Source organism: Diadema antillarum, unplaced genomic scaffold, assembly GCF_040938485.1.
Source record: "Diadema antillarum isolate AM-2024a unplaced genomic scaffold, OU_Dant_1.0 scf00000109, whole genome shotgun sequence".
Taxonomy (NCBI): domain Eukaryota; kingdom Metazoa; phylum Echinodermata; class Echinoidea; order Diadematoida; family Diadematidae; genus Diadema; species Diadema antillarum.
Genome location: NW_027270998.1, coordinates 81,592 through 153,680, shown reverse-complemented (window position 1 = coordinate 153,680; position 72,089 = coordinate 81,592). Strand labels below are relative to the sequence as shown.

Sequence of the window (72,089 nt, the reverse complement as noted above, 5' to 3'; positions counted from 1 at the left end):
TTACATGTGAATAAAATTTCTTTGTGAAAATAACAATTAAAGATCTTGCATTTTGGAATGAATTTTCTCATTTCTGTCACCAAATCGATCCCTTTCCTAGAAAGTAGATTAAATGGATTAATATGTTTTGGCTAATAAAACCGTTTCGATGCATTTTCATGACTTGTGATAGACCCCAATCGATTTAGGAACAGACTGGCAGGGACACATTACAATGTAGTGTAGTTGTTTGGTTAATACTAGGAACAATGTAAGTCACTAGAGTGGATATATTATTGAAGGTTTTCTTATTAACAATGCAAGAGGATATCGGAAGACCCTTTGCCCTCACAAAGAGCGAACTTGTTCAATGTACTGTCAGTGATATCATCCTCTAGGCCTATCATTCGGAACATGTCAATATGTACATACACACAGCAATGCATATGCCACTTCTCTTACATTTACACTGCAACTTGTGGCTAGTGATGCGAATGACCCTGGCAGGCTTTCAGGCCATGTGAGATTGGCACGTAGAAGACGGAACATGCAATGCAGGAATTGAGTCAAGTTTGCTTCTGCCAGCTCTAAAAACAATCTGCTGCCAAAGTCCAGAACAAATTCACGGATCTGAAGATGAAAGCACATATCAAATATAAATGTCATTGCTCTGCTCCCATATCATAATGTGAAACTAATATTCATGGTGGTAATTTTACACATGTAAAAGTTTAACCTAACTGCCTGAGGAAATACAGTGCATCTGGTTAGATGGATCAAGGTTCAATGTTCGCCCCCACCACCGAGGTTAAACCCTCTAAAGTGATGGGTATTCTTGAGGGTTTTCTATTCTCTCTCTCCCCCAATTTCTCTTTCTCCCCCTCTTTCTTCCTTTTTGTAGAGCCAAAAGTGTGTGTGTCTCACGCCTTCTGTATATAACTGGCATGATATGACCTTTTATTCGTGATGTCTGGATAAAATGATAGTTTACTAATGGGAAAAAATGATAGTAAATTAGAAAAGTAAAAGTTAAGGGTTATTTTGCTATTATGTACATTATGATTAATAATGCTGATGTAATCCACCTTGTTTCATTTCATCGGGCACCGAATTACGGAAAGTGTCCGGGTAAAGAAGTATTATCCATATTGCAGGGAGAAAGAAAACCACCATCATAATATTGCTGCATGACATTGTGATAGCTCTAACTTGTGTCGTAAAATTTCTTCAAGTAATGGTGCTCAAGTACCTTACATTTGACCATTACCCAAGTCATTTCATCAGAAGAGTGCACCTATCCTCTTCTCAGGGAAGCACTTATAGAAACAAGTAAAAGCAGTGTATGTAGAATAATGATGGCAATATTACTGATACCAGTGATATTAAAAAAAAAACAACAACAAACAAAACAACATTTATTGTTATGAAAACAGTCCAAACAGAATAGTGGTCGCTATAGTACATGTACTCACGCATACTTATCAATATAGACCTGTATAACAATGGTGTGTTGATGAGAATAACATGCATAATTACATTCTGAAAACATCTTCTTCTCCATACATTCTGAGGGCTAATACTGGGAAATGGTAACAAAATGAGATCAATGTGCAAGGGAACGAAAGTCTTAGTGACATGTGGTGAATATGTTTTTTGTTTGTTTATTCGTTACGGAAATTTGTCTATATCCAGAAAATCACGACTCATATCAAAGAAGCCAGAACAGCCGGAACTCACAGGTACAATTTGCACTGCAAAACATGAATTTTGCATACAAAGTCACAAATAACATACCTGACAATACCCCTTCTCTGCAATGTATGTCAAGTCGACTTTCACGCTGAAGCGCGAAAGACGTGGCATTGTACAGACCCATCGAGCTAGGCCTTCTGTCGTATAGGATTCGAAGTCTACGAGATCTTTCTCACGCCGTGTCTCATAAGTCAACGTCAGGTCTCGAATCTATATATTTTTTAAACAAATACAACAAAAAACCACAGAGTGAAAAAAGAATTGAATAGTTGACAAATAAAAACAAAAACAAAAACAGCATAAATAATTCAATATAGGTACATATGAGAATGATCAATGCAAACTTAATGCAAAAGTCGGGATTTAAAGAATTTAGGCCCTTATACCTACATTACAAACTCTAGTAAAAGTTTCATTGAATGAGATTTGATAAAATCTTCTACAGCAAGGCGTTATTCAACACAGAGAACAGATTGACACAATTCTCTTGGCTAGAATCTTCTGATTAATGGTCATAGCACCAGAGGATGAGATTCAAGACAGGAATGTTGCCATTTTCTCTGTTTTCGAGATGATGAGCTTTGGACTCATGGAAAAAATGACAAGCTGTCAGATCTAAAGCAGGGGGAAATGTGTATGGCTATTTAAAGGGGAAGGCTAGTAACTGATCAGTGGGAATCAGTGGAAATGCTGGGAGATGATTGTTCCAATCCTTATGGGATTCATTCAAGAGTTCATTGTATATCTATTGTTGTGTGAAAATGATTTGCTTCAGAATGGTCTCATATTCAAGTAATGTGCAGTTTAATGCTTCCAGGTTAGCGTCCCTGGTCAGTGACGGAGCATTAATCTGCACATTACTTGAATATGAGACCATTCTGAAGCAAATCATTTCCACACAACAATAGATATACAATGGACTCTTGAATGAATCCCATAAGGATTGGAACAATCATCTCCCAGCATTTCCACTGATTCCCACTGATCAGTTACTAGCCTTCCCCTTTAAGTGAGTCAAAGGACCCATTACGATAGTCTCTCGCTTGTCGTCCGTCATCGACCTCTCGACAATTGTAAATTGAGGGTAAAGTTTTGTACAGTTTTATCTTTTGTCTTCATCGTGGTTAGATTTCAATCAAATTCTGCCGTCTGTTCTTTATTCGTGCAATGTATGAAAAACGTATAAAAGTGAATAATTTGTCCTCTAAGTCTTTGTGTCGAAGTTCAATCAAATCCCTCTCTTTCATCTATGATATGGACAGCACATGGAAAGCAACATGTACACAAGCAGATTTCGTCAGCCAAGAGGCACAGAGGCAGTGCCAAAATCAAAGAGTAAACTACGCAACTTCATGTTACTCATAAAATCGGTATATCATAATCGGAGTGGCACATTGTTTATCAACATAGTAATATTAGCAGAGATAATGCTGAAACAAATCAATTTGCTTTATTTCATGGGGTCATCGAATTAAGGAGACTACGCACTGGATTGCTTTTCAACTGGCAATTAGCCCTGTCACTTGAATACCAGTAAAATTTGCATCCAGAGTGCACTCGTCCTATCCTCTGAGAAGCATTGGAGATAAGTTACTGTGAAATGCATGCTGCCGACAGAATGATAATCACTGCATATTGCTCCTGCAAGTAATAACTTTAATAATAATAATTACTACAACAGCATTACAAATAATGATAACAATACCAATGACGAAGATACCAACGTTTATACTTGTACTGATACTAATATAAGAATAAGAAAAGTACAATAACCACGTTTTGATTATACTATTGTTCTTCATACATTAAAGGGACCAATGTGGGGAAAGACCAGCGATATAAATACAGACGACAAATACGCTCACTGACCGAGGTCATTGTGCATGGAATTATTTACCAGGACAAAGGCCTTACCTGACAAATGGTCATTCAAGTTATTTTTACAGTAAAAATGGTCTATCTCTAGACAATCAGGGGGTGTTTCACAAAGCAATTCCTTGGCTAAGAAACGACTTTAAGAACGACTCATGATCAGTTCTTGTGCAGAATTACTGAAATTCTGATATTAAAGTGTAACACATCAAAACGTGTTCAAGTCGTTCGTAGCCTAAGAATGAAGACAAAATGGTTAGGGTCACAGATATTTTCAATGTCAAAATAATATGTAAATTGTGCGTGGTTACATCTGACATACCTGACAAGACTCCGCCATCTCGGTGGCTGTTGAGACGAATTCACTGGTCAAGAAGTAGTTACTCACATTGAAGTGCGAAAGACGCGGTATACTATAGACCCATCTGGCCATGTCTCTTCCCATAGAGAAATGGTACGGAAAACACACCTCAAATTTCCCCACACTCAATGTCAGTTCTTCAATCTGTTTTGAAACGAAACATACAGAGAAGACAAAGGGTATTACGAAAAAATCATTGTAAAAAAGGCATATTGATGATTCAACATAAGAACGTCAAACAAATTTAATGTAATAACGGAAGCTTTGAACATGGCTAAGTACATGAACGTACATTTACTAAGACATGAAATAACTACTGCTCAGATTGAGATACTTCTCAAGATAAAAATCAACAATGCATTTCTCTCTCACTCATAGTGTAGTAAAATAAAGGCAAAAGTTTTGGGCATTGATTCACGCGTGGATCTTCATGTAAATGATCAAGGGCAATAAAACACGCAGTTTTAGACAAGAACGTTAACATTTTTTGTTTTCGAGACTATACTAGTAATACAGAAAATCTAGAAATTAGCAAACCACATTCACCCGCCGTCCCCACGCTCAGGCAAATTTTTTCTGCTTTGAAGCACAGGAGTAGCTCAAGTACATAGGAGCAAACCAGAGAGGTGGAATTCCACCTCCCTGAGCAAACTGTACAATTTGTTATGTATTAAATCAGTTTCATGCCTGGAGTGGCTTGTTTATCAAAATATTATTTTCATTAAGATGATACTGAAACAAATCAATTTATTTTTATTGCATTTCATTTCATGAGAGGTCATCGAAATTAAGCAGAGTCTGCGTTGAACTTCTTTTCAACCGACTCTAAGCAATGTCACTTGAATAAAATCTGCACCTTGATTGCAATCATCCTTTTATCTGCAAATGCCGCATACAGATTAAGGCTATCACTCCTACGAGTGATAATGATAGAATTAACATTATTACTATTACTACTTCTACTTACTACTGCTACTATAACTAATGATAGTAATCATAGTAATGATAATAAAATGGCAACAACAATAATGATAGCGATGAAAATGATGACAATGATGATGATAAAAATAGTACCATTCCATTGACTTGTAGCGATACAGTAATTACAAGGAATGTTGATGAATAGAATATAAACTTTGATATTGTTTTCCTTCAAACGTTCTAGGGCTAAGGTGTGGAGGTACAAGTGCTTAAGACAAGGAAATGCTTTTTGACTGAGGCCAATGTATACAAGGTATCTCCACTTGTCTTCTTGAACACTGTTAAAGAAATGTGTCTCTTCCCAGATAATCAGCAGGCACGTCATTGACGGCAGAACTGTCAGAGCTCACATTTACTCATACTTCCACTGTCAAATGTGCATTATGCGTAGTATACAGGTGACATACCTGACAAGATTGCGCCATGTCGGTGGCTGCTGAGAGGAATCTAGTGGTCAAGAGGCTGGAACACACTCTGAAGTGCGAAAGACATGGCATGTAACAGACCCATCGTGCCAGGTCCCCAATCATGTTTGAATGTGGTAAATCGTCATTTATTCGAATATCAAGAAATGTCAGACTCTGAATCTGTTAACAAAGACATAAATAACAAAATGAAATATCAAACAATAACGATCTATTATGTCAGGTTGTCCTGAGAAGAAATATGACAACCAATGCTAGTTTATAATATAGACCGATGTAAGTACAGAATGTTTATTACTCGGGCACATCTAAAGTCAATTATTTTCTCAGTATGAGATATGATGAAAATAAACTTAACTTTTTAAATCAAATCCCAAGAAACTGAACTATAACGCGAAAGCAACAGTCTTGTTCAATTCAGCAAGCAAGGACCTTCAAATAACCCGGGCGGTAGTGATTTTTAAGCACCGGGCCCCGTTTTTAAAACTTGTTATTAATAACAAATAACGATATTTTGTAACAAGCCACTGAAATCCTTGCATCTAATTGGCTGAAAGCAAATTTGTGACCCTGCACCTCAAAACAAACAAAAAGTCGCCACACATGAATTTTAGTAAAGACCATATTCTGAAAGAGCAGACTTTAAGCTTTAAAATGATGTATAACTCAAATCAAATGGACTCTCCTAACCTATCTAAATATTGGAAAGAAAGCACACACCATTTCACTTTATTTTCAGTCCTCATGCAAAATCAGTGTGTGCGACTTTATGTTCGATTTGAGGTGCACGGTGTTGCGACACGGATTGTCGCCTCCTGCTCGGGCGACAATCCGTGACGGGCGCTGGCGGCACAGATTGTCGCCCCCATCACGGATTGTCGCCTGGCGACAATCCGTGACGCTTGTGCAGTTCCCAGTTTTTGACCTCGAAGGCGACAATCCGTGTTGGCAAAAAAAAATTGTTGCGACACGGATTGTCGCCCCGTCACGGATTGTCGCCCCGGGCTCGGGGTGGTTCCTCCGGCGAGGGAATCCCATTTGCATGCCTTAAATGAAGAGTTGTGTAAATACAGTGGTATGTTGAAGAGAGTATCATTTTAGAAACTCCCATAAAGTATTGAAAGTGGAAGGTAACATTTAGTACATTTTTATTGACCGTGAGATTTTGATTTGAATTTTTTTCGGGGCTCGACGTAAATTCCAGTACATTACTAGGCTAGCTTTGCAGACCCATGCACTGCATGTGTGTCCATCATGTATATTTTGTAAAGAAAGTTCATCAAAACTTACAAACATTTCTATATACATTCTTGCCACGCACTCTATATGTTATTACATCAGCTTTTATACTTTTAGATTTGTGTTTATAGATAAAAAAATACAGAAGACTACAACAAAAAGGCTTAAGTGTGGCTGATACACAGAACTACTGAGTAGTTGAGTTTTGTGCATTATTCAAATTGTAGATAACTGTTGACTTCCAAATTTCTCAGCAGTGACCTAAACAAGTCCCCTGAGGTTCATATTTAATGTTTTGCTGCATTTTGGGAGGTCTGTAAAAGGTATCCCCTACCTTTAAGCTTTGGTGGGATGGGTATGACTGGTAAGTTATGCGTATGTGTTTGTGTGTGTGTGTGTGTGTGTGTGTGTGTGTGTGTGTGTGTGTGTGTATGTGTGTGTGTGTGTGTGTGTATTGTGAGCTACATGATATGTGATGTGTATGATTTGTTGTGTGTGTGTATGTGTGTGTGTTTGGAGTATAATAATACAATGTAGAAACTGTGCATGTGTGGTGGTTGTAAAGTGGTAGTGGTTTGTTTGTCTGTGCGTATACGTGTGCCTGTATGCTTACGTGTGTATGTGGAATACAGTGGCGCTATACTGTGGCAATACAAACACCTTCAGAGGGTATGAGCACGTGTTTAAAGAATTCACACCAGCCGCGGTTGATCTAAAAATAGTATGGGTGTGTCAACCAATATCAGCGGTGAGGCGGGCTAGGCGAGAATGAGACCGAGAGAAAATACATACGAGGGAGGTACCCCCCCCCCCTAAATGTTATTTGTCATTGTTCATTTTTCACTGCAGTCATTTTCTTCCATCAGTCTTATAAACTAGAACGTCCATACCACTATTCTTTGTCCCAGAATAGGTTTGGCATGCTTTATGCATGAGCGAATAATTTCCACACGCCGTAAAAAAATTGTCAATCGTTAGTTGATTTTAGCACAAACGAACTGCCATTGCACACCGCTAATACATACGTAATACAAACAAACACCAACAAACACTCGAACAAATCCTCATAATGCAAATAAACCAACTCAACACTTTTTTCCTTGGTATTTATTGATTTCATTCAAATCATTCATAAATCGACCCATTCTGGATGTAACATGAGCAAAAAAAAGTTACAAATGGCAATTCGAAACACAAACAAATCCATTTGTCAATTTATACCACAAATAATCTCACTTCAACATAGATAACTCGACTATAGACCGACCCTACTAATAATTTCTTCACGAGAAAGTTTTGACATGTAGGGCCCTACCAAACCTATATTCCTTGAATATATTGGTTTGGATCATGTAACACCTTCTTACTTACAAGGGCATATACATAAAAAAAACACAAATACATTACACAAATCTAGAATGAAATCAGTCATAAAAAACCCCGACCACCCCCTCCCCTCCCCAACCGAAACAAATCTAGGGCCTATCCCTCCCCACACGCAGCTAAAAAACACATACGCAAAAAACTGACATAATAAACACATTCTTCCATCACACACACACACACACACACACACACGTACAAACGGACACTAAATTATCATGTGCACGCGCACATACACACTTCCTTGAAACCTCACCATGACTTTTTACATGGCATGTTTGCATGGATGTAGTCATGTAAGTTATGTGTTAGTATTTCAATGATAATGTCCAGAACGATATTACCCAGCAAAATGTGCTTCGAGGGCGGGCGACAATCCGTGCCGCCAGCCCTCGTCACGGATTGTCGCCAGGCGACAATCCGTGACGGGGGCAACAATCCGTGCCGCCAACGCCCGTCACGGATTGTCGCCCCGAGCAGGAGGCGACAATCCGTGTATAGGGGCGACAATCCGTATCGCAACACACGGTCACATTTGTCATAGAAATGTAGCAGTTGATGATACTGATAACAACATCTGGAACCGAGATCATGCAGTTTCAGGCAGCTATAGTTGTGTTGCCATTGCCTCTATTTTCGAGACGGTAGAACCAAAGGACCCCTGAAACTTCTTGTAAAGTATTTAATCATTTTAATGGATCTACAGCAGGCGTAAAGTTGTATTACTTTGAAATTCAGTACCAAGACAAGGTCATCTAAGCTGCTGATTGATGAAAGTAGCTATTACGATCTCTTTTCTTATCCTTAACTTTCTGCGAAAATTTCGAACCATGTCGCTGCCATACATAGAACACCCATTCAATTTGAACATGGTTATATACCAGCTTATAATCGACTGTTCCTATGAGTACCTGAATTGCGGGCAGCATTGTGGACAAGGTGGCTTGCTCAAGAACGCAAGTCACCAACTTGTTGTGCATATTCACTTGACAACGACAATATAGCATGCTGATACATTGTATTAACAACCTTGTACGTTGTTTTTGTTGTTTTTGTAGTTGTTGTTGTTAGTGTTGTTATTGTAGTAGCACAAGGAAAAACAATAATAAGCAAATCACTACGATCAAATGTCAGTATTGCATGGTTGAAGCTGACATACCTTAAAGTTTGCAGCAAACATCGCGGCTGTTGCAAAGAATTCCTCGCATATGAATTTACTAGGATTCAACTCGAACTGAGACAGACGTGGCATAGTATAAACCCACAGAGCTAAACGTGTGAAAGCTGTCGGGGATTGCTGATGACCAATGACAGGCGTCGGAGATGAAAATTTAGTCAATTCAAGAGCTTCAATCTGTGAAACATCGAGAAAACATACAAAAATGTCACTATTTCCTTCAAATGAACAAGTAAAGTATGAATTATGAATACTGGGTGATCATGGTGTTATCTGTTACATATCTATGTAGATAAGAAGTAAACTACACTTTGCACTCACATTTCTAAACTGACCTTTCCTGTCTTCAAAAGAAATATCTAATGTAACCATGGTCTGATTCAATATAGAATTGGCGAGAGGGCAAAAACATTTTTTGTGGTAAACATTATCGTCCATTTTAATCACTTAGGATATATCCTTGATGCAACGGATCAATGTATACACGTTGACAAGGGACACGATGTTTCCTATACCTGCAAGATAAAGCCGGTAGTAATTTCAAATAAACTTTTGTTGAATTCATATGATATTTATCTTATTATATGATTGAATCATCAGTAAGCAAAAACAGGAAAAACAACTGTGACAATTTAGTAGGTAAACATGCTGGGGAGCAACAACTTGTTAAGTTACTGGAAATTCGCTTTCCAATGCTCTATATAGGCCCTGTTTTTTTTTAAGTCCCTATCTAATCGTGGGAGGGGGGACCCCTCCCCCCGCTAGGTCGCTTCGCTCCCTCGCCGAAGACTAACACTGTCACATAATGTCCCCCGTATGTTATAATCATAGTCCTTCGCACTATATTTTTCACTATGATTAATTTACTAAAAATTTGCTTTAAATGCTAAGCTATAACCGCGACATTTGTACTCTGTTCTGACAAAAAGTCCCTACCGTGGGAGGGGGTATCCCCCATCCCACACCCTCCCCCTGCTCGGTCGCTTCACTTCCTCGCCGAGGATCTCACACTGACACAAAGAAAATGTACCCCTTTATGTTATGATCATAGCCCTTCGCACTTATTTTTTTTCTACAATATCTAATTTCCTAGAATTTTGCTTTTAAATGCTCTATAAACGTGACTTTTGTACTCTGTTTTTACAAAAAGTCCCTACCATGCCTTGGGAGAGGGATGATACCCCTCCCACATCCTCCCCCTGCTCGCTCGCTTCGCTCCCTTGTCGAGGATCTTCCGCCACCATGGTACCCCCGTATGTTATAATCATAGTCCTTCGCACTAATTTTTTCCACTATCGGCCTATGTAATTATCCAGAAATTCGCTTTTAAAATTGCTCTAAAAATGCGACTTGTGTACTCTGTTTTTACAACAAGTCCCTACCGTGGTACTCCACGCTCGGTCGCTTCGCTCCCTCGCCGAGGATTTCGCACCGTCACATATAGAGCGTGTTTCTACTGAGCGACGAAAATTCGAGGTGATGCCAGCCGATGTGTGGTGATACCGGCCGATGCCGGCCGATACCGGCCGATGCGTGGTGACACCTCGAATTTTTCCTCAGTAGAAACAGATCGGGTAGTGGCCGATGCCGGCTGATGCGAGGTGCTCCGTCGTCCATCTATTGAGGTGGTCGATGCGAGGTGACGCGAAGAACGATTCTCAGTAGAAACACACCGGGTAGCGAAATTCGTGGTGTATCGGACGTCTAGAATTTCTCCCCGCGCTTTTCAATCGGTTCATCGCACACACTCCTTCGACACATGTGTACAAAATACGTGTGTACACACAGCGACCGTGTTCGCATCATGTTTTGTTTGTACCAACTCGCTTGTGTATGTGTTATAGGCCCTATACGTTACGTTACATGTGAATTGTGGCGTGGCATTCATCGTCTATTGTTCGCGTGATTAACAGCCTAACTTATTGCATTACTAAGCCCTCATCACTTACTTGATTTTACACCGCGTTATTTCATTTTACATTGTCTCGAATCGCGAGAGTACGACATTAGTATGTCGCAGCCTTGAGAAAATCTCAACTGGACCCTCGATCTCCAAAGATTTCTCATCAGTCAGTGGCATGATACCAGTATGTTAGTTCGGGGTATATTGGATGGGAAGACGAAGAGAAATGGCTAATCAAAAAATAGCCGACGCAGTTGTAGCAAAGCAGGCAGGGTTCGGATCATATTAACAGGCAGTGCGCGCGTGACCCAAATCTGTGACTTAAAAATACCTGACTTCCGGAATCGCCGCATTTGCACGTCACCTTTGCATCACCTCGTATTTTATCGCTCAGTAGAAACAGCTCGAGTGGTCGTAAAATACGAGGTGCTGCGTTGGACAAAATTCGTGGCGATGCCAGGGATGTGAGGTGCTCTCAGTAGAAACACGCTCAATGTGCCCCGTCGAGATTTTGCCCCCCCCCCCCCGAAAAAAAAAATGCTCCGGCGCGCTTGGTAGAAAGGTATTGAGAATAATGTGAGCACAGTGAGTGACAGGGAAAGTTCATTGACATCTCAACCTTTAACATTGTTGGACTTCATCCATACATGATAGAATTTATGTACTTGTATTCAATTTCTGTAATAATGTTTATATGTTTTTGTTGGAAATAAAAATAAATGAATGAATAAAAAAAATAACACTCGAACTTGATTGATATCTTTACGTTATGTACCTGTGATGTGAGTTGGGTGGTCCGGGCTAGATTCTGTCCAAATGTATTGAGAGAACACCATAATAATATCAGTACAACTAGTGCTTCCAAGGAAAAGTTCACAGACATGTGGCATTTTTAGCATGTTGATATTGTCGGACTTCACCAGTGTATTCAAACTTGACCAGCGCGGCGTCTTAAGATTTTGTATACCTGTAGTGCTAGTTTTGTGGTCATAGCTTACATCTGTGGAAAGTTATTGAGAGTACACTAGAATATTGTGAGTATAGTGCTCATCAGGACAAGTTTAATGACCTTTCACCCTTGACCTTGTTAGACTTCACCCATATTCAAACTTATATGTATGATATGCGGTGTTAATATAATGGTCATATATAGCTCAAAGCTGTGGAAAGTTAGAGAAAGTTCTCCAAATCGTTGACGACGACGACGAAGACGTCGGAAAATAGCGCTATGCGAGACTAAAAAAAAAATTAAGGAGACCATTGTCTGAAATCAAAACTTTCCTTCACAAGAAAAGGTCATCAATGATGGCTTAAAGTTGATGTCAAATTGGTTCTTAGATAATTATTTTCTCCGTAATATAGAAAAATGTGATTTTAGGGTGGTCGGTTCATAGGGATTGTTACGCAAATTTGAAAATGTGAATCTTTCCATTTAAGACAGAAAATTGTCAAGAGTTTCCCAGTGCAAATATCTTGGAGTTATCCTCGACAGCAATTTAACGTGGACACCCCAAAGAGAAGAAGTGAAGAAAAAGACTACGAAAACATTTCACTCGGTAAAGCGTGTCCGTCACTGGGCCGAATGCATAAAACAAGCAATTGCTTGTAAGCAATTGCTTCAAGTAAAAGCACAAGCTCGTCTAGCAAAAGGTCTAGCTCAAGCAATTGCTTAAATCCATATGCATAATCTTTTGCATATGCCAATACCTTTTGCTTGCCCCGCACAAGCAATTGCTTGCGTTTTCAACAAAAGGGATGTCTCGCCTGTGCGAACACAAGAACAAAGGCGAGTGTGGCAGCATGTATTTGAAAGGGCATGTGTGTGTGGAAACATTTCCTGACATAGCAGAAGAGCTATGAAATGCACACACAGACACATACACACACATCTATACACACACACGTATTACTGGCTGATTCCCATCACTGCAGCTTACAGTAGCCCGGATCTGCCAGATCGCACGTGGAGAGAGGTCTCCTCGCTCTCCACCGAAGTCAGACATCCTACCTGTTTTTCATCACATTTTGCGTGCTAACCACGGACATTCCCGTTGTTGAAATGAAAAAAGTTTCTTACACTACTTATGAGTAATTTCTTGTAGATTTATACCACTCCTTCATAAGTGTGGTCTTTCTTTCATAAATATGAAAATGATACTTAAAAGGGAACGTTCCAGTTAAGCAAAAGCTCAAGCTCATTTTACAGAGCTTGGAAAATCGTAAGCAATTGCTAGCAAGAACTAGCAAATGGTATGTTTTATGCATACGTTTTGCAGCAAATGCTTGGTCTCTAAGCAATTGCTTGCGGGCAGCAAGCAATAGCTTGTGCTTGCTAGCAAAAGCTTCTGCTTGCAAGCAATTGCTTGTTTTTATGCATACGGATTCGAGTAAAAGGCTAGCACAAGCAATTGCTAGCGTTTATGCATTCAGCCCAGTATCTCGATAAGAGAACCTCGTTGATACTACTCCAAACACTGATTTAGCCACAGCTGGAGTATTGCAGTATGCTTTGGATGAATGGTCATGCTTCCCAACTTGCAAAGCTACAAACAGTACAAAACAGGTGTCTCCGCTTAATCCTTGGAGTTGATTGCCGTTTCAATAGAGAAGCTCTGTACAGTACCACCGATGTCAAGCAACTGAAAAAGATTCAGGCCTTGTTAATCGTACTCCATAACCTCGCCCCTGATTCGCTGTCTTCCACGATTCAGTTTAGATCTCAGTTTTTAGTACAATCTCCGCAACGATAACACCACTGTTGTTCTTCAAGAAGAAGAAGAGGACTCCGAGCTTCTATACTCTTTAATGATTTCCCCATAAGACTGAGGATAATCAATGATATCAAATTATTTTTAACAGAAATAAAGAAAAGAGCTGTATGATTGCAACAATTTATATTCAGTTTGTATCCAGATGCTAATGTTTTACATTAAAATATTTGCTCACCAGACAGATTATGTCAATTCATTTGACCCGCCCCCTGTATCTCCACCAGTTTGAAGCCTCTTAATCTGTTTGCGTTGTGATATAGTGATATAATGATTGCCCATTTTTCAAAATTTTGTATATTTCTGTATAATTCTTTTCCTCAGTTCTCATTTTTATTTCTTTTGTTCATTGTATACACATTACACGTTTCTGATTAAATTCAATTCATTGTAAATCTATTTGTAAACACACGCTTTGTATTAATGTTCACGGCCTTGCTGAAAACCAGCTAACAGCTGAATGCATGTTTATATGGGTGATGAAATTAGCACTTTGCATACTCTGTATCACTAAGTTTTCATTCGTTATTGTAATTGGAGAAAGAAAAAGCACAAATAAAAAAAAAATCACAACACGGAAGCCTAACATGCGAAAGAACACAAAGACATTTGCCTCCGAAAACATAAATCGCATGAAGCTTTAAACTCATGGACCTGTTATAGTATTCATTATTTTAGGATTGACATTTCTGGATAGGCCATTCATTCACAGTGACGACCACTCACACATTGCATCAAGATAAATATAAGTCGAGGTCAAATCTGTATTTTGGAAGACATCTTTCGATTGTCTTCTCGTTGCCACAAGAAAGTTTTGCGTAAAAAGTGACAGCTCGTCACTTGTCGTACATACAAACACGTCTGTTTACAGGGGACCAGAAGATGAAATGATAAACAAGACTAGAAATGTCGCAATGGCAACTGGTATGCCTCCGCCATAATGCATGGTTCTCCTAATAGGTCTATAGTACATGTGGACAATGTGTGATTACATTTTCACAAAATTGGCAAAATATTAAAATGACATGTTTGTCACAAATGTATCGAATGTTCACCTTCCTTGACCTATGTTTAATTGGATGAATAGGAGAGCATGTATTTGGGGATTTAAGAACTTTAACTTCGACTTTGACCCTTTCATAAGTTTACGTACTTGAGTAATTGTCAAGGTATGGAGAAAAAGTGCAATTTCAGTATTGAACTGTAAATTGTTATCATTTTCATCTGGCCTTTGATTCATAAGAGAATCAATGTCAGGCAGAACATACATAAATATGTACTAAGTTTAAAGATAACTTGAGCCACTTCCGAGATATGGAGAAAGAAGTAAGTTCAGCACTTTCACTTGATCTTTGACCTTCTGACCTTTGACCTTCTTGGCCAAAAAAAAATCCCAGACAATCTCTAGTGGGTTATACATGCATACATCAAGTTTAAAGAAAAATAATCCTGCTGGCATTGCATAAATACAAGGAAAATAGTAACATTTTGAAGTATTGCCCTTGACCTTTGACCCCTGACCTTTGACGACATGAACCCCAAATTCCCTAGATAACTACTGCCAGTCAGTACATGCATATATACTTTGTTCCATAAAGATACCTTGAACAATTTCCAAGATACAGAGAAAAAAGTGAAATTTTAACATTTTACTTGACCTTTTGACCTTTGACCTTTTGACCTCATGACCCAAAACTTTCACCAGAGAATCTTAATTGGGTAATACATGTATACACTAAGTTTCAAGAAAATATCTTCAGGTATTGCATAGATATGGGGGAAATAGTGAAAGTTTAAGCATTTGACCTTGACCTTTTGACCTTTGACCTTGAGCATGTGCACCCAAAAGTTGATAGGCACAACTTCACCCCCTGATACACATACATGCCAAGTTTCATTAGGATACCTCAAAAGGTTTTTATAGTTACCCTGTCCACAAAATTCATTACGGACGGACGGAAGGACAGACGGACGGACGGAAGGACGGACGGACGGACGGACGGACGGAAGGACAGACGGACGGACGGACGGACGGACGGACGGACAACCCGAAAACATAATGCCTCCGGCACCACTTCGTGGCGGAGGCATAAAAATGATGCGAACATTTAGTATTCTTCACGACGAATTTGAATACCACATAGTTGATGGACGAACCTGACATAATGACGCTGAGGCGACGGCTGATGAGAAGAATTCTTCGGGCAAGTATACGTTGGATACACTGAAGAGCGAAAGACGTGGCATAGTACATACCCACTGTGCAAAGTTTCTTCCACTCGAAGGTGGATAGCGACGATCTGTATACAGACAGACTGAAGACATCTTCAGACTGTGAATCTGTATTAAGACGAAACAAACGTTAACATCTAAACAAATAAACAAAAGATATGATTTGTGTGGAAACCTATAAATGGAATGAAACGAAAATTAAAATGTGAGCTTTGCGTTCATAGCTCAAAGATGTCATACTGTTAATGATAACACACAATAATATTGCGCTTAAATCTGGGAAAGGTCATTCATATTTTAACCTTTGCCCTTGACAGAATTCACCAATATTTAAACATGACCGGCAGCTTTAGGTGGTATACCTGTGATATAAATTTAGTGGTCATAGGCTGTAGCTCAAAGCTGTGGTGAGGAAGTACACCAAGTACACACAAAAAATTGCGGCCCCTGATGTAGATTAATAAATCGTTACTGTTGCCTTAAAGGAAACAAAAACCCAAAGAGAAATGTGGATTGCGCGAAAGCAGCAACATTACTAGAACACATCGGTGAAAGTTTGAGGAAAATTGGACAATCGATACAAAAGTTATGAATTTTTAAGATTTTGGTATTGGACCCGCTGGATGAGGAGACTACTGGAGGTTATGACGTGTGTGTGGACAACAATATAAAGAAAATATAAAGGGAATTCCACAAAAATTCACTTTTCTAGCATAACGATAGAGCATTTGACTAACCGCTTTCAGAAAGCAGGGGTAATAATTGCTACCCTTAACATAAATTATGTCAGTAGCAAATTGATGGAATTTGTAATTTTCATGAAAATTGAATTTTTGTGGAATTCCCTTTTCATTTTCTTTATATTGTTGTCCACACATGACATCATAACCTCTAGTAGTCGCCTCATCCAGCAGTTCCAACACCAAACCTTTAAAAACCAATAACTTTTGCATCAAGTGTCTGATTTTCCTCAAACTTTCACTGATGTGTTCTACTAGTGTTGCTGATTTCACTCAATCCACATTTCTCTTTGGGTATTGGTTTCCTTTAATCACATCTCTCTCGAGGTTTGAATCGAACTCATGCACAATTTTATTATACAAGCAACAGGTTGTTTGTGCATCATCCATTTAATACGGCACAAATGGATTATTTCATGGCTGTAATAATGCTATTGTATTATCAGAATTATTCTAAAATTGTGTCAGATCCATTAGGTTGAGCATTTCTCCTTCTATATTCCTGCATAATCATATTTGGATGCATTTCTTTATTACGTCTAAAAGTGTTTCTGCTGATGCTGTGCTTCATGCATTGAAAGGCTTAGTGTTGGTGAAAGCTAGCGATACAGACAATTGGAAATGCTTCCATACAGAGGACAATGTGCAAAAGAATAACTACAAAGAAATCAACGTGTTGCCGTGTTGTACAAATGGATGATTTCATGGCTCTATTATAATACCGCTATGGTATCATCAAAAAGTGAGAGCTCATGACTTGTTTCTCACATCACAGGTCTTTTTACAGGTGGCCAGAAGACTCAATTATCAACGATGTAGATCTGACATGATGACGTTAAGGCAGCGGCTGTTCAAAAGGTTAGTGTGTGACTTTCATTCATCAACCTTCAATTTAAGATGATTAACGGGAAAGAAGAGAAATCAGCGTGTTGCCGACGTAATGAATTCTTTGAGAAATACACAGGACACAACATATAACGGCCCCTAATGTAGATTAGAATAAATCTTTACTGTTGCCTAAATTACATCCCTTTTGGGGTTTACATCGAACTCATGCAAAATTATACAAGCCACAGATGTTCGGGTATCATCAATTTAATACAGCACAAATGGATGACTTCATGGCTGTAATTCCGGTATATTATCATCAGAATTATTCTAAAACTGTGTCAGATCCATTAGGTTTAGAAATTTCTACTTCTATTTTTGTCAAAATAATATTTAGATGCATTTCTTTATTACAACAGAAAGTGTTTCTGCTGATGCTTTCTTTGCTTCATGCATTGAAAGTCTTAATGTTGCTGAAAGCTAGCGATACAGATAATTGGAAATGCTTACATATACAAGGCAATTAATGTGCAAAAGAATAACTTTAAAGAAGAAAATTTTGCGCAAAAAGTGAGAACTCATGACTTGTTTCTCACATTCGCAGGTTTTTTTTTTACAGGTGGCCAGAAGACTCAATTATCAACGATGAAATGACCCCTGCTTGTGACCTTTGACCTTGTGGTGATCATCCACTCCCCAAGGGACATCTACCATCCAAGTCTAGTCACAAATGGAGTTATGGATCAAAAGTTATGACCCATAACAGAAACGCCCCATAAAAACTTAACATTGGGCTCTAAAAGTTCGTCAACCCCTGCTTGTGACCTTTGACCTTGTGATGATCATCCACTCCCCAAGGGACATCTACCGACCAAGTTTGGTCACAAATGGAGTTATGGATCAAAAGTTATGACCCATAATAGAAATGCCCCATAAAAACTTAACATTTGGATCTACAAGTTCGTTGACCCATACTTGTGACCATTGACCTTGTGGTGACCATCCACCCCCAATGGACATCTTCCATCCAAGTTAAGTCACAAATGGAGTTATGGATCAAAAGTTATGACCCATAATAGAAAGGCGCCATAAAAACTTAACATTGACCCATGCCTGTGAGTTAATGTGTACATTCAAAAGTGAGGCGTGTGAATACAAAAGTCTTGAATCCGACTTGAAACTTACACGCACATTTAGTGTATCTAGTGTGTTTGTGTGTGTGTGTGTGTGTGTGTGTGTGTGTGTGTGTATGTGGATGGGTGCGTTCGGGCGTGACCATTAAACTTATGGACCTTACATTAAAGCAAATAACTGGATATCGACAAAAGAACACTCACTTATAAATTCGTCATGTTTTACCTGTTTATACCTTGGACTAATAGATAATTTTCTTGAAATATATTCTCTTGTATTCGCTGATAATTAATAATAACGAACACATTATGTACTACAGTCGAGTCTAGATGCAACCGCACCGTTGCCATCTTTGATTTATTTCACATCTTGTAATTAAAAAAGAGTAATACATGAAACGCTTCATTCAAGAGGTGAGTATATGACTTCCAATTATCAACCTCCAATTCGAGATAATGATCAACAGGAAAGAATGGAAATCAACGTGTTACCGACTGCATGAATTCTTCGCAAATGTACAGAACACAAGATATCGCGATGTAGATTAGAATGAATTGTTCCTGTTGCCTTAATACATCTATCTCGAGGTTTAAATCGAATTCATGCAAAATGATACAAGCCACAGATGTTTGTGTATCATCCATTTTATACAGCACAAATGGACGATTTCATGGCTGTAATACTGCTATTCTATCATCAGAATCATTCTCAAATTGTGTCATATCCATTAGGTTGAGAAATGTCTCCTATATTTGTCAAAATGATATTTAGATGCATTTCTTTATTATAACAGAAAGAGTTTCTGTTGATGCTTTGCTTTATGCATTGAAAGGCTTAATGTTGCTGAAAGCTAGCGATGTAGACAATTGGAAATGCTTACATCCAGAGGGCGATGTGCAAAAGAGTAACTCTGTAAAGAAGACAATTTTGTGCCAAAAGTGGGAACTCATGACTTGTTTCTCACATTTACAGGTCTTTTTACAGGTGGCCAGAAGACTCAATTATCAACGAGAAAATGATACGAACACTCAAGAATATATTCGACAAATCTATATAACGTAAAGTTTGATGCACATATGAAGAGCTCAGTTGCAAAAGGTACTACATCCATTTTCCATCACTTATCCACTTTTTGGTCTTGATGTACTCATTTTTAGGACCTCTTTACACCTATACTTACAAAAAGCAGAATTTCCAAAGAGAAAGTGTTTAAACCTTACATTTAAAGATCAGTTCGGTTTCAAAAGGTACTACATCCATTTTAGTTGGGTTTCAAAAGGTACTACATCCACTCCAATGACATCATCGGGAAAGTGACCAATCAGAGAGCAGCACTGATTTGACCCTCTACCATTGTCTACTAACTTAATCTGTAAACAATAGAAGTTGGCTTTTGGCTTTTGGGCTGTCTGTTAAAATCACCACGCAAATCTGATAAATATCTTGAAAAACTCATCACATTTTGATCAAGCAATGGAGGAAAATGAAGGAGAATTCAATGACAAAACAAACCATCCCAAGAAAAAGATCAGGAATTGAACGCAGTATACAAGATCAAAGAAGAAACGGCAGAGAGACTGGAGATATTACGCGACTTTCATGTAGTCCCACGTACTGCATTTACTGTTAGTTCTTCTTGTTGTTGTTGTTGTTGTTGTTGTTGTTATTATTATTATTATTAGATTTTGTGGGGTACAATTCGTGTGCCGAATATTGACGCCATCTACGTGCGGGTCTCTGATATCTTTACTGTTAGATACCGGTGATCTGCGTTTAATACTGCTAGGGTGTTGAGTTTGAGCCATAGGTATGGACTTTGCCTATTATAAATAGCTTCCAAGCTAATAAGTGTGTGACAACTAATCTGAAAGTAAAGTTACTTTGCTAAATGTATACATTGGCATGAAATTCTGACATCCCTACCAACAGTCCTTCACCAATGGGTATGCTGTGCTATTCTCTGCGTGCAATGTTGACTACCAGGAAAGTACATAGTGACTGAAGCTTTGATAGCTAGATTCATGTTCATTCTTGTAAATGACACCTTTTACGTATAGTGGGAACCTACAGTTTTACAAGCGTTAAAGCTTTTATGTAGGCCCCATCATAATATGAAAAAAAAATATTATTTCTGATACTTATTTGTGACATCTTCATAATATGATATGACCATATACATTTGTGTCAAGAATGTTTTTTTTTTCCTTCTTCAATCAAAAGACATGATTGTATATATTTTGTATTCTTGTTTTATTGTCAATAATTTTGTAATCTCATCATTGAGAAAATGGAAATCTGAAATAAATTTGAACTGAACTGAACAAAGGTAATACCAAATGTGTGTTTAGTATAGGTGGTCATAAATATTACTCATCGACGTTCTTGATTTTATCAGCTTTTAGATTATCTCGAGGTTTAAATCGAATTGATGCAAAATGATACAAGCCACAGATGTTTATGTATCATCCCTTTTATACAGCACAAATGGATGATTTCATGGTTGTAATACTGCTATTCTATCATTATCATTTTCAAATTGTGTCATATCGATTAGGTTGAGAAATGTCTCCTTCTATATTTGTCAAAACAATATTTAGATGCATTTCTTTATTATAACAGAAAGAGTTTCTGCTGATGCTTTGCGTCATGCATTGAAAGGCTAACTGCAAAAGAATAACTCTGTAAAGAAGACAATTTTGCGCCAAAAGTGTGAACTCATGACTTGTTTCTCACATTCACAGGTCTTTTTACAGGTGGCCAGAAGACTCAATTATCAACGAGAAAATGATACGAACACTCAAGAATATATTCGACAAATCTATATAACGTAAAGTTTGATGCACATAATACCTGGCATGATGACGCTAAGGCAGCGGCTGTTGAGAAGAATTCTTCGTTCAAGTACACGTCGCCCGTCACTTTAAAGTGCGAAAGGCGTGGCATGGTACATATCCACAGGGCAAAGTTTCCTCCAATCGAAGGTAGATTGTGATGATCTCGAGACAGACGGTCCCAAGTCATGTCTAGATCTTGAATCTGTTTTAGAAATGAAAGAAGAATAAACTCTTCAACAACAAATAAACAATACGTCCAGTAAATCTCTAAAGAATTATGTAATTAAAATAAAAACCATGACCTGGTGAACGTACAATTGTATGTAAATAGTCCTGAATCGGACTTGAAGCTTACTTGCACATTTAGTGTATTTATTGTGTGAGTGTGTGTGTGTGTGTGCGATGTGGATGGGTGCGTGCGTACCCATTAAACTTATGGACCTATACATTAAAGTAAATAACTGGATATCGGCAAAAGAAAACTCAAATATAAATTCGTCATGTTATACCTGTTTATCTTGGACTAATAGACAATTATAACTTGAAATAAATATTCCCTCGTATTCGTTGATAATGTATAATAACGAACAAATTATGCACTAAAGTCGAGTCTAGATGGACACGTACCGTTGCAATCTTTGTTTTATTTCACATCTTGTAATTTAAAAAAAAAGTAATACATGAAACGTTTTATTCAAAAGGTGATTGTATGACCTCCAATTATCAACCTCCAATTCGAGATAATGATTAACAGGAAAGAATGGAAATCAACGTGTTACCGACTGCATGAATTCTTTGGAAATGTACAGAACACAAGATATCGCGATGTAGATTAGAATAAATTGTTACTGTTGCCTTAATACATCTATGTCGAGGTCTAAATCGAATTGATGTAAAATGACACAAGCCACAGATGCTTGTGTATCATCCATTTTATACAACACAAATGGATCATTTCATGGCTGTAATACTGCCATTCTATCATCAGAATCATTCTCAAATTGTGTCATATCGATTAGGTTGAGAAATGTCTCCTATATTTGTCAAAATGATATCTAGATGCATTTCTTTATTATAACAGAAAGAGTTTCTGCTGATGCTTTGCTTTATGCCTTGAAATGCTTACAATGTTGCTGAAAGCTAGCGATGTACACAATGGGAAATGCTTACATTCAGAGGGCGATGTGCAAAAGAATAACTTTGTAAAGAAGACAATTTTGCGCCAAAAATTTGAACTCATGACTTGTTTCTCACAATTACAGGTCTTTTTACAGGTGGCCAGAAGACTCAATTATCATCGATAAAATGGCACGAACACTCAAGAATATATTCGTCAAATATATAACGTAAAGTTTGATGCACATATACCTGGCATGATGACGCTGAGGCAGCGGCTGTTGAGAAGAATTCTTCGTTCAAGTACACGTCGCCCGTCACTTTAAAGTGCGAAAGGCGTGGCATGGTACATATCCATAGGGCAAAGTTTCCTCCAATCGAAGGTAGATTGTGATGATCTCGAGACAGAGCGTACCAATTTATGTCTAGATCTTGAATCTGTATTAGAAATGAAACAAGAATAAACACGTCGAGAACAAATATACAAAACGTCCAGTAAATCTCAAAGGAGTTACGTGATTAGAATAAACACCATGACCTGGTGAACGCACAATTGTATATAAAAAAGTCCTGAATTCGACTTGAAACTTGCTTGCACATTTAGTGTATTTATTGTGTGAGTGTGTGTGTGTGTGTGTGTGTGTTTTTGTGTGTGGATGGGTGCGTGCGTGCGTTACATTAAACTTATGGACCTATACATTAAAGTAAATAACTGGATATTAACAAAAGAAAACTCACTTATAAATTCGTCATGTTTTACCTGTTTACCTTGGACTAATAGATAATCATTACTTGAAATAAGTATTCCCTCCTATTCGTTGATAATGTATAATAATGAACAAATTATGCACTAAAGTCGAGTCTAGATGCACACGTACCGTTGCAATCTTTGTTTTATTTCATATCTTGTAATTAGAAAAAAAAGAGTAATACATGAAACGTTTTATTCAAAAGGTGAGTGTATGACCTCCAATTATCAACCTCCAATTCGAGATAATGATTAACAGGAAAGAATGGAAATCATCGTGTTGCCGACTGCATGAATTCTTTGTAAAAATAATTATACAGAACACAAGATATCGCGATGTAGATTAGAATAAATTGTTACTGTTGCCTTGATACATCTCTCTTGAGGTTTAAATCGAATTGATGCAAAATAATACAAGCCACAGATGCTTGTGTATCATCCATTTTATACAACACAAATGGATGATTTCATGGCTGTAATACTGCTATTCTATCATCAGAATCATTCTCAAATTGTGTCATATCCATTATGTTGAGAAATGTCTCCTTCTATATAATAGTTAGATGCATTTCTTTATTATAACAGAAAGAGTTTCTGCTGATGCTTTGCTTCATGCATTGAAAGGCTAACTGCAAAAGAATAACTCTGTAAAGAAGACAATTTTGCGCCAAAAGTGTGAACTCATGACTTGTTTCTCACAATTACAGGTGTTTTTACAGGTGGCCAGAATACGGAAGCTTAAAAGTGCCAACCAGATGACGAGATAAGAAGACGAGAAGACAGGTTAAATACCGAGAAGCCGAGTTATTGCAACTCGGCAAGTCGACTTGCTTGGATCAAGAAGACAAGATGACAAGTTGTTGAAACTCGGTAAGTCGACTCCTTTGGGACAAGAAGTCAAGATGACAAGTTGTTGAAACTCGGCAAGTCGACTTGCTTGGGACAAGAAGTCAAGACGACAAGTTGTTGAAACTCGGCAAGTCGACTCGTTCGGGACAAGAAGACATGATAACGAGTTGTTGAAACTCGGAAAGTCGACTTGCTTTGGACAAGAAGTCAAGATGACAAGTTGTTGAAACTCGGCAAGTCGACTTGCTTGGGACAAGAAGTCAAGATGACAAGTTGTTGAAACTCGGCAAGTCGACTTGCTTGGGACAAGAAGTCAAGATGACAAGTTGTTGAAACTCGGCAAGTCGACTCGTTAGGGACAAGAAGACATGATAACGAGTTGTTGAAACTCGGAAAGTCGACTTGCTTTGGACAAGAAGTCAAGATGACAAGTTGTTGAAACTCGGCAAGTCGACTTGCTTGGGACAAGAAGTCACGATGACAAGTTGTTGAAACTCGGCAAGTCGACTCGTTTGGGACAAGAAGTCAAGATGACAAGTTGTTAAAACTCGGCAAGTCGACTTGCTTGGGACAAGAAGTCAAGATGACAAGTTATTGAAACTCGGCAAGTCGACTCGTTAGGGACAAGAAGACATGATAACGAGTTGTTGAAACTCGGCAAGTCGACTTGCTTGGGACAAGAAGTCAAGATGACAAGTTGTTGAAACTCGGCAAGTCGACTTGCTTGGGACAAGAAGTCAAGATGACAAGTTGTTGAAACTCGGCAAGTCGACTTGCTTGGGACAAGAAGTCAAGATGACAAGTTGTTGAAACTCGGCAAGTCGACTTGCTTGGGACAAGAAGTCAAGATGACAAGTTGTTGAAACTCGGCAAGTCGACTCGTTAGGGACAAGAAGACATGATAACGAGTTGTTGAAACTCGGAAAGTCGACTTGCTTTGGACAAGAAGTCAAGATGACAAGTTGTTGAAACTCGGCAAGTCGACTTGCTTGGGACAAGAAGTCAAGATGACAAGTTGTTGAAACTCGGAAAGTCGACTCGTTTGGGACAAGAAGACAAGATGACAAGTTGTTGAAACTCGGCAAGTCGACTTGCTTGGGACAAGAAGTCAAGATGACAAGTTGTTGAAACTCGGCAAGTCGACTCGTTTGGGACAAGAAGTCAAGATGACAAGTTGTTGAAACTCGGCAAGTCGACTCGTTTGGGACAAGAAGTCAAGATGACAAGTTGTTGAAACTCGGCAAGTCGACTTGCTTGGGACAAGAAGTCAAGATGACAAGTTATTGAAACTCGGCAAGTCGACTCGTTAGGGACAAGAAGACATGATAACGAGTTGTTGAAACTCGGCAAGTCGACTTGCTTTGGACAAGAAGTCAAGATGACAAGTTGTTGAAACTCGGTAAGTCAACTCGTTAGGGACAAGAAGTCAAGATGACAAGTTGTTGAAACTCGGCAAGTCGACTTGCTTGGGACAAGAAGTCAAGATGACAAGTTGTTGAAACTCGGCAAGTCGACTCGTTAGGGACAAGAAGACATGATAACGAGTTGTTGAAACTCGGCAAGTCGACTCGTTAGGGACAAGAGGACATGATAACGAGTTGTTGAAACTCGGAAAGTCGACTTGCTTGGGACAAGAAGTCAAGATGACAAGTTGTTGAAACTCGGCAAGTCGACTCGTTAGGGACAAGAGGACATGATAACGAGTTGTTGAAACTCGGCAAGTCGACTTGCTTTGGACAAGAAGTCAAGATGACAAGTTGTTGAAACTTGGAAAGTCGACAAGAAGTCAAGATAACAAGTTGTTGAAACTCGGCAAGTCGACTTGCTTGGGACACAAAGACATGATAACGAGTTGTTGAAACTCGGCAAGTCGACTCGTTTTGGACAAAAAGACATGAAAATGAGTTGTTGAAACTCGGGAAGTCGACTTTTTTGGGAAAAGAAGACATGATAACGAGTTGTTGAAACTCGGAATGTCGACTTGCTTTGGACAAGAAGTCAAGATGACAAGTTATTGAAACTCGGCAAGTCGACTTGTTTGGGACACAAAGACATGATAAGGAGTTGTTGAAACTCAGCAAGTCGACTCGTTTTGGACAGAAAGACATGAAAATGAGTTGTTGAAACTCGGGAAGTTGACTTGTTTGGAAAAGAAGACTTGATAACGAGTTGTTGAAACTCGGAATGTCGACTTGCTTGGGACAAGACGTCAAATGACAAGTTGTTGAAACTCGGCAAGTCAACTCGTTAGGGACAAGAAGTCAAGATGACAAGTTGTTGAAACTCGGCAAGTCGACTTGCTTGGGACAAGAAGTCAAGATGACAAGTTGTTGAAACTCGGCAAGTCGACTCGTTAGGGACAAGAAGACATGATAACGAGTTGTTGAAACTCGGCAAGTCGACTCATTAGGGACAAGAGGACATGATAAAGAGTTGTTGAAACTCGGCATGTCGACTTGCTTGGGACAAGAAGTCAAGATGACAAGTTGTTGAAACTCGGCAAGTCGACTCGTTAGGGACAAGAGGACATGATAACGAGTTGTTGAAACTCGGCAAGTCGACTTGCTTTGGACAAGAAGTCAAGATGACAAGTTGTTGAAACTTGGAAAGTCGACAAGAAGTCAAGATAACAAGTTGTTGAAACTCGGCAAGTCGACTTGCTTGGGACACAAAGACATGAAAATGAGTTGTTGAAACTCGGAAAGTCGACTTTCTTGGGAAAAGAAGACATGATAACGAGTTGTTGAAACTCGGAATGTCGACTTGCTTTGGACAAGAAGTCAAGATGACAAGTTATTGAAACTCGGCAAGTCGACTTGTTTGGGACACAAAGACATGATAAGGAGTTGTTGAAACTCAGCAAGTCGACTCGTTTTGGACAAAAAGACATGAAAATGAGTTGTTGAAACTCGGGAAGTTGACTTGTTTGGAAAAGAAGACTTGATAACGAGTTGTTGAAACTCGGATTGTCGACTTGCTTGGGACAAGACGTCAAATGACAAGTTGTTGAAACTCGGCAAGTCGACTTGTTTTGGACAAGAAGACATGAAAACGAGTTGTTCAAACTCGACAAGTAGACTTGTTTTGGACAAGAAGACAAAATGCCGAGTTGTCAAAACACGACAAGTCGACTTGTTTTGGAAAAGAAGACAAATTGGTTAGTTAGTGGAACAGAAAAGTCGACTTGTTGCGGACAAAAAGACAAGTCAACGAGTGGTTGGAATTTGTTTAGGACAAGAAATCAAGGTGACAAGTTGTTTTTCGACATTTGGAGTCTAGGAACACTACCCCCTGGAAAACTACCCTCCGGTTAACTGCCACTTGGATAATTATCCCTCAGGACAATTCCCCCCTAGGGCAACTACCTGCCGGACAACTAACCCCATAGGGCAATTACCCTCCAGGGCAATTACCCTCTAGGACAACTACCCCCTAGGACAACTACCCCCTGGACAACTATCCTCCTAGGGCAATCACCCCTCTGGGCGATTCCCCCTTAGGACAACTACCCCATGGATAACCACCCCCAGGATGAGTACCCTTGGATAACTACCCCTAGGATAACTACCCCCAGATAACTACCGCCGCAGATATCTACCTCTTGGATAACTACCCCCCGGATAACTACCACCAGATAACTACCCCCGGACAACTACCCTGGACAACTACCCCGGATTACTACCCCTGGATAACTACCCCCTGGATAACTACTCCCCGGATAACTACCCCCCCCCCCGATAACTACCCATGGATAACTCCCCCCCCCCCCCCCCCATAACTACCCCCGGATAATTACCCCCCGGAATACCCCCCTCCCCCATTACTTGCCCCCTCCCCCCTGCCCTCAGAAAAAAGAAATCCCCTGGATAACTTTAGGGCCTTTACATCCTGGTTGAATATCTCACTCAACGTGAAAGACGTAATAGCAGCTGTATCCACGTTCTCCGATATAAGACATTCATGTACTATAGTACATTGTTATATACATCTTTAACACATGGAGCCTTCTTTTATGTGGCCTAAACTGAATGATGATAAATGTTCAGTTATTGGTTTTCAGAATCATATGTTAAGTAAATTCGATCATTAATGATGTTATGTCCATATCGGTCCTGTCTCTAGCACTTGTATACTTCATCAAAAACAGCCCGTAACTTATGTGTGATAGTCGATCACGAAATCTCATATCGAAGTCATATAGCTCAAGTTCAGCGGAATGTTAGATATCAGTTGGGTTATTTAAGTTTCAAATATACGATTCCTCTTTCTTGATGTTGTTGTTGTTGGATCAAAGTCTGCAGCTGATATCAACGGCATAAATCCGTACGGGGGGGGGGGGTGATCGGCGATAGTCACCATTACCACGGTTACAAGCCAATAACCTGACTGGCGCACACTTTTGTTTTTTGTTTTTGTTTTTTTGGAGGGGGAGAAGCTTGGTGACCGCCCCCCCCCTCCCCGACACACACACACACACTTTACAGGGAGCGAATGTCCCATTCTTTTGCATGAATTATAAAGTGGGAGGGAAGTGGCAGCAAAAATATGTAGTCTTTTTGTTCTTGTTTTTGTTTGTTTGTTTTTGCTTGTCAGTATGAAGACTTTTTTGTTGTTGTTTCTCTTGTCTTTTGATTTCCTTTCGTCTTCACTGAAAGGTAATTTTTACCCCCCCCCCCACCTTTCAAAAATGTGGCGCGGCCCTGAATAGTGCCCAAATAAATTCAATAAAAGGGTAACATTTCTTTTATGTAATAAAATTATGTACACACCATCCCCCCCCCCCCCCGCCTCCATTACAGGGGGAATTTACGCCCGTGGCTGTTATGCTTAATCATTCTTTGCCTCCTTCTCGGTTGGGTTTTTCGAATTCGCTATATTGTGTAATATTCCCCCCCAAAAAAGATGTCACGAAAACTTATTAGTACATCATTCGGTTCATACCCTTTTCCTCGTATACCTACTCTATTACTGTCATCTATAAAATGTTGAAATCCAAACTTAAAACGTATCTGTTCCCCTCACAATGAGGACTATAACTGCAAAATGTAATGTTCGGAACGATTGCAATCTTTATCTGGTATATGTGGTTGTTTGTTGCTTGTCATTTTCTTCTGTGTTTTCTTGTTTGAACATGTATGATATTTAAATTCATTTTTATTTCTTGAAACGCCATCGAAAAAAGTAGACCTGCGCCCTGTGCAAGTATAGGCACCATTATTAGTATTTATTTATTTATTTATTTATTTATTTATTATTATTATTATTATTATCATCATTATCATTATCATTATTAATATCATCATTATTCACATAATCATCATTATCATATGTGAAGCAAGCAAGCTTTTCACGATTACATTCCTAGACAGAATGCAGAAATGGGGATCTCTGAGCGTTAGCCTTGGATGACCAGCACGACCGCAAAGTAAGCAAGCAAACAAGCAAGTAAACAAAGTGACAAGACAAAAAAAAAAACCAAAAAAAAAACAGATGGTTAATGTATTATCGGCTCTGAGCGGCTCGGGAATACCGAGATCATTACAAAGAAACGAATAATTAATCACTGTGATTTCGAAGACTTCGTTGATACCCGTTATTTTTCGCTGTTCACAGAATACAGTGTATGAGTTTTTTCCGACTGAAATAACAAACGATGTTAGAAAATTAAAATGGGAGTGGTAATTTTCTTGTGTCAAATTAATTGGAGGAGAGGTGATGGTTTGGGGCCTAATATTAGAAAAGGGCAATTTTAAATGGAAATAGTGTTCTGTGTTACCTATAATGTAGTGGTTACTGCAAAATGATGCAGCAGGGCAATACTGAAATGAATGCTATAGTCCGGCAGCCGAGGGGGCTAAGTACTTTTTCTCTGATATATATATATATTTTTTTTCTTTGTTGATTATTCATCTTTGGGATCTCTACAATGATATTCAGGTGGGTGTGGAGCTCTCATCATTGGGCAATTTTAATTATTCAAAGTGGCGTCCAAAATGGCCGCCATGAAGCCTATACAAGAGTCAGAAAAATGTCACTAAAACACTAGTACTTCAATTAGAACACTTATCTAAACGGCCAGTAACATTAGTACAATGTCTTTAGTCGAACAGAATCTGGTTGCCATGGTAACCATCAAATACTTGGAACAAACCTCAAAAAAAGTTAGCAAAGTATGCAAAATACACAAAAATGCCTGTTATTTGTGCGACGTCAACGAAATATCAATTACCTGCATACCTCTTACAAAGAAAGCCTTAATGAAGTTACCATTAATCTAGCCTTAATTTATATTTATAGTTGCCATAGCAACCTAAACTTGAATTTAATTGTGAATAAATGCCGAAGGATTGAATTGCAGTATAGCAATGATGTGAAAATGTGAAATACCATATTTCAGGTCTTTACTTCACATATGCCTATATTGGTTACACATACCAGTACCTCCCTCTGTTATTATTATGAAGTTGATATGTCCTGGTTGCCATGGTAACTGCTCAATGTCACTTTCAAGGACAGTCCCATAACATGCATATATACACATTGCAACAAAATTGCTTGACACTATTAAAATTAGATGGCAAGAGACTAACATCTTTGTGTAATACTTATTGGATGGATAAACCGACTGTTAGCTGGGATGTGCATGTTTTCATTTGTTTCCAAGTTGTAATACAAAAATAAAATCATACAATGTGAAATATTTTCATGGTTTTGTCAAATTATTGGAACATAGATTGCAATATTACAGCCTGCATAAATTTCCTTAACAATCGTTCATTAAGTGTTATGTGAAAACAACATTTCAAAAATGAGACTTCCTATGTGGTACAAGGTGAAGGCTATAATGAAATAACTTTCACATTCATGACATTGACATAATACATAATTGTTCGTAATAAACTACAGTCCTTGAGAATGAAATAATCCAGTTTGTTTCATGATTTCCTGTTAATTATCTCACTATACTTACCTGTAGTTTTTATTCATGAGTCATGCATATTGATTTAACCGAAGTTGATATTATACTAGGTGTTTCAAAAAACATTTCCCACTTTTGATTCTTAATAATTCATAAACTATACATCAGATAACACTGTCATTGATATTAGTGATAGCTGAATAGTGTACAATTTTGTTGAAGGTGGTTTAAATATGAAAACATAAATCAGTTTCATGAAATCCATGATTAATTTCACAGTTAGGTTCCAGATTTTGCTCTATTTTCAACCCTCTGTACAAAACTTCACTTTGCACAGGGGTCAATGGGTGTGTATGGGAGTGTGTGGTTAACACCCTGACAATGGTCCTAAACAATGGTCAGGGTTTCAATGCTTTATTATTTATTCATGAGAAATTCCACTATCACAACTAGTCTTTATTCAGCCTCTGGCAGTATCTGTGTAAAGTGAAACGCCTGCCGATACTGTCGTTGAGTGGCGACAGTGCTCTCCCTACTTCTGAAAAACGAAATTCCAATGAATACCTTCTGTTCTGTCGTAAACAAGGTGACAGGAAGCAAAGAAAATCAGTTAGAGTATACACTTGTGTATACGGAGCCTTAAATAAATCTACTCACAACTGTGAAACAAATCGCCCCAATGAAAAATGCTGCTGAACTCTTTACCAAAAATGATCTCTTTTATCGAAAAATCGACAAATTTGTCAGAATATTAGTAAACAGTTGTATTAAAATGAAAAACTTAAGATCATTTACGCTTATTTATATCCCAGATTTAGTGATATGTGAAGCAAAATTTGAAAATGATTGCCAGCTGGAATGAAATGTGGTGTTTGCGAGCACATGATGGAAGCATGTGCTTACTTTTTCCATGTGCATGCATTTTACCCTTTATCGTGCATGAATTCAGACTAGCAGTGCCCAGGGCAATCAACATGAATTATTGATTAAGGATTCATGTGCCTGGGAGCGCGAGACTGACGCCGAGTCAACAGGTGGTTCAGGCATGTCCATTGTTCAGGGCCATTGTCAGCACACACAAAGTTCATTTTTGTACAGAGGGTTAAAATTTGACCAAAATCTGAAACCTTACTTCAAAATCAATCTTAGATTTAATGAAACTGATTCATGCTTTCACATCCAAATTACCTTCAACAAAATTGTACACTATTCAGCTATTACTCATATCAATGACAAATTTATCGGATGAATAGTTTTTGGACTATCAATGATCAAAAGTGGGAAATGTTTTTTGAAACACCTAGTACAAGTGTATAAGGCAAAAACACTCTGAAAAAGAAAATATGTACGTCGATGTAGGGCAATTTGTCAATCAGTTGCAATGAAAACATCTCGACGGAAGAAATTCATGAATTTGAATAACAAAGCAGTACCCGCTGCATGCTATAGGATTAGAACCAACACTTGCTGTCGGGCGAAAGCTCGGTGGTCTAGTGGAGATGACGCCTGTCCGGTGATCAGGAGGTCGTAGGTTCGAATCCTGCTCGAGTATGTACGCCCATGATTTTTTATCATGGCTACTACTAAAACACTGATCAATTCAGTGCTTATTTACGTCGATGTAGGGCAATTTGTCAATCAGTTGCAATGAAAACATCTCGACGGAAGAATTTCATGAATTTAAATAACAAAGCAGTACCCGCTGCATGCTATAAGGATTAGAACCAACACTTGCTGTCGGGCGAAAGCTCGGTGGTCTAGTGGAGATGACGCCTGTCCGGTGATCAGGAGGTCGTAGGTTCGAATCCTGCTTTTTGTCAATCAGTTGCAATGAAAACATCTCGACGGAAGAATTTCATGAATTTAAGTTTTCAAGCTCGCTCGCATTTAATCGCCTTGCCATTCTCCTGATGTTACTGGCAGTAATTGCCAGCAATTGCGCCCGGTGCCCCCTCTTAATTTTCAAAGCGAAAAGATGCGTAGCTAAAAACGGCATTTTTTTTAAACTGTGAAATGCCAACATTTTCGAGCTCGCTCGCTTCTCTCGCTTGCATTTAATCGTTGTGCCGTTCTCCTGACGTTGCTGCCAGTAATTGCCAGCAGTTGCACCCGGTGCGCCCTCCCCCCCCCCCTTAATTTCGAAAACGATAGATACAAACGGCAGTTTTTTGACTGTGTCAAAATTTTCAAGCTCACTCGTTCTGCTCGCTCGCATTTAATTGTTATGCCATTCTCCTGATGCTACTGCCAGTAATTGCCAGCAGTTGCGCCCTGTGCGCCCCCCTTAATTTTCAAAGCGTAGAAATATAGGTACAAACGGAAGTTTTTGGACTGTAAATTTGTCAAAATTTTCAAGCTCTCTCGCTCCGCTTGCTCGCATTTAATCGTTATGCCATTATCCTCATGCTGATGGCAGTAATTGCCAGCAGTTGCGCCCGGTGCGCCCCCCCCCCCCCCTTCATTTCCAAAGCGAAAAAATATAGCTATAAACCGCAGTTTGGGATTGTAAAATATCAAAATTTTCAAGCTTGCTCGCTCCGCTCGCTCGCATTTAATTGTTATGAAATTCTCCTTTTTTTTTTCTTTTCACAAAAAGCCCCTCCGTGGAAGGGGTATCCCCCTCCTACACCCTCTCCCGCTCGGTTGCTTCGCTCCCTCGCCGAGGATCTCACATCGTCACATAATGTATCCCCGTAATAGTCCTTCATATTATTTTCATTTTCACTATGCTCTATAAACACGACTTTTACACTCTTGTTTTTACAAAAAGTTCCCACCGTAAGAGGGGGTATCCCCCTCCCACACCCTCCGCACTGAAGGAGCGAAATTGATCATCGTCGAGGATCTCACACCGTCACATAATGTACCCCCGTATAGTCCTTCATAGCGAAAGATTCGTGTATGTATACAATCACATGTATGTACATATTATATAGAGTATGTGTAAATGTACATGATGACACAGGATCCAATAAATCAAATAAAAAAAAAAATCTCACAGTTTACATTTACTGTCAAAACGCACCCCCCCCCCCCCCTTTGAAAAAAAAAAGCTGGTGACGGCCCTGCAACTCACCCCCTCCCCCGAAAACATCCCCCATCCCCGGATAAATACCACCAGGACAATTTTCGCAGGGCAATTACCCACCAGATAAATATCACCCGGTTGATTACTCCCTCTAGGGCTTTCCCACCAATCCTGATAGCCTACAACTATTACCTCTGGATATCAAACTTCTTAACCTCCAGGCCAATTCACCAGAACAATAATTCCCCATCGGGCATCCCCCGAACCCACGGCCCACGACAACTACTCAGAGGCAGGCAGGGATGAAATGTCATGGAGTACCCCATGAATATGTCTACTTATGGGCCCACATATTTTACCTTTATTTCATAAATTAATGAGTACATTACTGCATCTATTTTGAAAATTCTTATCACCGCCTCCAGATGTGTCTAGGAGAATTTCGATGCTATTTTCTGTTTATACCGTATTTAGAAGTCCGGCAGCCAAAAGCCATTTTTTTTTTTTTTTTTTGGCCGAAGGACTTTTTCTCTGATACAGTTTTTTTTTCTCTGATGATTATTCATCTTTTGGGTCTTTTCAAAGGTATTCAGGGGGTTGTGGAGCTCTCACCCTTGGGCAATTTTGATTATTCAAAATGGCGTCCAACATGGCCGCCACACAGCCCTCAATATAGGAAAATGTATGTAATCATGTGTTGTAAATGCTACTATATCAACGTTTGGATTGGAGCATTTGTCCAAAGGTCCAATAACTTGAACAAGATATTTTTGACATTTTTTGTTGCAGGACAGTTGCCACGGTAAACACTGAATTAGCTTAAAATCCCTAAAATGCACAATATAAATACAAAATGATATGGAATCGGGTTTGTGTGTGTGGTGAGGGACGTGTTGACCAGAATGTTTGGCAGAAATTCGTAGAAACTATTTTACCTAAAGGACCTGAGTAGATGGTTGCCATGGATACTTGCTCTTTGGCTGGTTCCAGACATGATATTTTACATACGAATGTATAGTCCTGGGATGTTTCAAAATTTATAAGTAACCTGTATATATATATATATATATATATGAAGCTTATCAATCTGTAAAAGAAACTGACTACATCGTTGTCTTCCGAATTTGCCTTTTTCTTGGTGTTATACATGTTACCATGAGAGTATCATCTGAAGAGATAATTGCCTACGATGTCTTGAAGCATCATAAAATTATATACATTAAAGAAAATCCTATGATATCAAGTAGAGGAGATGCAGGAGAGTTCAACCACTTTTTCCATTTTTGGATATGTTTCCTAATCAATTCTTGCTCACAACAAGTGTTTGTTACCAAATTGAAGAACAACTATAAACCTGTCTTGTTATAGCTATGAAAATTTCTTCTACTCTTCTAGGATATTGCCTAATTAAAAAAAAGAACTTTCTTTAGAAAAATAAATGTCAACGCTTTGCAGAGCAAGGAGAGTTAAGCCGTGAGTTGGGCCACCTTTAGAAGACATGTGCTACTTGTTTGAGAGTTAAACCACGATGTCAAACCATAAAGATTAGATTACAAAATCGGCTTACAAGTAGCCAGTAGCCAGAAATAAATCTTAGCTTAACAAAATCGGTTTTATCCTAAATTCAAGCATAGAAAGATATGAAAATTTAAGAAGTTTAAACACTCATAAGGCACTTTATTCTTAAACATCCCTTAATATAAGAACCACTCATATCGGGGCTGGCGCTATGTTTTTTAAAAGTGAGGCGGCCCAGTTTATATTCGATACTATAGTCCCTCGCATAATGAAGCAAAGTGAAAATAAGCTACTCATCAGAACTGGAACCTGAATCTTAAAAAACTTACATGACCTAATTTAGAAACCTACATGTACTACAGAAATGAAACAAGAAAAGTAAGTCATAATATGTTTTTTGTTTTTTGTTTTTGTTTTTTTACACAGAAAATTATAACAAACACATATTTTCTTTTTCAGAGTGTTTTTGCCTTATACACTTGTGTAATATCAACTTCGGTTAAATTAATATGCATGACTCATGAATAAAAACTACAGGTAAGTATAGTGAGATAATTAACAGGAAATCATGAAACAAACTTGATTATTTCATCCTCAAGGACTGTAGTTTATTACGAACAATGTATGTATTGATGTCAATGTCATGAATGTGAAAGTTATTTCATTATAGCCTTCACCTTGTACCACATAATAGGAAGTCTCATTTTTGAAATGTTGTTTTCACATAACACTTAATGAACGATTTTTTAAGGAAATTTATGCAGGCTGTAATATTGCAATCTATGTTCCAATATTTTGACAAAACCATGAAAATATTTCACATTGTATGATTTTATTTTTATATTACAACTTGGAAACAAATGAAAACATGCAAATCCCAGCTAACAGTCGGCTTATCCATCCAATAAGTATTACACAAAGATGTTAGTCTCTTGCCATCTAATTTTAATAGTGTCAAGCAATTTTGTTACAATGTGTATGTATGCATGTTATGGGACTGTCCTTGAAAGTGACATTGAGCAGTTACCATGGCAACCAGGACATATCAACTTCATAATTATAACAGAGGGAGGTACTGGATTTGTGTAACCAATATAGGCATATGTGGAGTAAAGACCTGAAATATGGTATTTTACATTTTCACATCATTGCTATACTGCAATTCAATCCTTCGGCATTTATTCACAATTAAATTCAAGTTTAGGTTGCTATGGCAACTATAAATATAAATTAAGGCTAGATTAATGGTAACTTCATTAAGGCTTTCTTTGTAAGAGGTATGCAGGTATTTGATATTTCGTTGACGTCGCACAAATAACAGGCATTTTTGTGTATTTTGCATACTTTGCTAACTTTTTTGAGGTTTGTTCCAATTATTTGATGGTTACCATGGCAACCAGATTCTGTTCGACTAAAGACATTGTACTAATATTACTGGCCGTTTAGATAAGTGTTCTAATTGAAGTACTAGTGTTTTAGTGACATTTTTCTGACTCTTGTATAGGCTTCATGGCGGCCATTTTGGACGCCACTTTGAATAATTAAAATTGCCCAATGGTGAGAGCTCCACACCCACCTGAATATCATTGTAGAGATCCCAAAGATGAATAATCAACAAAGAAAAAAAAAATATATATATATATCAGAGAAAAAGTACTTAGCCCCCTCGGCTGCCGGACTATAGCATTCATTTCAGTATTGCCCTGCTGCATCATTTTGCAGTAACCACTACATTATAGGTAACACAGAACATTATTTTCATTTAAAATTACCCTTTTCTAAAATTAGACCCCAAACAATCACCTCTCCTCCAATTAATTTGACACAAGAAAATTACCACTCCCATTTAAATTTTCTAACATCGTTTGTTATTTCAGTCGGAAAAAACTCACATTCTGTGAACAGCGAAAAATAACGGGTATCAACGAAGTCTTCGAAATCACAGTGATTAATTATTCGTTTCTTTGTAATGATCTCGGTATTCCCGTTTTTTTTTTGTCACTTTGTTTACTTGCTTGTTTGCTTGCTTAGTTTGCGGTCGTGCTGGTCATCCAAGGCTAACGCTCAGAGATCCCCATTTCTGCATTCTGTCTAGGAATGTAATCGTGAAAAGCTTGCTTGCTTCACATTATGATAATGATGATTATGTGAATAATGATGATATTAATAATGATAATGATAATGATAACGAAATGATGCAGACACCGATGGAGACGGACGTGGATCGCTAACTCTCTCCGATAGTGGCCACCGCCCCATTTCTTCTTACCCAAATCCCTGACGAAGCTGTACCGCTTAACCCTATGTTTTTCTCATTTTGATAGTCTATCAAAAACTGTTGACTCTCGTTGAAACGAAGTTTCCAAGGAAAGCTGAAAATTCCCAAATTTGAACAGTTTCATCGTTCTCAAGGTGCTGTATTGCAAAAATGGCGAGCCGCACTACGCGACAAACCAGCAAGGATAGAGTGCCCACTACCCAACATGCCCGGGGAGAGGTGAGCCAGCGACCCCAAGACAGCGGTAATGCCGAACCTACCGAGCCAACGCTAGCAGACATTCAGCGAAGCATAACTAGCTCATCATCAACTGTGTGTGCTAAGCTTGATGCACTCTCACAGGAGATTGGCACTATCAATAAAAAACTTTCTGAACTGGAAGACTCTACATCGATGAACTCCGCCAGGCTCGACGAACTTGAGAAAAAAAGGCTTCCAGAGGTAGAGAAAAAAACGGCGGAAGAAATCTCTAGGCTTCAGGACAGTTTGACATTGATGGAAATCTACTGTCGTCGCATGAACCTACTGTTCTACGGAATAAAGGAAACCCCCGACGAAAACGTGGAGAATCTGCTTAGAGATACCTTTGTCTACCTAGGGTTGAGCCACGACGAAGCCGCCACCATCGCCCTGGTCAATGCGCATCGACTTCCCCGACGCAATGCACCCACCCAACCCAACGAGGGCTCTCCCCAAGCCCCAGCCCCTCGCGCCATCATCGCAAAATTTGTCTACATGAAGGACAGAAATAAAGTCCTCGCTGCGTTTGATGAGCGCCAACGCCAGCGCCAGCCACGGTCAGCCAACGCCTCAGCTGCCACTGACCCGTAGGAAACCCGCAGAATAACCGTTCGCACGGATCTCCCACCCGCCCTTAAAGCTACGAGAAGTTCCCTCGCGAAAATCGCGTACAACATGAGGAAGGAAAGAAATGTTTCCACCAAAATATCAGTGGCTGGTACCAGAGTGCTGCTCTACTGGAAGGAAAGAGGCACAGCAGTGTGGAACCAGTACAAAGATTAAATCTTCATTTCAATCTTCGGCTAAGTCATCTACTGCGTTCGTTAGTTTTCTGCTTTTTTCCCTCTAAACATCTCCATGTGACCCAAGGATTTATCAGCACAAAACTACAGCGTTTACGGTAAGCGACGAATCCCCTATCGCAAACTCTTAGCGCAACTTATCTGGTTAGTTCACCATTCCACATTTATTTTGAAGAAGTCCACATAAAATGTACGTGCCCTTCTAAACCTCATTTACTACACAACTGAACTTTGATACTGATTTACATTGTTATCACTTTTGCGAGAAGAATGAACTTGATCTGAAAGGTGCTGATGCAACCTGTGACTCTGTATTTAAATGCTGTGTATACCAAGCTAGTCGATTTTGTTACGTACGAACACCGTCTACAGTACGTTTTCCAACCAGCTTGATAACCAAATTTAATTTGTAATTCACAACTGGTTTGGACATGAACGGACGTCGTCCATAGTATGCTTCCCAGTAAAATCGTTTCACATTATCAAAGTCCATCTGAAATATGTAATTTTAATTGATTTTGACACGAACGAACGTCGTCCTTAATAGGTCTCGCAGGTAATTCGTATTTCACACCTTAATCATACTCAGTTCGAAATACGTAGCCACACCATTACAATAAGTTTGCAACAATACTTGAGCAGTGTGTTTTATGCTGTAGCCCACTGTTGTCTTATTACCAAGGCAGTCGTTGTAACCGGATAATTGTCATTTATTTTACCCTTATCAAATTATGTTCAACGACTCGCCTAATGCTGTGAAATAATGTAATATTTGTTTTTCTACACAATTTCACGGATTGTGCATTGGTATGTACGTAAATGGCTTGACATGAATCTTGTTGCATTCAACTGCAGGTTATATTAAACCCAATATGAATGATTTTAATACATTACCTCCCACTTTATTGCTGTTGTTGTTGTTTTTTTTTCTCCAACAGCAACCAAAAAGTAATGACATTGGGTACATTGTACCACTAATATGTAATTCAGAATCTGTATCATAATGATACTTTTTTCCTTGTTTACAATAGAAAAGGGTTGACAAGAGGAAAAAAAGAAAATGTCACCTCTGCTCGTCATTCTGTTCACATGTATAGGAGGGAGGGGTGACCACAAATTGTCTCTATTGGAATCGGTTAAAGAAATGTATAATTCCGTTCTCGTGTTAATGGTATTCCTGCTTCGGTTCTCAGAGGTTGAGACAGTTGCGTTTACCTTGTTTGATATAGTAAGTTTTGATCTATGCACATTATGTTCAACGTCATTTATTCCTTCTGTTTTTTATAGAAGGTATATCTATGTTGAAATGCCAAACGCAAGCTCCACAAAGATTTTTAATTTCTTTTATATGTGTGCCAAGCGTGCACTTTTAAATGCCTATGATAATAGCACAAAATGTATCGACACAATTCTTATTTGTGACCACATGAACTTGTCCCTTCTTTTTCTGGTATGCAGATACTCCAGTAGCCAGATTCACACCCCCTGTCATTATTCCACACCCAGTGAACACAAGCTGTTAACATGTTTCAAGTGTTTCTTATTTTCTGGTTGTAGCCGTACAACCGACATTTTTGCTGTCAATGTCTGTACGTACGTAGCTACTCAAATGTGTCACATTTCTTCAAAGGGGAAAATATTCATTCCAGTGTCTCTCCCTGCTTTTTATACAATTTTCTTGCTGCTTGTACTGACAAACACAGGTATTTTTCTTTGTAAATCATCCCGTGAAATCCCTACCTCAAGACAAAAATTGTACTCGTACTTCAAGCTTGGTTTACGCATAATGCTTGCTCATGTTTTGTTTACAGACATTCCTTTGCCAGCTACTCAAGCATCTTATATAACTCAGCCAGGTGAATGTCGTCTTCTCTCTAAACAGCAAGCAGCAAACAAGTTCAAAAGCAGAGTTTTGTGTCAACAAGTTTATGTAATACCCACTGTTCTGAAACTTTTTCACAATGGCTGAGTCAAATAGTGTGAATGATATGAATAATGGAATTGTTGTTATGTCTGCTTATGCACAAGACAAAGAGGATGTACCCGTACATGCCACAAATAGCGAAGAGGGTAATAACCCTGATATAATTAGTTTTTTGAACTCACAAGCTCACGAACTGATACTTGATTCTGATGTAAACGACACCAGTCCTCAAATACCACCCACAGAATACCACATTGAAGACGACATAATTTCATTATCTCATTCTAATCCAAACCAATTTTTTATTTCGCACTTTAACATAAGGAGTATAAACAAAAACTTTGATCAATTCAATATGTTCGTGAATCAAGTTAAATTTGATAGTCAGGTTATCGGAATCAGTGAAACCTGGTTAAATGAAACATCACCTTCTTCGCTATTTACCATTGATGGCTTCACTCTTTTGACAAAAAACAGGGCAGGTAAAAAAGGCGGCGGAGTTGGGCTTTACGTCACTCAGAATTTGAATTATGAACTCTTAGACGAATTCAGTTTAATGTCTGAAGTTATTGAGAGTATTTTCATTGAAATTAGGGTTCCAAATAGAAAAAGTATTGTTGTCGGTGAAATATACAGACCTCCAAATACAAGCCCCACTGAATTTATTGAATCTTTATCCGTACTTTTAGCTGATAAATATTTGGAGAATAAAAGTTGTTTTATCATGGGTGACTTCAACTTAAACCTTTTAGACTGTCATACCAACTCCGCATGCCAAGATTTCCTCAATGTGATGTTATCCGAGTCCTTTTCACCTCTTATAAAGAAGCCCACTCGAATTTCAGATGTCACAGCAACTCTAATTGACAACATCTTTGTTAATAGTTCTCTTTCCAATATCACGTTTGGTGTAATAGTGTCTGATGTATCCGATCATTTTCCGATTTTCGCTGTTCTGCCCAATGTTAACATAAGTAATGCCTCTTTTTATTCGCCCAATTCTGGTTTTCGAGAAATGACAGAAACTAATCTTAATAGACTTAGGGAGAGACTAGGATCCGTTAATTGGTCAATTGTTAATAACCAAAGCGATGCAAATTTAGCTTTTGAACACTTTTCACAAATATTATCATCCGCATTCAATTCCATTATACCCGTTAAGCCATTTACTCGTTCAAACCGTAAAAAGGTTCCAAAGAAACCATGGATTACGAAATCTCTCCTGAGGTCTATTAACCGTAAAAATGCTCTTTTCTACAAATACCGAAGTGATCCTAACAGTCGAACTCGGTCTCGGTATGTGCATTATCGCAACGTTCTAACATCATCCATACGTTTAGCCAAACGAATGTATTTTTCAAAGCAATTTATCAAGCATGAAAATGACATCAAGAGTACGTGGAAGGTGATAAATGAAGCGCTGAACACTAAAAATAACATCGAACCACCTAGGCATATTATTAATAATGATAAGTACATTGAAGATGAAGCTGATGTGGCAGAAGTATTCAATGAATACTTTGTAAGCATAGGACCTAATCTTGCCAGCAGTATTCCGCATTCAAATACTGATTTTTATTACTTTCTAAAAGACCAGAATCAGCAGTCTCTTTTTTTTGAACCTGTCATTGAAGAAGAAATCAAAGATATCGTGCAAAACTTGAACACTAAGAAAAGCTCTGGATGTGATGGAATCACCAATTTTCTCCTTAAAAACATCATTAATGAAATAGTTATACCATTAACACACATTTTTAATCTATCGTTATCTACTGGCATAGTTCCACAAAAAATGAAAATAGCTAAAGTAGTACCAATTTTTAAAAAAGGACAAAAAGAATCTGTGACACATTATCGCCCTATATCTTTGTTAACTTCATTTTCAAAACTTCTTGAAAGGTTGGTATATACGCGCACACACAAATTTCTCGAAAAGTTTGAAGTTTTCTGTAACTCCCAGTTTGGTTTTAGGAAAAACCACAGTACGACCCATGCCTTACTCACTTTTATCCATAAAGTTGCTCATGCTATAGATGATGTCTCCCACACTATTGGAGTTTTTCTTGATTTTTCGAAGGCCTTCGACACAATTGACCACGATATTTTGATTTACAAGCTACGACATTATGGTATACGTGGGAAGGCTTTGGACTGGTTTCGAGATTATTTATCAAACAGAAAACAATTTGTGAGTATAAATGGCCGTGATTCTCAGTTAAAGTTAATTTCATGTGGTGTTCCACAGGGCTCCTTACTAGGCCCACTATTGTTCATTTTGTATATTAACGATCTTCCTAGTTCCTCGCCAATTCTTTCCTTTATATGTTTTGCTGACGACTCCAATCTGTTTTTTACACACAGAGATCCTTAAACTTTGGTTATCACAGTGAATAAAGAACTTAAATCTTTGCAATCTTGGATATACGCCAACAAATTGTCACTTAATATTAATAAAACTCATTGTATGCTTTTTAGCAATAGTCTTAAAACCCTTCCTTTTCATATTAAGTTTAATGAAACTGAATTAAATCAAGTCAGTAGTATAAAATTTTTAGGGCTTTTTATTGATAGTGATTTATCTTGGAAATCCCACGTTAGTTATTTAAGTAATATTCTTTCTAAAAATACGGTTGTTCTTAATAAACTTAAGAGTGTTTTTCCAAGTCAAATTCTGCTTAATCTTTATTCTACTTTGATTACTCCGTACCTTAATTATGGTATTCTTGTGTGGGGGAATGCAACTAGAAATCTTCTTGATATACTGTTCCGTATTCAAAAACGTGCCATCAGAAATATCAACCATGTCGGATATTTGTCCCACACGAATGATTTATTTTTGAAAAATAAAATACTGAAAATATCAGATCTGTTCAGTTACAACGTCGGCATATTTATGTACAAATTTTCTGCCAACGAGTTACCGGGTGTTTTTACTAGCATGTTCAGAAAAAACTATTTGATTCATAATTATCCTACCCGCCAAAGTGACGCATTTCACCTTCCACGTACTCGAACAATTTTCGCTAAAAAAACGATAATGTATACGGGCCCTAGATACTGGAATGACCTCTCCCCGAAATAACAAGCTGCTCGTCCTTATATTCCTTTAAACGTAAATCAAAAGAGTTTTTATTGAGTGCATATTTTGCAGACACTGAACAGTCGTAATGTCTTATGTAATACTGTGGTATGTTATTGTCCAATCAAACATTTTGTCAACACGTTGCAGATTCCATTTAGGGTCTTGCCATCGGGCTCTCTGAATTCATCATTAGCAATTCCACATTCTACTTCGTTTCCCTCTCTTCCTCTTTCCCTCTACCCCTCTCTAACCTTCTATGCAGAGCTTGACGGCAGGCACCAAATGGCTTAATAGTTGTACATGTTACTTTTTGTGTCTTACTGATCATATCCTGGTGAAAGTTTTAATGCAACAATAGTTCATAGTATATATACCAAAGTAGGCTGTATAATAATGATGGCTCGGTCACAGTAAGTTCATATTAATGTATAGTTTGTTTGTTTTTCTTCTTCTTTTTTATTACATAAAATTTGGCAACCTTACATCATCATTCTGGTCTTATCTTCTATCCGTTCTCCGTTTCTTTTTCACAAACACTGATTACTCGGGGCTTACAGCCAAACAAGCTAGCTTTCATGTAGGTCCCGTCATACTTCTCTTTGATCAACCCCATTTCGATTTCGATTTTGACCAGTTATCATTACATGTAATTACTGTGTTATCACCATGTATATTGTTTGTTTTCTGCACATTGTTCACAAGGTAAAAGAACTTGTCTGGTTTCTGTTGTAATGTTCATAAATGAGAAGTATGAAAATAAATGAATTGAAAAATTGAAATTGAAATAAATAAATACTAATAATGGTGTCTATACTTGCACAGGGCGCAGGTCTACTTTTTTCGAAGGCGTTTCAAGAAATAAAAATGAATTTAAATATCATGTCATGTTCAAACAAGAAAACACAGAAGAAAAGGACAAGCAACAAACAACCACATATACCAGATAAAGATTGCAATCGTTCCGAACATTACATATTGCAGTTATAGTCCTCATTGTGAGGGGAACAGACACGTTTTAAGTTTGGATTTCAACATTTTATAGATGACAGTAATAGAGTAGGTATACGGGGAAAAGGGTATGAACCGAATGATGTACTAATAAGTTTTCGTGACATTTTTTTTTGGAATATTACACAATAGCGAATTCGAAAAACCCAACCGAGAAGGCAAAGAATGATTAAGCATAGCAGCCATGGGCGTAAATTCCCCCTGTAATGGAGGCGGGGGGGGGGGGGATGGTTTGTACATAATTTTATTACATAAAAGAAATGTTACCATTTTATTGAATTTATTTGGGCACTATTCAGGGCCGCGCCACATTTTTGAAAGGTTGGGGGGGGGGGTCAAAATGACCTTTCAGTGAAGAAGAAAGGAAATAAAAAGACAAGAGAAACAACAACAAAAAAGTCTTCATACTGACAAGCAAAAACAAACAAACAAAAACAAGAACAAAAAGACTACATATTTTTGCTGCCACTTCCCTCCCACTTTATAATTCATGCAAAAGAATGGGACATTCGCTCCCTGTAAAGTGTGTGTGTGTGTGTGTCGGGGGGGGGGGGGGGGGTCACCAAGCTTCTCCCCCTCCAAAAAAAAAACCAAACAAAAAACAAAAACAAAAGGGTGCGCCGGTCAGGTTATTGGCTTGTAACCGTGGTAATAGTGACTATCGCCGATCATCCCCCCCCCCCCCGGAAGGATTTATGCCGTTGATATCAGCTGCAGATTTTGATCCAACAACAACAACATCAAAAAAGAGGAATCGTATATTTGAAACTTGAATAACCCAACTGATATCTAACATTCTGCTGAACTTGAGCTATATGACTTCGATATGAGATTTCGTGATCGACTATCACACATAAGTTACGGGCTGTTTTTGATGAAGTATACAGGTGCTAGAGACAGGACCGATATGGACATAACATCATTAATGATCGAATTTACTTAACATATGCAGGGTGGTCCACGAGGGGTTTCAGCATGTCGCTGCAACATGCTAAAATTCTTGTGCAACATCCTAAAAAGCCAGCAACATGCTATGCAACATCCTCAAGAATTTGCAACAAGCTCAAAGTAAAAGTATTCAAAAATGTGCAAAACATGTGCATAACATAAGAAACATCAAACTACTAGGTACTTTAGATATATAAAACATGAGAGAACATTGAATGTAAGCAGCACAAAGAGAGATAAGCAGCAAAATATTGCGTACTATGTACTCATCGTGTGCGCTCCGCGCATATTCAATTTTCTGCAATATTCTCAGATTGTGAGCTTGCAACATGCTAAAATTTCAAGTTGTGGACCACCCTGCATATGATTCTGAAAACCAATAACTGAACATTGTCTTCTTGTTCCAAACGAGTTGACTTGCCGAGTTTCAACAACTTGTCATCTTGACTTCTTGTCCAAAGCAAGTCGACTTTCCGAGTTTCAACAACTCGTTATCATGTCTTCTTGTCCCAAACGAGTCGACTTGCCGAGTTTCAATAACTTGTCATCTTGACTTCTTGTCCCAAGCAAGTCGACTTGCCGAGTTTCAACAACTTGTCATCTTGACTTCTTGTCCCTAACGAGTCGACTTGCCGAGTTTCAACAACTTGTCATCTTGACTTCTTGTCCCAAGCAAGTCGACTTTCCGAGTTTCAACAATTTGTCATCTTGACTTCTTGTCCCAAACGAGTCGACTTGCCGAGTTTCAACAACTTGTCATCTTGACTTCTTGTCCCAAGCAAGTCGACTTGCCGAGTTTCAACAACTTGTCATCTTGACTTCTTGTCCCAAGCAAGTCGACTTTCCGAGTTTCAACAACTTGTCATCATGTCTTCTTGTCCCAAACGAGTCGACTTGCCGAGTTTCAATAACTTGTCATCTTGACTTCTTGTCCCAAGCAAGTCGACTTGCCGAGTTTCAACAACTTGTCATCTTGACTTCTTGTCCCTAACGAGTCGACTTGCCGAGTTTCAACAACTTGTCATCTTGACTTCTTGTCCCAAGCAAGTCGACTTGCCGAGTTTCAACAACTTGTCATCTTGACTTCTTGTCCCAAGCAAGTCGACTTTCCGAGTTTCAACAACTTGTCATCTTGACTTCTTGTCCCAAACGAGTCGACTTGCCGAGTTTCAACAACTTGTCATCTTGACTTCTTGTCCAAAGCAAGTCGACTTGCCGAGTTTCAACAACTTGTCATCTTGACTTCTTGTCCCAAGCAAGTCGACTTTCCGAGTTTCAACAACTTGTCATCTTGACTTCTTGTCCCAAGCAAGTCGACTTGCCGAGTTTCAACAACTTGTCATCTTGACTTCTTGTCCCAAACAAGTCGACTTGCCGAGTTTCAATAACTTGTCATCTTGACTTCTTGTCCCAAGCAAGTCGACTTTCCGAGTTTCAACAACTTGTCATCGTGTCTTCTTGTCCCAAACGAGTCGACTTGCCGAGTTTCAATAACTTGTCATCTTGACTTCTTGTCCCAAGCAAGTCGACTTGCCGAGTTTCAACAACTTGTCATCTTGACTTCTTGTCCCTAACGAGTCGACTTGCCGAGTTTCAACAACTTGTCATCTTGACTTCTTGTCCCAAGCAAGTCGACTTGCCGAGTTTCAACAACTTGTCATCTTGACTTCTTGTCCCAAGCAAGTCGACTTTCCGAGTTTCAACAACTTGTCATCTTGACTTCTTGTCCCAAACGAGTCGACTTGCCGAGTTTCAACAACTTGTCATCTTGACTTCTTGTCCCAAACGAGTCGACTTGCCGAGTTTCAACAACTTGTCATCTTGACTTCTTGTCCAAAGCAAGTCGACTTGCCGAGTTTCAACAACTTGTCATCTTGACTTCTTGTCCAAAGCAAGTCGACTTGCCGAGTTTCAACAACTTGTCATCTTGACTTCTTGTCCCAAGCAACTCGACTTTCCGAGTTTCAACAACTCGTTATCATGTCTTCTTGTCCCAAACGAGTCGACTTACCGAGTTTCAACAACTTGTCATCTTGTCTTCTTGATCCAAGCAAGTCGACTTACCGAGTTGCAGTAACTCGGCTTCTCGGTATTTAACCTGTCTTCTCGTCTTCTTATCTCGTCATCTGGTTGGCACTTTTAAGCTTCCGTACCAGAAGACTCAATTACCAACGAGAGAATGATACGAACACTAAAGAATATATTCGACAAATCTATGTAACGTAAAGTTTGATGCACATATGAAGAGCTCAGTTGCAAAAGGTACTACATCCACTTTAGTTGGGTTTCAAAAGGTACTACATCCACTCCTATGACATCATCGAGAAAGTGACCAATCAGAGAGCAGCATTGATTTGACCCTCTACCATCGTCTACTGACTTAATCTGTTAACAATAGAAGTTGGCTTTTGGCTTTTGGGCTGTCTATTAAAATAACCACGCAAATCTGACAAATATCTTGAAAAACTCATCACATTTTGATCAAGCAATGGAGGAAAATGAAGGAGAATTCAATGACAAAACAAACCATCCCAAAAAAAGATCAGGAATTAAACGCAGTAGACAAGATCAAAGAAGAAACGGCAGAGAAAGTGGAGAAATTACGCGACTTTCATGTAATCCCACGTACTGCATTTACTGTTAGTTCTTGTTGTTATTGTTATTATTATCATTATTAGATTTTGTGGCGTACAATTCGTGTGCCGAATATTGACGCCATCTACGTGCGGGTCTCTGTATCTTTACTGTTAGTTACCGGTGATCTGCGTTTAATACTGCTAGGGTGTTGAGTTTGAGCCATAGGTATGGACATTGCCTTATATAAATAGCTTCACAGCTAATAAGTGTGTGACAACTAATCTGAAAGTAAAGTTACTTTGCTAAATGTACACAATGGCATGAAATTCTGACATCCCTACCAACAGTGCTTTACCAATGGGTATGCTGTGCTATTCTCTGCGTGCATAATGTTGAGTACCAGGAAAGTACGTAGTGACTGAAGCTTTGAAAACTAGATTCATGTTCATTCTTGTAAATGACACCTTTTACTTATAGTGGGAACCTACAGTTTTACAAGCGTTAAAGCTTTTATGTAGGCCCCATCATATTTCTGATACTTATTTGTGACATCTTCATAATATGATATGACCATATACATTTGTGTCAAGAATGTTTTTTTTTCCTTCTTCAATCAAAAGACATAATTGTATATGTTTTGTATTCTTGTTTTATTGTCAATAATTTTGTAATCTCATCATTGAGAAAATGGAAATCTGAAATAACTTTGAACTGAACCGAACAAAGGTAATACCAAATGTGTGTTTAGTATAGGTGGTCATAAATATTACTCGTCGACGCTCTTGATTTCATCAGCTTTTAGATTATCTCGAGGTTTAAATCGAATTGATGCAAAATGATACAAGCCACAGCTGTTTGTGTATCATCCATTTTATACAGCACAAATGGATGATTTCATGGCTGTAATACTGCTATTCTATCATCAGAATCATTCTCAAATTGTGTCATATCGATTAGGTTGAGAAATGTCTCCTATATTTGTCAAAATGATATTTAGATGCATTTCTTTATTATAGCAGAAAGAGTTTCTGCTGATGCTTTGCTTCATGCATTGAAAGGCTAACTGCAAAAGAATAACTCTGTAAAGAAGACAATTTTGCGCTAAATGTGGGAACTCATTGCTTGTTTCTCACATTCACGGGTCTTTTTACAGGTGGCCAGAAGACTCAAGTACCAACGAGAGAATGATACCAACACTCAAGAATATATTCAATAAATCTATAGAACGTAAAGTTTGATGCACATATACCTGGCATGATGACGCTAAGGCAGCGGCTCTTGAGAAGAAATCTTCGGGTACGTTTTCGATGCCCTTTACTCTGAAGTGCAAAAGGCGTGGCATGGCACATATCCATCGGGCAAAGTTTACTCCAATCGAAGGTAGATTGTGATGATCTGGAGACAGACGGTCCCAAGTCATGTCTAGATCTTGAATCTGTTTTAGAAATGAAAGAAGAATAAACTCTTCAACAACAAATAAACAATACGTCCAGTAAATCTCTAAAGAATTATGTGATTAGAATAAAAACCATGACCTGGTAAACGTACAATTGTATGTAAATAGTCCTGAATCCGACTTGAAACTTACTTGCACATTTAGTGTATTTATTGTGTGAGTGTGTGTGTGTATGTGTGCGATGTGGATGGGTGCGTGCGTACCCATTAAACTTATGGACCTATACATTAAAGTAAATAACTAGATATCTGCAAATAAAAAAACTCACTTATAAATTCGTCATGTTATACCTGTTTACCTTGGACTAATAGACAATTATTACTTGAAATAAATATTCCCTCGTATTCGTTGATAATGTATAATAACGAACAAATTATGCACTAAAGTCGAGTCTAGATGCACACGTACCGTTGCCATCTTTGTTTTATTTCACATCTTCTAATTAAAAAAGAAGAGTAATACATGAAACGTTTTATTCCAAAGGTGAGTGTATGACCTCCAATTGTCAACCTCCAATTCGAGATAATGATTAACAGGAAAGAATGGAAATCAACGTGTTGCCGACTACATGAATTCTTTGTAAAATATACAGAACACAAGATATTGCGACGTAGATTAGAATGAATTGTTCCTGTTGCCTTAATACATCTATCTCGAGGTTTAAATCGAATTGATGCAAAATGATACAAGCCACAGATGTTTGTGTATCATCCATTTTATACAACACAAATGGATGATTTCATGGTTGTGATACTGCTATTCTATCATCAGAATCATTCTCAAATTGTGTCATATCCAGTAGGTTGAGAAATGTCTCCTATATTTGTCAATATGATATTTAGATGCATTTCTTTATTATAGCAGAAAGAGTTTCTGCTGATGCTTTGCTTTATGCATTGATAGGCTTAAGGTTGCTGAAAGCTAGCGATGTAGACAATGGGAAATGCTTACATTCAGAGGGCGATGTGCAAAAGAATAACTCTGTAAAGAAGACAATTTTGCGCCAAAAGTGTGAACTCATGACTTGTTTCTCATATTCACAGGTCTTTTTACAGGTGGCCAGAAGACTCAATTATCATCGAGAAAATGACACGAACACTCAAGAATGTATTCGTCAAATATATAACGTAAAGTTTGATGCACATATACCTGGCATGATGACGCTGAGGCAGCGGCTGTTGAGAAGAATTCTTCGTTCAAGTTCACGAGGCCCGTCACTTTAAAGTGCGAAAGGCGTGGCATGGTACATATCCATAGGGCAAAGTTTCCTCCAGTCGAAGGTAAATTGTGATGATCTCGAGACAGAGTGTAACAATTTATGTCTAGATCTTGAATCTGTATTAGAAATGAAACAAAAATAAACACGTCAAGAACAAATATACAAAACGTCCAGTATATCTCAAAGGAATTATGTGATTAGAATAACAACCACGACCTGGTGAACGTACAATTGTATATAAAAAGTCCTGAATCCAACTTGAAACTTGCTTGCACATTTAGTGTATTTATTGTGTGAGTGTGTGTGTGTGTGTGTGTGGATGGGTGCGTGCGTGCGTGACCGTTAAACTTATGGACCTATACATTAAAGTGAATAACTGGATATTAACAAAAGAAAACTCACTATGAATTCGTCATGTTGAATTGAATTGAATTGAATTGATAAGGTTTATTGTTCCTGAAATTGGCAGCCCAAAGGCTGAAATACATTCAGTTTACAGAGTACATGTACAGTGTGTATATAGATAAAAATCACAGTGCTTCACAAATAACATTTGAAGGTGTTTACAATAAACATATTGAGAAATTATACATAAAAATCACACAACTGTTAATCTAAAAAAACAAAAACTTACATAAATGTATACAGTACAACAACGGAGAGAAAAAAAAAAACTACTCCATACAATCACTTTCTTTTAAAACTCTGGATTATGAATATTTATAAAAAAACCCTTAATCTAAGCAACAACAACAAAAATACATATGCAGGGGTGTACAAAAATGAGGAGACGTTATTACACAGCAATTACAAAACTTTTCACCAACCCTCGAGCTAAAATTACCAAAATATTGAAAAAAAATCAATGACATTATTAAACACCAAAAGCACCTAACATAGTATTATTCATCAAACGTTGCATTTATATTTTACTATATCATATCATAACAGAATCTATATAACAATTACACTTCATTTCTTTCCACATACATGTATTGCCAGAATAAAATCATATGATTACATGTATACAATAGATTCAAAATTGCACTTTTATATTCCTCGTAATATAATTATAGTTGTATGTATCAAGATATCCATATACAATCATGCGTCATAAAAAGTGAAAGAAATGTACCTTAAAATGCAGTCTGATAAAAAGGGTGGGAGGGAGAAATAAAGCCTAAAAGGCTTCTAGACAAACAAAAGCAACCTTTTCATAAATCAATTACTGGTTTTGTAGTTAAAAAGGGAAAAGAGTATAAAAATAGAAAGAACAGCAAACACGTGTGGAAGAAAATTGGGGACATCAAATCTTGCAGCTTTCACATACAAATATATAAAACAATTACGAAGATGCCTTTGACAAAATTTATAAACATGTGATTCCACAATAGATTCAAAATTGCACTGTCATATATATACTCATAATTGTATGCTTGTATGTACCAACATTTCAATGTATCTCATAAGTCATGAAGAGTGAGAGAAATGCGCCTTAAAATGCAGTCTGATAAAAAGTGTAGAAAAAAAAAAGGAAAAAGGAAAAAAGAGAGAAAGAAAGTTAAAGGGAAGATAAACCCCAAGAGCAATGTGGATTGAGTGAAAGCAGCAACATTAGTAGAACACATCAGTGAAAGTTTGAAGAAAATCGGACAATCGATGCAAAAGTTATGAATTTTTAAAGTTTTGGTGTTGGAACCGCTGGATGAGGAGACTACTAGAGGTTATGACGTATGAGTGGACAACAATACCAAGAAAATATAAAGAAAATACTACAAAAATCCATTTTTCATGAAAATTACAAATTCCATCAACTTGATATTGACATATGTTAAGGGTAGCAATTATTCCCCCTGCTTTCTGTAAGCGGTTGGTCCATTGCTCTTTCATAATTCTAGAAAAGTGAATTTTTGTTGAATTTCCTTTATATTTTCTTTGTATTGTTGTCCACTCATACGTCATATCCTCTAGTAGTCTCCTCATCCAGCGGTTCCAACACCAAAACTTTAAAAATTCATAACTTTTGCATCGATTGTCCGATTTTCCTCAAATTTTCACTGATGTGTTCTACTAATGTTGCTGCTTTCACTCAATCCACATTGCTCTTGGGGTTTACCTTCCCTTTAAGCCTAAAAGGCTTTTATAGATAAACAAAGATGACCTTTTCATAAAACAGTGACTGGTGTTGTGGTTAAGGAGGGAAAGAAATTTGAAAAGAAAAAAGAAACATAGTTTCCAAGACACCAACCGGCAAGATCATCAAGATTTCTCTGTAAAAGGGAAACTGCTGTGGTCGGACGGATTTCAAGGATGCTCAAATCATCAACGTATTTCCAGCGATTGTTGGTGAAACATGCAGCGTCATTGACCAGCGCTAAGAACAGGACGGGTCCCATCTTGGTTCCTTGTGGCACGCCACAGGACAAGGTTTTCATGTCCGAGATAGCAGAGCCAATTCTTACTGCCTAGTTACGATCACTCAAGAAACTGCAAATGATTGGGAGAAGAGCTTCATCAACACCATACTCGATGAGTTTGCGAATGACGATGTTGTGATTCACTCGGTCGAACGCCTTTGAGAAATCGATTGTGCAAAGTGTCGCGCATTGATTCACTTTTTCCAGGTCCTTCAAAATTGTGTCGAGTAAGCTTACAAGGTAGTGTGTCGTCGAGCTACCGCGAATATTCCCAAACTGACGATTATCTAGGTGAGGTGCCAGATCACTCATCAAATGCTGCACAACAAAGGTTTCAAACACACGGGAAAACACGGGTGTAATCGATATTGGTCTCAAATCGGTGCAGCCAGAAACCGGTAACTTCTTTGGTATTGGTGTCACGACAGATGATTTCCAACACAGAGGAAACACCCAAGAAGTGTAGATGGCATTGAAAATGTTGGTAAGTGGTGCCGAAATCTCGAAAGCGAATTCACAAGTCAGCCTCATGGGAATGTCGTCTGGGTGGACAGCTTTCGTTGGATCGAGTCGTTTAAGTTCCTTGTAGACTTTGAGCCGAGGAACAAGCGGAAGTGGTTGTCTTGCAGGGAGAAAGGCTGGACATGAAGAAGTGTCGAGTTCAGGCAGATCTCTGCATATCTCTGCAAAGAAATTGTTAATAAAAGAAGCTCGTTGGAAATCGTTCACACCAAACTCGTCAGGAAAGCTGATGGTTTGTTTCGTGTTCATACCAGCCATAGATCGAATTCTGCGGTGCCATTTTCCTGGATTAGAGCTTTTCAAGGGAGTGATCTTTGAGTCATAGAAGGCAGCCTTCCGTTTCTTGATATCACGTGAAACGCGATTTCGTAGAGAGCGAAATGTGACAAAATCTCCTCTATTATAGGCATGCTGTCTTCTTCGGATGAGCGATTTTAGACCGGTAGTTATCCAGGGTTTATCGGTTTTTGCACGTTTGCAGATCACAAGAGGAAAATGTTTTCTGTAAGCCTGTGAGAGCACTGTATTGAGATATTGGGCCATGTCCTCCGGAGAATGTAGTTGCGATATCTCATCAAAATTGTATTCGGTGATCCAGCGGCCAAAGGAGCGCACACAAGAGTCTCGCAAAGGACGATAACTGCGTCTAATTACAGACTTAGCTACGCGAGAGTGTGGTAGTAGGACGATAGTTGCATGATCAGAACGGCCAATTGGTGCTGTCACAATAGGCTCTCGGAAGTTCTCCCCAGAGTCTGTGAATATCATGTCCAGGAGACTGTTGTTTCTCGTAGCCTGATTGACCAACTGCTGAAATCCAAGCTGTCCAGAAAATTGGTTGGTATCCAAGTCATTGAAATCACCTAAGACCATTATTGACGCATTGGAAAAGGAGTTCCGAATGCTATCGGTCATAATGATTAGATGGTTGATGATTTCATCCTTGAGAGGAGATGCAGGGGGTGAGTAGACAACACAAGCAAAGAGATCGATAGGTTGCTTTACATAATGACGGAGATTCAATTTAACCCACAGAACTTCGAGATTACCTGGAGTGAGATCAATTCCGTAGATGGTCGCAGGAATGTCATTCCTGACGTAGAGGGCGACGCCACCACCGCGTCTTGCAGATCTGTCTTTATGGAAGAGATTATAGCCGTCCATGAGGTTCTCATCAGCAGGATTTGTCTCCGAAAACCAGGTTTCCGTAACTGCAGCTATGTCAGCTCCATGGACCTTGACAGTGGCACAGAATTCGTCTATTTTGTTGCTCAGTGATCGAATATTCGTTAGAAGAAAGGAGGGGAACCTGCATTTGTAGGTGTTAATGCGTTGCAAAGGGATAACATTGTGAGATATGGGCGAAGTCCAGTAAACTGTTGTTGTTGCCATAATTAACCCGCCGAAAACGGTGATGCACTATGATCTCAATGGGCTGTCCAATGTCCGGATGAGTGCCCATGTGCACTGATCCATCAACCGTATGAGTTTCAATATCATCAGAAGTATTGGCAGATGACTTGGCCTTTTTTGTGATGACTACAGGGCCGTTGTTAATTTTCCTGTGTCTTCTCCCTTTGTGAGTTTTACGCCTTCGCGCTATACCAAGGTGATAAATAGTTTCCCAAACATCTTTGTGAAGTCTTGAGGGAATTGACAGGCTGGGCTTCAACACGTAAAGGGAGTCAATGTTGTATTTCCTTCGCTGGTGCGTATCAAAAACCACATCACATCCCTCGCCGTGCGGGGGATGTTTACCTTGGACTAATAGTTTACTTGTTTACCTTGGACTAATAGATAATTATTACTTGAAATAAGTATTCCCTCGTATTCGTTGATAATGTATGATAACAAACAAATTATGCACTAAAGTCGAGTCTAGATGCACACGTACCGTTGCCATCTTTGTTTTATTTCACTTCTTGTAATTTAAAAAAAAAGAGTAGTACATAAAACGTCAGTTTCATTCAAGAGGTGTGTATATGGCGTCCAATTATGGACCTCCAATTCGAGATAATGATTAACAGGAAAGAATGGAAATCAACGTGTTGCCGACTGCATGAATTCTTTGTAAAAATATTTATACAGAACACAAGATATCGCGATGTAGATTAGAATAAATTGTTACTGTTGCCTTGATACATCTCTCTTGAGGTTTAAATCGAATTGATGCAAAATGATAGAAGCCACAGATGTTTGTGTATCATCCCTTTTATACAGCACAAATGGATGATTTCATGGCAGTAATACTGCTATTCTATCATCAGAATCATTCTCAAATTGGGTCATATCCATTAGTTTGAGAAATGTCTCCTTCTATATTTGTATTTATTGTGTGAGTGTGTGTGTGTGTGTGGATGGGTGTATGCGTGCTTGACCGTTAAACTTATGGACCTATACATTAAAGTGAATAACTGGATATTAACAAAAGAAAACTCACTTATAAATTCGTCATGTTTTACTTGTATATAAAAAAGTTCTGAATTCGACTTGAAACTTGCTTGCACATTTAGTGTATTTATTGTGTGAGTGTGTGTGTGTGTGTTTGTGTGTGTGGATGGGTGCGTGCGTGCGTGACATTAAACTTATGGACCTATACATTAAAGTGAATAACTGGATATTAACAGATGCATTTCTTTATTATAACAGAAAGAGTTTCTGCTGATGCTTTGCTTTATGCATTGAAAGGCTTAATGTTGCTGAAAGCTAGCGATGCAGACAATGGGAAATGCTTACATTCAGAGGGCGATGTGCAAAAGAATAACTCTGTAAAGAAGACGATTTTGCGCCAAAATTGTGAACTCACGACTTGTTTCTCACATTCACAGGTCTTTTTACAGGTGGCCAGAAGACTCAATTATCATCGAGAATAATGACACGAACACTCAAGAATATATTCGTCAAATATATAACGTAAAGTTTGATGCACATATACCTGGCATGATGACGCTGAGGCAGCGGCTGTTGAGAAGAATTCTTCGTTCAAGTTCACGAGGCCCGTCACTTTAAAGTGCGAAAGGCGTGGCATGGTACATATCCATAGGGCAAAGTTTCCTCCAGTCGAAGGTAAATTGTGATGATCTTGAGACAGAGTGTAACAATTTATGTCTAGATCTTGAATCTGTATTAGAAATGAAACAAGAATAAACACGTCAAGAACAAATATACAAAACGTCCAGTAAATCTCAAAGGAATTATGTGATTAGAATAAAAACCACGACCTGGTGAACGTACAATTGTATATAAAAAGTCCTGAATCCAACTTGAAACTTGCTTGCACATTTAGTGTATTTATTGTGTGAGTGTGTGTGTGTGTGTGTGTGGATGGGTGCGTGCGTGCGTGACCGTTAAACTTATGGACATATACATTAAAGTGAATAAACTGGATATTAACAAAAGAAAACTCATTTATAAGTTCGTCATGTTTTACTTCTTTACTTTGGACTAATAGATAAGTACTACTTGAAATAAGTATTATCTCGTATTCATTGATAATGTATAATAATGAACAAATTATGCACTAAAGTCGAGTCTAGATGCACACGTACCGTTGCAAACTTTGATTTATTTCACATCTTGTAATTAAAAAAAAAATAGTACATGAAACGTCAGTTTTATTCAAGAGGTGTGTATATGACGTCCAATTATCAACCTCCAATTCAAGATAATGATTAACAGGAAAGAATGGAAATCAACGTGTTGCCTACTGCATGAATTCTTTGTAAAAATAATTATACAGAACACAAGATATCGCGATGTAGATTAGAATAAATTTTTACTGTTGCCTTACTACATCTCTCTTGAGGTTTAAATCGAATTGATGCAAAATGATACAAGCCACAGATGTTTGTGTATCATCCCTTTTATACAGCACAAATGGATGATTTCATGGCTGTAATACAGTGTACTGCTATTCTATCATCAGAATCATTCTCAAATTGTGTCATATCCACTATGTTGAGAAATGTGCATTTCTTTATTATAAAAGAAAGAGTTTCTGCTGATGCTTTGCTTCATGCATTGAAAGGCTAACTGCAAAAGAATAACTCTGTAAAGAAGACAATTTTGCGCCAAAAGTGTGAACTCATGACTTGTTTCTCACATTCACAGGTCTTTTTACAGGTGGCCAGAAGACTCAATTATCAACGAGAAAATGATACGAACACTCAAGAATATATTCGACAAATCTATATAACGTAAAGTTTGATGCACATAAATTATACCTGGCATGATGACGCTAAGGCAGCGGCTGTTGAGAAGAATTCTTCGTTCAAGTACACGTCGCCCGTTACTTTAAAGTGCGAAAGGCGTGGCATGGTACATATCCATAGGGCAAAGTTACCTCCAATCGAAGATAGATTGTGATGATCTCGAAACAGAGAGCACCAATTTATGTCTAGATCTTGAATCTGTATTAGGAATGAAACAAGAATAAACACGTCAAGAACAAATATACAAAACGTCCAGTAAATCTCAAAGGAATTATGTGATTAGAATAAAAACCATGACCTGGTGAACGTACAATTGTATATAAAAAGTCCTGAATCCGACTTGAAACTTGCTTGCACATTCAGTGTATTTATTGTGTGAGAGTGTGTGTGTGTGGATGGGTGCGTGCGTGCGTGACCGTTAAACTTATGGACCTATACATTAAAGTGAATAACTGGATATTAACAAAAGAAAACTCACTTATAAATTCGTCACGTTTTACTTGTTTACTTTGGACTAATAGATAAGTATTACTTGAAATAAGTATTCCCTCGTATTCGTTGATAATGTATAGTAACGAACAAATTATGCACTAAAAACAAGTCTAGATGCACACGTACCGTTGCAAACTTTGATTTATTTCACATCTTGTAATTAAAAAAAAAAAGAGTAGTACATGAAACGTCAGTTTTATTCAAGAGGTGTGTATATGACGTCCAATTATCAACCTCCAATTCAAGATAATGATTAACAGGAAAGAATGGAAATCAACGTGTTGCCGACTGCATGAATTCTTTGTAAAAATAATTATACAGAACACAAGATATCGCGATGTAGATTAGAATAAATTTTTACTGTTGCCTTACTACATCTCTCTTGAGGTTTAAATCGAATTGATGCAAAATGATACAAGCCACAGATGTTTGTGTATCATCCCTTTTATACAGCACAAATGGATGATTTCATGGCTGTAATACAGTGTACTGCTATTCTATCATCAGAATCATTCTCAAATTGTGTCATATCCACAATGTTGAGAAATGTGCATTTCTTTATTATAAAAGAAAGAGTTTCTGCTGATGCTTTGCTTCATGCATTGAAAGGCTAACTGCAAAAGAATAACTCTGCAAAGAAGACAATTTTGCGCCAAAAGTGTGAACTCATGACTTGTTTCTCACATTCACATGTCTTTTTACAGGTGGCCAGAAGACTCAATTATCATCGAGAAAATGATACGAACACTCAAGAATATATTCGACAAATCTATATAACGTAAGGTTTGATGCACATATACCTGGCATGATGACGCTAAGGCAGCGGCTGTTGAGAAGAATTCTTCGTTCAAGTACACGTCGCCCGTTACTTTAAAGTGCGAAAGGCGTGGCATGGTACTTATCCATAGGGCAAAGTTTCCTCCAATCGAAGATAGATTGTGATGATCTCGAGACAGAGAGTACCAATTTATGTCTAGATCTTGAATCTGTATTAGGAATGAAACAAGAATAAACACGTCAAGAACAAATATACAAAACGTCCAGTAAATCTCAAAGGAATTATGTGATTAGGATAAAAACCATGACCTGGTGAACGTACAATTGTATATAAAAAAGTCCTGAATCCGACTTGAAACTTGCTTGCACATTTAGTGTATTCATTGTGTGTGTGTGTGTGTGTGTGTGTGTGTTTGTGTGTGTGGATGGGTGCGTGCGTGCGTGACATTAAACTTATGGACCTATACATTAAAGTAAGTAACTGGATATTAACAAAAGAAAACTCACTTAGAAATTCGTCATGTTTTACCTGTTTACCTTGGACTAATAGATGATTATTACTTGAAATAGATATTCCCCCCTATTCGTTGATAATGTATGATAACGAACAAATTATGCACTAAAGTCGAGTCTAGATGCACACGTACCGTTGCCATCTTTGATTTATTTCACATCTTGTAATTAAAAAAAAAAAGTAGTACATGAAACGTCAGTTTTATTCAAGAGGTGTGTATATGACTTCCAATTATCAACCTCCAATACGAGATAATGATTAACAGGAAAGAATGGAAATCAACGTGTTGCCGACTGCATGAATTCTTTGTAAAAATAATTATACAGAACACAAGATATCGCGATTTAGATTAGAATAAATTTTTACTGTTGCCTTAATACATCTCTCTTGAGGTTTAAATCGAATTGATGCAAAATGATACAAGCCACAGATGTTTGTGTATCATCCCTTTTATACAGCACAAATGGATGATTTCATGGCTGTAATACAGTGTACTGCTATTCTATCATCAGAATCATTCTCAAATTGTGTCATATCCACAATGTTGAGAAATGTGCATTTCTTTATTATAAAAGAAAGAGTTTCTGCTGATGCTTTGCTTCATGCATTGAAAGGCTAACTGCAAAAGAATAACTCTGTAAAGAAGACAATTTTGCGCCAAAAGTGTGAACTCATGACTTGTTTCTCACATTCACAGGTCTTTTTACAGGTGGCCAGAAGACTCAATTATCAACGAGAAAATGATACGAACACTCAAGAATATATTCGACAAATCTATATAACGTAAAGTTTGATGCACATAAATTATACCTGGCATGATGACGCTAAGGCAGCGGCTGTTGAGAAGAATTCTTCGTTCAAGTACACGTCGCCCGTCACTTTAAAGTGCGAAAGGCGTGGCATGGTACATATCCATAGGGCAAAGTTTCCTCCAATCGAAGATAGATTGTGATGATCTCGAAACAGAGAGTACCACTTTATGTCTAGATCTTGAATCTGTATTAGGAATGAAACAAGAATAAACACGTCAAGAACAAATATACAAAACGTCCAGTAAATCTCAAAGGAATTATGTGATTAGGATAAAAAACCATGACCTGGTGAACGTACAATTGTATATAAAAAAGTCCTGAATCCGACTTGAAACTTGCTTGCACATTTAGTGTATTTATTATGTGAGTGTGTGTGTGTGTGTGTGTGTGTGTGTTTGTGCGTGTGGATGGGTACGTGCGTGCGTGACATTAAACTTATGGACCTATACATTAAAGTAAATAACTGGATATTAACAAAAGATAACTCACTTATAAATTCGTCATGTTTTACCTGTTTACCTTGGACTAATAGATAATTATTACTTGAAATAAGTATTCCCTCGTATTCGTTGATAATGTATAATAACGAACAAATTATGCACTAAAGTCGAGTCTAGATGCAACCGTACCGTTGCCATCTTTGATTTATTTCACATCTTGTAATTCAAAAAAAGAGTAGTACATGAAACGTTTTATTCAAGAGGTGAGTATATGACTTCCAATTATCAACCTCCAATTCAAGATAATGATTCACAGGAAAGAATGGAAATCAACGTGTTGCCGACTGCATGAATTCTTTGTAAATGTACAGAACACAAGATATCGCGATGTAGATTAGAATAAATTGTTACTGTTGCCTTAATACATCTATCTCGAGGTTTAAATCAAATTGATGCAAAATGATACAAGCCACAGATGTTTGTGTATCATCCATTTTATATAGCACAAATGGATGAGTTCATGGCTGTAACACTGCCATTCTATCATCAGAATCATTCTCAAATTGTGTCATATCCATTAGTTTGAGAAATGTCTCCTTCTATATTTGTCAAAATAATATTTAGATGCATTTCTTTATTATAACAGAAAGAGTTTCCGCTGATGCTTTGTTTTACGCATTGAAAGGCTTAATGTTGCTGAAAGCTAGCGATGTAGACAATGGGAAATGCTTACATTCAGAGGGCGATGTGCAAATGAATAACTCTGTAAAGAAGACAATTTTGCGCCAAAAGTGTGAACTCATGAATTGTTTCTCACAATTACAGGTCTTTTTACAGGTGGCCAGAAGACTCAATTACCAACGAGAGAATGATACGAACACTCAAAAATATATTCGACAAATCTATATAACGTAAAGTTTGATGCACATATGAAGAGCTCAGTTGCAAAAGGTACTACATCCATTTTCCATCACTGATCCACTTTTTGGTCTTGATGTACTCATTTTTAGGACCTCTTTACACCTATACTAACAAAAAGCAGAATTTCCAAAGAGAAAGTGTTTGAAACTTACATTTAAAGATCAGTTCGGTTTCAAAAGGTACTACATCCATTTTAGTTGGGTTTCAAAAGGTACTACATCCACTCCAATGACATCATCGGGAAAGTGACCAATCAGAGAGCAGCATTGATTTGACCCTCTACCATTGTCTACTGACTTAATCTGTAAACAATAGAAGTTGGTTTTTGGCTTTTGGGCTGTCTGTTAAAATCACCACGCAAATCTGACAAATATCTTGAAGAACTCATCACATTTTGATCAAGCAATGGAGGAAAATGAAGGAGAATTCAATGAGAAAACAAACCATCCCAAGAAAAAGATCAGGAATTAAACGCAGTAGACAAGATCAAACAAGAAACGGCAGAGAGACTGGAGAAATTACGCGACTTTCATGTAATCCCACGTACTGCATTTACTGTTAGTTGTTGTAGTAGTTGTTGTTGTTGTTGTTGTTGTTAGACTTTTGGGCGTACAATTCGTGTGCCGAATATTGACGCCATCTAGGTGCGGGTCTCTGTATCTTTACTGTTAGTTACCGGTGATCTGCGTTTAATACTACTAGGGTGTTGAGTTTGAGCCATAGGTATGAACATTGCCTTATATAAATAGCTTCACAGCTAATAAGTGTGTGACAACTAATCTGAAAGTAAAGTTATTTTGCTAAATGTATACAATGGCATGAAATTCTGACATCCCTACCAACAGTGCTTTACCAATGGGTATGCTGTGCTATTCTCTGCGTGCATGATGTTGAGTACCAGGAAAGTACGTAGTGACTAAATCTTTGAAAACTAGATTCATGTTCATTCTTGTAAATGACACCTTTTACTTATAGTGGGAACCTACAGTTTTACAAGCGTTAAAGCTTTTATGTAGGCCCCATCATATTTTTGATACTTATTTGTGACATCTTTATGATATGATATGACCATATACATTTGTGTCAAGAATGTTTTTTTTCCTTCTTCAATCAAAAGACATGATTTTATAAATGTTGTATTCTTGTTTTATTGTCAATAATTTTGTAATCTCATCATTGAGAAAATGGAAATCTGAAATAAATTTGAACTGAACTGAACAAAGGTAATACCAAATGTGTGTTTAGTAAAGGTGGTCATAAATATTACTCATCGACGTTCTTGATTTTATCAGCTTTTAGATTATCTCGAGGTTTAAATCGAATTGATGCAAAATGATACAAGCCACAGATGTTTGTGTATCATCCATTTTATACAGCACAAATGGATGATTTCATGGCTGTAATACTGCTATTCTATAAACAGAATCATTCTCAAATTGTGTCAAATCGATTAGGTGGAGAAATGTCTCCTATATTTGTCAAAATGATATTTAGATGCATTTCTTTATTATAAAAGAAAGTGCTTCTGCTGATGCTTTGCTTTATGCATTGAAAGGCTTAATGTTGCTGAAAGCTAGCGATGTAGACAATGGGAAATGCTTACATTCAGAGGGCGATGTGCAAAAGAATAACTCTGTAAAGAAGACAATTTTGCGCCAAAAGTGTGAACTCATGACTTGTTTCTCACATTCACAGGTCTTTTTACAGGTGGCCAGAAGATTCAATTACCAACGAGAGAATGATACGAACACTCAAGAATATATTCGACAAATCTATATAACGTAAAGTTTGATGCACATATACCTGGCATGATGACGCTAAGGCAGCGAATCTTGAGAAGAAATCTTCGGGTACGTATACGATGCCCTCTACTCTGAAGTGCGAAAGGCGTGGCATGGCACATATCCATCGGGCAAAGTTTACTCCAATCGAAGATAGATTGTGATGATCTGGAGACAGACGGTCCCAAGTCATGTCCAGATTTTGAATCTGTTTTAGAAATGAAAGAAGAATAAACTCTTCAACAACAAATAAACAATGAGTCCAGTAAATCTCCAAAGAATTATGTAATTAAAATAAAAACCATGACCTGGTGAACGTACAATTGTATATAAATAGTCCTGAATCCGACTTGAAATTTACTTGCACATTTAGTGTATTTATTGTGTGAGTGTGTGTGTGTGTGTGTGTGTGTGCGATGTGGATGGGTCCGTGCGTCCCCATTAAACTTATGGACCTATTCATTAAAGTAAATAACTGGATATTGGCAAAAGAAAACTCACTTATAAATTCGTCATGTTATACCTGTTTACCTTGGACTAATAGACAATTATTACTTAAAATAAATATTCCCTCGTATTCGTTGATAATGTATAATAACGAACAAATTATGCACTAAAGTCGAGTCTAGATGCACACGTACCGTTGCCATCTTTGTTTTATTTCACATCTTGTAATTTCAAAAAAAAGAGTAATACATGAAACGTTTTATTCAAAAGGTGAGTGTATGACCTCCAATTATCAACCTCCAATTCGAGATAATGATTCACAGGAAAGAATGGAAATCAACGTGTTATGAATTCTTTGGAAATGTACAGAACACCAGATATCGCGATGGAGATTAGAATGAATTGTTCCTGTTGCCTTAATACATCTATCTCGAGGTTTAAATCGAATTGATGCAAAATGATACAAGCCACATGATATGTTTGTGTATCATCCATTTTATACAGCACAAATGGATGATTTCATGACTGTAATACTGCTATTCTATCATCAGAATCATTCTCAAATTGTGTCATATCGATTAGGTTGAGAAATGTCTCCTATATTTGTCAAGATTATATTTAGATGCATTTCCTTATTATAACAGAAAGAGTTTCTGCTGATGCTTTGCTTTATGCATTGAAAGGCTTAATGTTGCTGAAAGCTAGCGATGTAGACAATGGGAAATGCTTACATTCAGAGGGCGATGTGCAAAAGAATAACTCTGTAAAGAAGACAATTTTGCGCCAAAAGTGTGAACTCATGACTTGTTTCTCACATTCACAGGTCTTTTTACAGGTGGCCAGAAGACTCAATTATCATCGAGAAAATGATACGAACACTCAAGAATATATTCGTCAAATCTATAACGTAAAGTTTGATGCATATATACCTGGCATGATGACGCTAAGGCAGCGGCTCTTGAGAAGAAATCTTCGGGTACGTTTTCGATGCCCTTTACTCTGAAGTGCGAAAGGCGTGGCATGGCACATATCCATCGGGCAAAGTTTACTCCAATCGAAGATAGATTGTGATGATCTCGAGACAGACGGTCCCAAGTCATGTCTAGATTTTGAATCTGTTTTAGAAATGAAAGAAGAATAAACACGTCAAGAACAAATATACAAAACGTCCAGTAAATCTCAAAGGACTTATGTTATTAGGATAAAAACCATGACCTGGTGAACGTACAATAATTGTATATAAAAAGTCCTGAATCCGACTTGAAACTTGCTTGCACATTTAATGTAGGGCCTATTTATTGTGTGAGTGTGTGTGTGTGTGGATGGGTGCGTGCGTGCGTGACGTTAAACTTATGGACCTATACATTAAAGTGAATAACTGGATATTTAACAAAAGAAAACTCACTTATAAATTAGTCATGTTTTACTTGTTTACCTTGGACTAATAGATAATTATTACTTGAAATAGATATTCCCTCCTATTCGTTGATAATGTATGATAACGAACAAATTATGCACTAAAGTCGAGTCTAGATGCACACGTACCGTTGCCATCTTTGATTTATTTCACATCTTGTAATTAAAAAAAAGAGTAGTACATGAAACGTTTTATTCAAGAGGTGAGTATATGACCTCCAATTGTCAACCTCCAATTCAAGATAATGATTAACAGGAAAGAATGGAAATCATTGCCGACTGCATGAATTCTTTGTGAAATATACAGAACACAAGATATTGCGATGTAGATTAGAATAAATTGTTACTGTTGCCTTAATACATCTATCTCGAGGTTTAAATCGAATTGATGCAAAATGATACAAGCCACAGATGTTTGTGTATCATCCCTTTTATACAGCACAAATGGATGATTTCATGGCTGTAATACAGTGTACTGCTATTCTATCATCAGAATCATTCTCAAATTGTGTCATATCCATTATGTTGAGAAATGTCTCCTATATTTGTCAAAATGATATTTAGATGCATTTCTTTATTATAAAAGAAAGAGTTTCTGCTGATGCTTTGCTTCATGCATTGAAAGGCTAACTGCAAAAGAATAACTCTGTAAAGAAGACAATTTTGCGCCAAAAGTGTGAACTCATGACTTGTCTCTCACATTCACAGGTCTTTTTACAGGTGGCCAGAAGACTCAATTATCATCGAGAAAATGATACGAACACTCAAGAATATATTCGACAAATCTATAACGTAAAGTTTGATGCATATATACCTGGCATGATGACGCTAAGGCAGCGGCTCTTGAGAAGAAATCTTTGGGTACGTTTTCGATGCCCTTTACTCTGAAGTGCAAAAGGCGTGGCATGGCACATATCCATCGGGCAAAGTTTACTCCAATCGAAGGTAGATTGTGATGATCTGGAGACAGACGGTCCCAAGTCATGTCCAGATTTTGAATCTGTTTTAGAAATGAAAGAAGAATAAACACGTCAAGAACAAATATACAAATTGTCCGGTAAATCTCAAAGAAATTATGTGATTAGGATAAAAACCATGACCTGGTGAACGTACAATTGTATATAAAAAAGTCCTGAATCCGACTTTATTTCAGTTTTATTTTCACAGGGTAGTCTCATCAAGACCAGCAGGTCCTGCTCTTCCAGAGAGCCCTGCCCATGATAAAAAATACATAAACATTCATCGTAACACAAAGTTAACCTTCATACATTATTGAACAGTAAAACATTAAAATCTGCACACATGAATACTTATCATAATACAGACAATCAAAATGAAATAAAATCATCTCAATAGATATATTTCTTTACATAGCAAAATGACTTGAAACTTGCTTGCACATTTAGTGTATTTATTGTGTGAGCGTGTGTGTGTGTGTGTGTGTTTGTGAGTGTGGATGGGTGCGTGTGTGCGTGACATTAAACTTATGGACCTATACATTAAAGTAAGTAACTGGATATTAACAAAAGAAAACTCACTTAGAAATTCGTTTTACCTGTTTACCTTGGACTAATAGATGATTATTACTTGAAATAGATATTCCCTCCTATTCGTTGATAATGTATGATAACGAACAAATTATGCACTAAAGTCGAGTCTAGATGCACACGTACCGTTGCCATCTTTGATTTATTTCACGTCTTGTAATTAAAAAAAAGAGTAGTACATGAAACGTTTTATTCAAGAGGTGAGTATATGACCTCCAATTATCAACCTCCAATTCAAGATAATGATTAACAGGAAAGAATGGAAATCAACGTGTCGCCGACTGCATGAATTCTTTGTAAAATATACAGAACACAAGATATTGCAATGTAGATTAGAATAAATTGTTACTGTTGCCTTAATACATCTATCTCGAGGTTTAAATCAAATTGATGCAAAATGATACAAGCCACAGATGTTTGTGTATCATCCATTTTATACAGCACAAATGGATGAGTTCATGGCTGTAATACAGTGTACTGCTTTTCTATCATCAGAATCATTCTTAAATTGTGTCATATCCATTATGTTGAGAAATGTCTCCTTCTATATTTGTCAAAATAATAGTTAGATGCATTTCTTTATTATAACAGAAAGAGTTTCTGCTGATGCTTTGTTTTACGCATTGAAAGGCTTAATGTTGCTGAAAGCTAGCGATGCATAGACATTGGGAAATGCTTACATTCAGAGGGCGATGTGCAAAAGAATAACTCTGTAAAGAAGACAATTTTGTGCCAAAAGTGTGAACTCATGACTTGTTTCTCACATTTACAGGTCTTTTTACAGGTGGCCAGAAGACTCAATTACCAACGAGAGAATGATACGAACACTCAAGAATATATTCGACAAATCTATATAACGTAAAGTTTGATGGACATATGAAGAGCTCAGTTGCAAAAGGTACTACATCCATTTTCCACCACTGATCCACTTTTTGGTCTTGATGTACTCATTTTTAGGACCTTTTTACACCTATACTAACAAAAAGCAGAATTTCCAAAGAGAAAGTGTTTGAAACTTACATTTAAAGATCAGTTCGGTTTCAAAAGGTTCTACATCCATTTTAGTTGGGTTTCAAAAGGTACTACATCCACTCCAATGACATCATCGGGAAAGTGACCAATCAGAGAGCAGCATTGATTTGACCCTCTACCATTGTCTACTGACTTAATCTGTAAACAATAGAAGTTGGTTTTTGGCTTTTGGGCTGTCTGTTAAAATCACCACGCAAATCTGACAAATATCTTGAAGAACTCATCACATTTTGATCAAGCAATGGAGGAAAATGAAGGAGAATTCAATGAGAAAACAAACCATCCCAAGAAAAAGATCAGGAATTAAACGCAGTAGACAAGATCAAACAAGAAACGGCAGAGAGACTGGAGAAATTACGCGACTTTCATGTAATCCCACGTACTGCATTTACTGTTAGTTGTTGTTGTTGTTGTTGTTGTTGTTGTTATTATTATTATTAGATTTTTGTGGCGTAGAATTCGTGTGCCGAATATTGACGCCATCTACGTGCGGGTCTCTGTATCTTTACTGTTAGTTACCGGTGATCTGCGTTTAATACTACTAGGGTGTTGAGTTTGAGCCATAGGTATGGACATTGCCTTATATAAATAGCTTCACAGCTAATAAGTGTGTGACAACTAATCTGAAAGTAAAGTTACTTTGCTAAATGTATACAATGGCATGAAATTCTGACATCCCTACCAACAGTGCTTTACCAATGGGTATGCTGTGCTATTCTCTGCGTGCATAATGTTGAGTACCAGGAAAGTACGTAGTGACTGAAGCTTTGAAAAATAGATTCATGTTCATTCTTGTAAATGACACCTTTTACTTATAGTGGGAACCTACAGTTTTACAAGCGTTAAAGCTTTTATGTAGGCCCCATCATATTTCTGATACTTATTTGTGACATCTTCATAATATGATATGACCATATACATTTCTGTCAAGAATGTTTTTTTCCTTCTTCAATCAAAAGACATGATTGTATATATTTTGTATTCTTGTTTTATTGTCAATAATCTTGTAATCTCATCATTGAGAAAATGGAAATCTGAAACAAATTTGAACTGAACTGAACAAAGGTAATACCAAATGTGTGTTTAGTATAGGTGGTCATAAATATTACTCATCGACGTTCTTGATTTTATCAGCTTTTAGATTATCTCGAGGTTTAAATCGAATTGATGCAAAATGATACAAGCCACAGATGTTTGTGTATCATCCCTTTCATACAGCACAAATGGATGATTTCATGGCTGTAATACAGTGTACTGCTATTCTATCATCAGAATCATTCTCAAATTGTGTCATATCGATTAGGTTGAGAAATGTCTCCTATATTTGTCAAAATGATATTTAGATGCATTTCTTTATTATAAAGGAAAGAGTTTCTGCTGATGCTTTGCTTCATGCATTGAAAGGCTAACTGCAAAAGAATAACTCTGTAAAGAAGACAATTTTGCGCCAAAAGTGTGAACTCATGACTTGTCTCTCACATTCACAGGTCTTTTTACAGGTGGCCAGAAGACTCAATTATCAACGAGAAAATGATACGAACACTCAAGAATATATTCGACAAATCTATATAACGTAAAGTTTGATGCACATATACCTGGCATGATGACGCTAAGGCAGCGGCTCTTGAGAAGAATTCTTCGTTAGAGTACACGTCGCCCGTCACTTTAAAGTGCGAAAGGCGTGGCATGGTACATATCCATAGGGCAAAGTTTCCTCCAATCGAAGGTAGATTGTGATGATCTCGAGACAGAGAGTACCAATTTATGTCTAGATCTTGAATCTGTTTTAGAAATGAAAGAAGAATGAACTCTTCAACAACAAATAAACAATACGTCCAGTAAACATCTAAAGAATTATGTAATTAGAATAAAAACCATGACCTGGTGAACGTATAGTCCTGAATCCGACTTGAAACTTACTTGCACATTTAGTGTATTTATTGTGTGTGAGTGTGTGTGTGTGTGTGTGTGTGCGATGTGGATGGGTGCGTGCGTCCCCATTAAACTTATGGACCTATACATTAAAGTAAATAACTGGATATCGGCAAAAGAAAACTCACTTATAAATTCGTCATGTTATACCTGTTTACCTTGGACTAATAGACAATTATTACTTGAAATAAATATTCCCTCGTATTCGTTGATAATGTATAATAACGAACAAATTATGCACTAAAGTCGAGTCTAGATGCACACGTACCGTTGCCATCTTTGTTTTATTTTACATCTTGTAATTAAAAAAAAAGAGTAATACATGAAACGTTTTATTCAAAAGGTGAGTGTATGACCTCCAATTATCAACCTCCAATTCGAGATAATAATTAACAAGAAAGAATGGAAATCAACGTGTTACCGACTGCATGAATTCTTTGGAAATGTACAGAACACAAGATATCGCGATGTAGATTAGAATGAATTGTTCCTGTTGCCTTGATACATCTATCTCGAGGTTTAAATCGAATTGATGCAAAATTATACAAGCCACAGATGTTTGTGTATCATCCATTTTATACAGCACAAATGGATGATTTCATGGCTGTAATACTGCTATTCTATCATCAGAATCATTCTCAAATTGTGTCATATCGATTAGGTTGAGAAATATCTCCTATATTTGTCAAAATTATATTTAGATGCATTTCTTTATTATTACAGAAAGAGTTTCTGCTGATGCTTTGCTTTATGCATTGAAAGGCTTAATGTTGCTGAAAGCTAGCGATGTAGACAATGAGAAATGCTTACATTCAGAGGGCGATGTGCAAAAGAATAACTCTGTAAAGAAGACAATTTTGCGCCAAAAGTGTGAACACATGACTTGTTTCTCACATTTACAGGTCTTTTTACAGGTGGCCAGAAGACTCAATTATCAACGAGAAAATGATACGAACACTCAAGAATATATTCGACAAATCTATATAACGTAAAGTTTGATGCACATATGAAGAGCTCAGTTGCAAAAGGTACTACATCCCTTTTCCATCAAAATCCACTTTTTGGTCTTGATGTGCTCATTTCTATCAGGACCTCTTTACACCTATACTAACAAAAAGCAGAATTTCCAAAGAGGAAGAGTTTAAAACTTACATTTAAAGATCAGTTCGGTTTCAAAAGGTACTACATCCACTCCAATGACATTATCGGGAAAGTGACCAATCAGAGAGCAGCATTGATTTGACCCTCTACCATTGTCTACTGACTTAATCTGTAAACAATAGAAGTTGGCTTTTGGCTTTTGGGCTGTCTGTTAAAGGCTAACTGCAAAAGAAAAACTCTGTAAAGAAGACAATTTTGCGCCAAAAGTGCATGGGAACTCATTGCTTGTTTTTCACATTCGCAGGTCTTTTTACAGGTGGCCAGAAGACTCAATTACCAACGAGAGAATGATACGAACACTCAAGAATATATTCGACAAATCTATATAACGTAAAGTTTGATGCAC

At 37.8% G+C, this 72,089-nt stretch overlaps 1 long non-coding RNA gene across 1 annotated transcript in view; it reads right to left on the bottom strand.

Moving 5' to 3' along the window:
* The window catches only part of LOC139719322 (uncharacterized), a 3,421-nt gene extending 2,814 nt beyond the window's left edge, over positions 1 to 607 (bottom strand). The window contains exon 1 of the long non-coding RNA XR_011710096.1: positions 442 to 607. This is a non-coding gene — a long non-coding RNA (uncharacterized lncRNA). The remainder of the gene's footprint in view (positions 1 to 441) is intronic.
* Positions 608 to 72,089: the final 71,482 nt, after the last annotated feature.